Source organism: Sapajus apella, unplaced genomic scaffold (assembly GCF_009761245.1).
Source record: "Sapajus apella isolate SASKATOON/1434 unplaced genomic scaffold, GSC_monkey_1.0 scaffold19, whole genome shotgun sequence".
In the NCBI taxonomy this organism is placed as follows: Eukaryota; Metazoa; Chordata; class Mammalia; order Primates; family Cebidae; genus Sapajus; species Sapajus apella.
In genome coordinates, this window is record NW_022436959.1 from 328,743 (window position 1) to 400,831 (window position 72,089).

General features: G+C 38.8%; 3 protein-coding genes across 4 annotated transcripts in view; 1 reads left to right on the forward strand and 2 right to left on the reverse strand.

The window, feature by feature from the left end:
- Positions 1–3,089: 3,089 nt before the first annotated feature.
- On the reverse strand, positions 3,090–33,856 carry EPDR1 (ependymin related 1). 2 transcript variants are annotated; one of them, XM_032286779.1, is made up of 3 exons: positions 33,162–33,773; positions 5,958–6,166; positions 3,090–4,811 (listed from the first exon to the last, which is right to left on the reverse strand). In XM_032286779.1, the coding sequence occupies exons 1-3, from the start codon at positions 33,428–33,430 to the stop codon at positions 4,615–4,617; spliced, it is 675 nt and encodes a 224-aa protein (XP_032142670.1). In that variant the 5' UTR covers positions 33,431–33,773; the 3' UTR covers positions 3,090–4,614. The 2 variants fall into 2 exon arrangements, with proteins under 2 accessions (XP_032142670.1, XP_032142671.1); XM_032286780.1 differs by lacking the exons at positions 3,090–4,811; positions 5,958–6,166 and adding an exon at positions 23,040–24,630 and having other exon boundaries at positions 33,162–33,856.
- Positions 33,857–37,522: 3,666 nt separating this feature from the next.
- Positions 37,523–46,032, forward strand: SFRP4 (secreted frizzled related protein 4). Its single transcript, XM_032286781.1, has 6 exons — positions 37,523–38,539; positions 39,852–39,932; positions 40,028–40,093; positions 42,211–42,409; positions 43,181–43,244; positions 45,165–46,032. The coding sequence occupies exons 1-6, from the start codon at positions 38,095–38,097 to the stop codon at positions 45,348–45,350; spliced, it is 1,041 nt and encodes a 346-aa protein (XP_032142672.1). The 5' UTR covers positions 37,523–38,094; the 3' UTR covers positions 45,351–46,032.
- Positions 46,033–53,623: 7,591 nt separating this feature from the next.
- The window catches only part of NME8 (NME/NM23 family member 8), a gene marked incomplete at its 5' end in the record, with an annotated part of 40,431 nt that continues 21,965 nt past the window's right edge, over positions 53,624–72,089 (reverse strand). Inside the window, 7 exons of the mRNA XM_032286753.1 lie at positions 53,624–53,780; positions 58,706–58,958; positions 61,165–61,309; positions 67,594–67,745; positions 68,050–68,157; positions 68,844–68,988; positions 70,480–70,655. Of these exons, the coding sequence (XP_032142644.1) occupies positions 58,721–58,958; positions 61,165–61,309; positions 67,594–67,745; positions 68,050–68,157; positions 68,844–68,988; positions 70,480–70,655 (964 nt within the window). The remainder of the gene's footprint in view (positions 53,781–58,705; positions 58,959–61,164; positions 61,310–67,593; positions 67,746–68,049; positions 68,158–68,843; positions 68,989–70,479; positions 70,656–72,089) is intronic.

Genomic DNA, 72,089 nt, shown 5'->3' on the forward strand with positions numbered 1-72,089 from the left:
TTATAAGAAGCATCATAAAAGCGTATACTTGTACTGGGCTTGAGATGTCATTTTTCCTACTCCCATTATTCTAATGTCCTCTTCAAGGTTATTAAAATGTCCTAAGATCATTCAAGACAGAGCAGTCTACATTTCACTTTATTATCCGTTTTGCTAAGACGTACTTATGTAATAAGATAGGAGAGATAAACCACAATCCCACAAGAAAGATATCATTTCTGGCATCAGGAGTGAAAGAAAACCAAGAGACCCTAAATTTCTTTAATACATTCACCAATACCCACATGCCTATCCCCAAAACTACACTTTTACTTAAACAGGTTAGTATATATGGTTAACTGGGGACTTTTCAACAGTTAAGCTGGTGCCTCCTGGTTGGGAAACTAAGACCAGTGATTTCCTAACAGCTGTTTTCCCAGGCAGACTGAGAAACTAATCAATTAGGGCTGGGAGGTTATTAAGTAACATATTTTAGGCTTGAAAAACCATTTCTCATAATAACCGATAATGTCTTGATTTCTTATTTTTTTCATAATTTTCTTTATTAAAACCATAGAGATCAAGTAAAAATTGTAATAATACTAGTCATGTTTAAGGAACAAGAGTACCTATTTTGCCATCAGTTATCTTGATGAAGGAAAAGAACACTTAGGTATGTGATTTAAACAATTGTATGTTAAAATGAATATGCAATATGCCATTGGAGATGATATAACTGCAACCACAGCACAATACACACATGTACTCCGATTACTTAAATCCTGTGGATGTTATGTTCACTGCACATTATTTCTAAATTATAGGATAGCTGTGGCCCACTCCTTGAATGCTGGGGCTACATTACTTTTTCAACTTTAAATATAAAATAAGTATTAAAAATATGTGTTAATTTTTGCTCTAATGAAAACAATATAAATTTTAAAATTAGGATATCATAAAGATAAGCATCACTTTCCCTGAATAAACTATATGAAAAATCATAGGCCCAATATTTTTTCTACATGTATATTTGAGCTAATAATTCTCGTTTAAAACAAATAAAATACATTCTATTCCTTTATTATCCCTGCATCATTCCTAAAAGAGGTGATTGTTGATATCAGAATATCTATAAATGAAATTTGTCTCTTAAAGAGATGTTCACCTAAAAACCCTTCAAGAGATGTTCACCTACAAACCCTTCAAGTATCATCAATTATTCACAAGTCTTTGGCTGAGGGGACTCATTCTGTCATTCAATTTAATTATTTTGACTCAACAAGAATGACAAGGATGGCATTCTGCATTTGAGGTGCTTTCTGTGGATGGAGGAAGACAAGATCGACATTAAGTGGAGAAATGCAAAAGCAACCTGTGTACTGCAGGTGGCAATATAGGCACAGTGACTTGCAACAAACAAACAAATAAAAAAGTGAAGGCTTTTATTTGTTTGTTTGAGACACGGTCTCACTCTGTTGCCCAGGCTGGAGTGTAGTGGTGCGATCTTAGCTCACTGCAGTCTCCACCTCCTGGGGTCAGACGATTCTCCCAGCTCAGCCTCCTGAATATCTGGGACTGTAGAGAACGTGGAGTTAGTAAAGGAAACCCAAAAAGAGGTGAGTGTTCCGTTTTCATATGATGTCAAATTTAACTCAGTAGGAAATAATGAGCAGTTAATTGAAAAATATCCCAAAGACCTAAATTTCTTGGCCTTCATTAAATATTTAAATATTTTTCAAATGTGTCCCAATTTTAGGAATCTCGTTGGGGCCAGAAAGGTCGGGCCTCCTTGACTCTGTGTGGCCGGTGAGAGAAAGAGAGTGATGGCTCTATCATAGGGATTGGCAGAGTTGAAGGCAGGTGTGTGTCGAGCACACCCTAAGACTTGTCTGGATCCTGGCAATTTGGAAGTGGCAAAGCTGCCTTGGGAGAGGTGGAAATAAATTGTTCCAATGCAGCATAAAGGCTCTTATATATGAGGCAGGATATCCAGAAAGTGGTACCCAGCCCTGGCTCAGTCCACCATCAGTGGTACCACCTCTGCAGACGAGTGAGTCACTGGGACGCTGCACTTCATTAATAGGTACAAGTCCATACCTTGTTTAATAACCTTCTTCACTGTGACTCTGGTGGCTACTAGGAAGTTTTTACCTAAGACTGCAGAGTAAGCACGGAGAGGTGATCCAGTCATTACTTCTCAAGCCCTTTGGGCATTTAGAGAAAGATGAAACTGCGCCAAGGAGTGAGGCTGGAAAGTCAGGAGCCTGATGAAAAAGGGTCTGTCCACCATGCTATGGAGTCTCCACTTTAATTGTAAGTAGTAAAGAACCACAGAGGCAGGGCACCATCAGATCCAGATAGCGGTCATTACCAGATGCCAAATCCTTCTGGACTTTTTACTCCTTTCTGTGAAGCGGCTTAACAACTCAAACAGGCCAACTGAAAAACAAAAGGGTACCCACTTTGCATGGGCTTGCATAAAATAAAAGGAGTTTCCTTCTCTCTCTGAGTAGGGTTGTGGCCTGCAATGGGCAAAGACAAAGTCCCAGGGCTAAGCGTGGGGTGTGCAGCTTGGAGAGGAGAGGAGAGGATCATTCTGCGGTTGGAGAGACAGGAAGTGGGGCAAACACAGTCACAAAGGCGTTAGTTACCAGGCTAGGCCACCTGGAATGCAGCTGTGAAACTCTTCCCTGTCTGTGCAGACCAGATACCTGCATGGCTGGGCTTCACAATCCTCTGGGACTCCAGGAACCTGCATGGGTACTGGAGGGAGCAGATGTTTAGTACTGACTTGTGATTGGCTGACCGAGTGAATGAGCGAATGAATGAACACAGGGTGGCTTCTAGAAAAAAAAAGACCAGGGCAAGGATAGAGGGTGTGAAGATCCTGCAATGGCCAACAATGTTAAAAGCCCAGAGCTGGGTAGTGGCTGAGGGGGTGGAGAAGAAACAGGAGCTTTAAGAGCTATTTTGATGGGACTCGAGATACTGACCGCCAGTGGGGAATGGGTCAAGGATGACTTGGAAGCTTCCAGCCTTGGCAACTGGAAACTGGAGTTTAGGGAAGGAAAGGGGGAGAGCAGGCTTTTGAGAGAGAATATCAAGTTTGGTTTTGCCACATGAAGCACTTTATTTATTTATTAGAGCATGGTTTTAACTCCCTTATAACCAAGATTATCCATATTTATTACAAAAGCAACAATATCAAAAAATGCCTTAAAATGCAATTAAATTTGTTTAATGTAGATAAACTGTGAGTAGTAAGATTGTTTTCGTTGTAATATAGGTATCACACATTTCTCCTGGTAACTATAAAAGATAAATGGGGAGATAAAACATAACAGTAGAAGAATCTAGAATAGTAAATTTTATTACTGAAAGTCTCTCCCTAGCGATCAACAAACTCAACCTCATTTAACACATAAGGAAACTAGGGACCAGAGAGGCTGACATTCTTTACAAATACTTAGGGCACTGACCATGTGCCAGGCACTTGCTTGGCGCTAGGGATATAAAAGTAAACAGTACAAGGTACTCATACCAAGGAGCTCACAGCCAAGATAATGGATGACAGCGTCCTGGAAGCAGAAACGATCACACAGCTTAATAATTATTGTGAGAAATGCATGCTCAAGATGCAAGGTGCAACTCATCCAGGCTTGGGAGCCACTCTTGTGAATGAGCTGACCTGGAAGGAGATGCCGAAGTCAGATACACACAGAGGTTGTGAAGCAGTGTCCTAGAAAGGCCAAGTGAGGGCAAGCCCAGTGCATTTAATGACTGAAGGAGTGAGAGCACAAGGGAATTCTAGTCCTGGGTTTAGGAGACAATAGTCTCCTGATGCCCAGTTCAGTGCTGTTTTAGAATACTGCCTGTGTGCTGACAAGTCTGTGAAGATTCAGCACATACATCAATACTCTTGCATAGAAAAAAAAGAGGCATACATGGCTCGTGTTTTACCAGTGTAGACATTAGGATTCTCTAAACCATCTTGCTTAAAATGTTTCTTTAGAGGAATAATTACTTCCTATTTCATCCTGTCATTTCCTTCTAAACGTTTATATCAATTAGGTCATGCCATAAAATTCTTAAGTGTGGAAGGGATTTAAGGTATCATTTTCTTGGCAGCCAAGGGGGTGCAGGGGCAGGGTGGGGTGGGGGTCAGTGGGAGCAGTGCCCACCCTGGTGCAGCAACAATGGGGCATTCTCTGCAGGGAATTTAAGAATTAATAATAAAATTGACCAAAATAACTCTGCTTTTTATTATCACCACCAAATCTGAACAATGTCAATAATAAATACTCTCTGCCAAGGCAAACTGGTCTTACTGACCCCTCCACGTGTATACACCTGTACACGCAGAAAATCAGACCCAAACAGGCATTAGAAATACCTAGTGTCCATATTAGCCATCTGGTCAGCTCATTCAGCCAAACCTTTGCCATTCAATTTTCTTCTGTAAACGTAGCTTAAGTAGTCAAAATCAGACATATCAAAAACCTCACATCAATGTGCATCTTCCTAAAATTACATTTCTCTCCAGTTAGGATTCCCATCTTGACTAGTCTCATATCCATCTCCAGCTGGAGCCACAGGCGGCTGACATCCGACGCTGCCCCTTCCCTATGCACAGGCTCACCAGGAGCAGTCTTCACTCATCTTCTCCAGTTGGGCCATCTGGCATGTGCTTGGAGGGGTAAACACTGAGGGGTCTTTAATACCCAGCTGGATGTCAAAAAACCGCGTAGACAATATCACACTGTAGTTTTTGGTAAAGGTTTCCTGGACAGGGTAGCAATCCTTGACTGTATAGATGCCAATCCAGGTTTCATCTATAAGAGGAAAATAGTTGACTTTTAAATAAAGAAACAGGCAAAAAGTTCGTATTTTTCTTAGAGCGGTAAATGTACATGACATAAACTTTACTATTTTACCATTTCTAAGTGTTTGGTGGCCTTGAGCACATTCACATTTGTTGAACAACCATCAGCACCATCCATCTCCAGAATTTTTTTCATCTTCCCAAACTGAAACTCTGTCTCCATTAAACACTAACTTCCCGTGCCTCCTCTCCCAGCTCCTGGAAACCACCATTCGATTTTCTGTCTGTATGAATTTGAAGACTCCATATAACTTACATAAGTGGAATCACACAGCATTTATTGTTTTCTGCCTGAATTGTTTCTCTTAACATAATGTCCTCAAGGTTTAGTCAGGTTGTAGCATGTTCTGGTGTTTCCTTCCTTTTTAAGGCTGCATAATATTCCATTGTTTGAATATACCACATTTTGTTTATCCATTTAACTGCTGATGAACATTTGGGTTTCCACCTTTCAGTGATTGTGAATAATGCTGCTGTAAACATGGGTGTACAGATGTCTGTTTGAGTCCCTGCATTCAATTCTTTGGGGCATATATACAGAAGTGGAGTTGCTGGGTCATATGGCAGTTTTATCTTTAATTTTTTGAGAAACCACCGTACTGTGTTCCACAGCATGCATGCCTGTGTGGTTAAAACCGTCTTGGCATAGGCATATTTCAGCAGCAGGACAGAGAATGGTTTCACACAGAAGCAGGCTGGTTTGCCCACTCAGCATGATGGGAGTAGATTTGACCTCTGCCACTTTAGGAAGTGGGGGAAAGAAAAGGAGGCACTTGATTCAAATGTGTGCCTTAGACAAATGCCTTCCATGTCACAGGCCTCGGGGTGACCATAAAATGTCAAAATCAAGGCTAAGTCCACAGGAGCCAAAGTGGCAGAGAGGTGCAGGTGGCACTAGAAGGCTGAGGTGTTTCAAATATGACGCTTAGATCCCATTGCCACCTAATAAACAAAGTAACGTGCAGACCTAACTGGGGGCTTTAAAAAAGTTTTGATTGAGCAGATATTTCCCTAAAAACTACCTTCCTTAAAGGACTGAAACCTTTTCACCCATCATGCATCCTGAATACAATGCTTAGATCCTTTGAGCCCTTACAGGATCTAGCTGACTTTCTGTCTGACCACTCCTGGACTGTGATCTGCTCCTGGGGTCCCCCGATGGAGTACTGGTCTTCAAAGGTGGAGTTCTGAGGAATGTCAAGAGGATCCCAGGGCTCTGTCAGAGTTATCTTCGAGCACTGCTTGGTGGCTTGCTCAATCTGAAACATCACTCCATCCTTATACAGCAAAATATATTCAAATAATCTGAAACACAGATTGAAAGGAAATAGTTTAGGACTTCGTGTTGCAATCATCATATGTTTTAACAGCACAAAGACCCTGATAGATATTACTTTTAAAGTAGAAAGAAGTTACTTGCTAGGATATCGCTTAACATTTATGAACACATGAGACAAACTAAATATGAAATAATTAAAATTCAGAGGTCAGCCTGAACTTTGATGGCTCATGACTGTAATCCCAGCACTTTGGGAGGCTGAGGAGGGAGTATGATTTGAGCCCAGAAGTTTGAGACCAGCCTGGGCAACATAGCAAGACTCCAGTCTCTAAAAAAAATTTTTTTAAATTAGCCGGACATGGCGGTGCACAGTTGTAATCCCAGCTACTTGGGAGGCTGAGGTAAAATAATCTCTTGAGCCTGGGAGGTCAAAGCAGCAGTGAGCCACGATCAGTGAGCCACAATCAGTGAGCCACGATCAGTGAGCCATGATCATGCCAGTGCACTATGTACAACCTGGATGATATCCTGTCCCCCACCAAAAAAAAAAAAAAAAAAAAAAAAGAGGCCAAAAGTGTATATTCACTGGACAGATTTTGACTGAGGACCTAGTACATGCCAGACCCTGTGCTTAGGATGCAAACATGGGGAAGACGTGGCCCTGGCTGAACAGCTGGTTTGTGACTTTTTTTTTCTTTATTTTATTACTTTAAGTTCTGGCATACATGTTCAGAACATGCAGGTTTGTTATATAGCTATACATGTGCCATGGTGGTGGGCTGCATGCATCACTCTGTCATCTACATTAGATATTTCTCCTAATGCTATCCCTCCCCTAGCCTCCCACCTCTCCACAGTCCCTGGTGTGTGATGTTCCCCTCCCTGTGTCCATGTGTTCTCATTGTTTAGCCACAGGGACATAGGGGGACTTTTGCTTGGTGTAGTTTTTCTTGCAGCACTCAGTCAAGGAATTATGGGGGTATACTGAATATAGGACAAGAATGCACCGAGGACTGGACAGACCAAGTGCCTGTGTTTCACTGCCTTCACTGCTGAGCAGTTATGAGTAAGGGGCTTTGATGCACATAGCTGATCCAGGAAGGGTGCAGCCCGTATACCCTGCAGGGGTGGAGATGAGCCAGGACAAAAGCTGAGGCGACCCCAGAGCAAATGGCGCCCTCAGCCGAGTTTGTCTCCATGCTCTCGGCCTCCTCTCATGACCATCTGCTCACCCTTCCTGGGGAGTGACAGGGAGATGTTCCAAGGCTGAGCCCAGGGATCACCAGCCATGCAGTGTGGTCATCAGTTCCATATCTTCCTTAAAGCTGAGACATCTTGGTGTTGGGGGAAGCCTGCTATGTTTCTACACATTTCACTGTCAATCCAAAACTCAGGCCACAGCTGCTAGTTAAGCAAAGTGGGTCTTGCAGCTCTGACCTCAAAAAGTGATATCTGCAACATTTGAGGGCTGAAGAGCCTAGAGAGGTGGCTTTTCATCAGCGAATAAAAATAGCCAACAAATTATCTGTGGTTTGTGAGACCCAATGCACTAGAGGAGCCTTCAGGAAGGACGTGTGCTCTCCATCCCAAGTCCAAGCTTAAAAAGTATTTCTTTCAGAAAAAAATGTCATAAGTGGTTACTGTCTTTATAGTCAAAACACAGTTGTGCATCACTTCATGACAGGGTTGTGTTCTGAGAAATGCATCATTAGGCCGTTTCATCATTGCACGAACATCATAGAGTGCACTTACGTAAACCAGGAGGGTACAGCGTACTACACACCAGGGCTACATGGTATGGCCTCCTGCCCCTGAGGTTAAAAACCTGTACCACATGTGACTGCGCTAAATACTGGAGGCAACTGTAAGACAATGGTAAACTACTGTCTATCTAAACACAGAAAAGGTGCCGTAAAAATACGGGATAAAAGATAAAAAATGGTACGCATTATAGGGTACTTGCAAAGGAGTTTGCAGGACTGGAAGTTGCTCCAGATAGATGAGTGAGTGGCAAAAGAATGTGAAGGCCCAGGACATCACTATACACTACTGTAGATTTCATAAACACTGTACACTTAGGCTGCACTAGATTCATTAAAAATATTTTCCTTTCTTCAATAATACATTGATTTTAGCTTCCTGTAACTTTTTGACTTTATATACATTTCGATTTTTTTAACTATTTGACTCTTCCGTAGTAACACAGATTAAAACACACATTGCACAGCAATACAAAAGATTTTCTTGCTTTACGTCCTTATCCGATAAGCTTTTTTTCTATTTTAGAATTTTTTATTTTTAAAAAACGTTTGTGTCAGAAACTAAGACACAAGCACAGGTAAGCTAGGCCTACACAGGGTTAGGATCATCAGTGTCACCCTCTCTCACTTCCACGTCTTGTCCCATTGGAAGGCCTTCAGGGCCAGTAACATGCATGAAGCTGTCATCTCCTATGATAATAATATTTTCTTCCGGATACCTCCTGAAGGATCTCCCTGAGGCAGTTTCACAGTTACTTTTATATAAGTGGGAGCACACTCTAAAATAACGATAAAATTACGGTATTTACATACACGTGGCCAACAAACATGAAAGAAAGCTTAACATCACTGATCATTAGCGAAATGCACATCAAAATCACAGATACCATCCCATCCCAGTCAGAATGGCTATTACTAAAAGGTCAAAAAACAACAGATGCTGGCGAGATTGTGAAGAAAAACGAACACTTTTACACTGTTGATGGGAGTGTAAATCAGTTCAACCATTGTAGAAGACAGTGTAGCAATTCCTCAAAGACCTAGAACCAGAAATACCGTTGACCCAGCAATCCCATTACTGTGTATATATATCCCAAGGAATATAAATCATTCTATTCTAAATAAACATTCATGCCTAAGTTCATTGCAGCTCTATTCACAATAGCAAAGACATGGAATCAACCTAAATGTCTACCAATGATAGACTGAAAATGTGGACAAAGAAAACGTGGTACATCTACACCATGAAATGCTATGCAGCCATAAAAAGGAACAAGATCACGTCCTTTGCAGGGACATGGTTAGAGCTGGAAGCCACTATTATCAGCAAACTAATCCAGAAACAGAAAAGCAAATACCGCATGTTCTTTCTTATAAGTGGGAGCTGAATGATAAGAACAAATGGACATACAGGGGGAACAACACACTGGGGCCTGTCGGTGGAGCTTGCGGGGAGGGAGGGCATCAGGAAGAATAGCTAATGGATGCTGGGCTTAATACCTAGGTGCCGGTATGATGTGTGCAGCGAAACACTATGGCACACGTTCACCTGTGTAACAAATTTGCACATCCTGCACATGTACCTCTGACTTAAAATGTGAAGAAAAAAAAGGATAATATAGTAATTACTTATATGCTAGAATTGTATACAACTGGCAGCACAGCAGGTTTGTTTACCTTACCATCACTCCAAACATGTGAGTAATGCGTTGTGCTACCACATACTATGGCTATGAGGTCACTAGGCAATAGAAAGTTTTCAGCTCCATTGTAATCTCATGGGACTGCCATTGTATATGTGATCCTTCATTGACTGAAACGTCATGATGAAGCATATCATTGTATTATTAACAGTCGTATCCTTCAGGTTTCTATAAGATAGTATGGAAATATAAACATGACCTCATTTTACACATTTATATGTATTTGCTTATTTCAGAAAAGATTTGAAATGGCTTACGAGGGTTAAAAAAGAACCCAGATATATACCTTTAGAAGTGGGAATGAATATAGAAAGAAATGTAAGTGTGCATTTTATGAGATATTGCTCAAAAATAGAGCTCATTTTTTATAATATGCATGCAGGGTCAACGTAGAACTGTTAGCCCTTTGAAAAAGTTTGGGGTTGGATTGTCACTGTTTTCTCTTAACCAGCTAAATCACTGGCACAACAAAGCCTAAGCGCTGACTGAAGAAACACAGGAACATTAACCCAACTCTTAGAGCATTGTTCATTTGTAAATATGGGAATTGTGGTCCATACACAAATCCTGTTCTGTGATACTTTTAATGACAAGTGTCTTCATTGTCATGAAGTTGTCTCCATTGTTCTCCTCACCACTAGCAACGTCTTGTGCCCACCCCAGTGCTAAGCATCTGGCCTACAAAGGCAATCCTAGCTTGTACTGATATCCCAGTTGCATGCTTCTCAGACTGCCATGATTGTTCCCTGGAGAATATGCAGCCATGTGCGGGAGAGGGGGTTTCCTTCTGGAGACTATTGCCCTCATCCCCCAAATCCACAGGATCACAGAAGTGTCATTAATATAGTTTGGCTGTGTCCCCACCCAAATCTCATCTTAAATTGTAGCTCCCATAATTCCCATGTGTCATGGGAGGGACCTGGTGGGAGGTAATTGAATCATGGGGGCAGGTCTTTCCCATGCTTTGCTCCTGGTAGTAAAGAAGTCTCATAAGATCTGATGGTTTTATAAATGGGGATTCCCCTGCATGACCTCTCTCTTGCCTGCCACAATGTAAGAAGTCCCTTTGCTCTTCATCTTCTGCCATGATTGTGAGGCCTCCTCAGCCATGCTGAACTGTGAGTCCATTAAACCTCTTTCCTCTATAAATTAGTCTCAGGTATGTCTTTATTAGCATCATAAGAACAGACTAATATGGTCATCCTAGCCTCATATTTGTCATACATGCCATTCTAGCCTCATATTTGCTTCCCTCACCAGAGCTTACTAGACCAGAGATGAGACAATGAGATTATTTTCTCTGGACCTGAGCCATTGCAACCAAGGTCTAATAATCAGCCTCTTACGTGGGCTGGACATAATATATGTAGATTTAGAAGCTGAAGGAGGCTATCGTCCAACATGCAAACGGGATTAAAGAATGAAACAGAGGCCGGGCGCGGTGGCTCACACCTGTAATCCCAGCATTTTGGGAGGCCGAGGCGAGTGGATCACGAGGTCAAGAGATCGAGACCATCCTGGTCAACATGGTGAAACCCCGTCTCTACTAAAAATACAAAAAATTAGCTGGGCATGGTGGCACGTACCTGTAATCCCAGCTACTCAGGAGGCTGAGGCAGGAGAATTGCCTGAACCCAGAAGGCGGAGGTTGCGGTGAGCCAAGATCGTGCCATTGCACTCCAGCCTGGGTTACAAGAGCGAAATTGTCTCAAAAAAAAAAAAAAAGAATAAAGCAGAGAAAAGGAATAGCAAACTGGGTTTCCAACAGCTGTTTGTTTCCTGGATGCACTTTTTCCTGAGATGCTTGGAGCACTCCCCACTGACAGAGTTACAATAAGCTTCCTTTGTTCTAATAAACCTTACTTTTTTGGCTTGCAGCTTTTTATGCTACTCAATTCTATCATTTCTGATATTGAGAACTCTATCAGAAATGATAGAATTGAGGACTCCAGCACTCCATGGAGAGCCCTGGGGAGCAGCTACCAGCACAGCAGTGCCGGGAAAGGCCCGGCATGGCCCTGTGTGTGACCAAGGACCACAGATGCCTGTTCAGTCACATGCAACAGAAGGGCAGAGGACAGCAGGGAGGGAACCCTCACAGCTTCACTATTTCCCTGAGGCCAGATCTGCCCACATACAGAAGTAAAATTTAATGTTAAAATGAGAATTCTAGACCCAGAACAATCACTACAAAATGTTAATATTTGTTAAATCTGGGTGGTCTGAACACAGGTGTTTGTTTTGGTCTGCACTTTTCTACGTTTTCAAAATATTTACTTTTTAAAAAAGGTTTCATCTGATATTGAGGTTATGCTGACTGTACCTTAAGTAAAACTGAAAATAATAGTTTAATGAAAAACAAAATAGAATATGCAATTCATTTATTTTCAAAACCCCATGTGGATATAAATGCTAGTACTGCTCTATGACAAATTTTAGAAAAGAAGATTTTAATGATACTGCAGTGGTGTGTCTGTTTATCTTAACATATTATCATTTAGGACATTAAGTCTCTCCATCACAAATAGCATTCAGGGCTTGCAGCCTGACAGGGACCAAAGGTCAAAATACAGAGACCAGCCACGATTGAGATGAGTAATCAGAGTAGGGATGCTGTACGGGAATAACCCAAGAACCCAAGGGATTAATAGACTTTGAGAGGAACTGGATTCCGGGAGGTGAGATCAAAGCCTGGCTCTGTCATGGAGGCCATGTGAGATGAGAGGCACCAATGGCCCCCCGGGGCACAGTAAAGCAAGGTGAAATGTTGGAATTGGTGACCAGTCCAGGTCAACAACATCAGGCAAACTTCGCCTTCTTGCTGGCCAGGCACCAAGCAAAGCACAGTTCCCTGGGAGGGGCAGGCGAGTTCCCACAAAGACTCTGCTGCCGCTGAGCCTCAGCTGTGAGCAAGGTCAGGTTGGCTAGGCCCCGCCAAGGGGTCAGAAGGCCAAGCTCTCCAAGGCAACCACAACACACAGGACGGGCCAGTGGCCTGTTTTGCTTCTCACCATATGGACAAAGGATTTTTGTTGCTTTTACTAAAATTCTCAGGCTCCATTGACAATTTCCATTGTTTCCTCCAAATCCATTTCCCTAAAAAGTAGGCTCTCTCTCTAATCACCATATTTTCTGAAACACCGAAAATCTAGGGAAGTTTTTCTTCTGAAAATAGTTTTTTTTTTTTTTTTTTAGTAAGATGAATTCATGATCAGTATAAAAAAATTATAACAATCTAGAAATGGAAAGGGAAGCAAAAATTGCCCAGAAACTCTAACTTACAGAAATAATAGCTCTGTACATGTATCTGGATATATATTCTTTGAAATATATCTTTATGTACATATTAATTTTTATACTTAAATTTTTTATTTTTTAATTGTGGCAAGATACACATGATAAAAATGTGCCTTTTAGCCATTTTTAAATGTACAGTTCAGTAATGTTAAATATATTCACATTGTGGTACATCAGTCTCCAGAACTCTTGCAAAATTGAAACTCTATACCCATTAAACAATAATAACCCATTTCTCCCTCTCCCCAGCTTCCGGCAACCTCCGTTCTACTGCCAGCCTCTATGAGTTTGGCTACTCTACATACCTCATTAAGTGGAATCACACAATATTTGTTCTTTTCAGTTAATATGATATCTTCAAATTTATCTGTCTGTAGCATGTGTTGGCATTTCCTTTCTTTTTAAGGTTGAATAACATTCACTGTGTGTATATACCATATTTCAGTTATCCAGCCATCCACTGATGGATTTCTGTGTGTTTCCTAACTTTTGGCGATTGTGAAAAATGCTGCTAAAATTATAGGTGTATAAATATTGCACTGATTTTTCAATATGTACTATATACATTTTATGCAAATGAGTACATATTATGTATTTATTTTCCAACCATGCATTTTGAATTCAACAATTTGTCCTTGATAATCTTCTAAGTAAAAAGATAGATCTATGAAATAATTTTTCCTAATTTTTATTATAAGCAAGCAGAACAGTTGAAGAACTAGTACAAAAACCGCTGTTAGGTCTGCCTCCTAGGCTCAACAATTCACTACATTTTACTGTATTTTTTTCTATTTTTCTAAGCATTTCCTTAAAACAAGAGCTTTTGCCATATGGTCACAATAGTATTATATCTTAGAAATAAAAATTCATCCCCTGATACCTGCTCCATATTCAACTGGACCCCAAACACATGTTAAAGCTGGTTTTTTGAATCAGAGCCTAATTAAAGTTCAAGCATGATATTTGGGTATGTCTCTATTAAAAATCTGGAGGAGTACTCTTACCTTTTTATTTTCCAACATGACAGTGACTCTTTGAAGAGTTCGGGTTTGCAGATATTCCACATTGTGGATTTCTTTTGCAGTTTCCTCATGGTGTCATTAAATTGCTCCTCTAGATTTTGTCATTCTTATGAACTGGATATGGAGTCTAAAGGCTTTTTTCAATTTGAGTTCCGAGATATTTGTAAACAACACATCATTGGTGATGCTGTAGACTTTGGACTTTATCATATCTGAAGACAGGTGATGTACCTTCCCACTACTAATGCTGCTAACTTTCATCACCAAGTTATATGGTGACTGCAGATATCTGGTATAAAAGTGTTTCCTTCTGCAATTGGCAAGTAATTGATGAGTGATACTTAGTAAATATCCTGTTACCCAATAACTGTCACCTAATGGTTTTAGGTAAAACAATTTCCTCAATCAATTCTTTCACTGGAAGTTGGTATCATAGAACCAACGGTATAGTAAATGTCATCCATCTATCTTAATCTATTGAGTACCACTCTGGACTCATGGTTTTATTTTTTATTCAATGTATGACAAAAAATTAAAGTCATTATTCCTTTTGATGCAAAAATTTGCCCAAGTTGGTCAGAGGGAGCTCCTTCAAGTTGGTGTATGTGTCTTCTGCATGCTTCCTGACTTTCTATGACACAAGGTAGCACAGACTAACCTTGGACTTTCTCTGCCCCAGATCTGAAATCAGGCCTTTCTCTAAAAAACTCCAGTTACTCTTAGTGGGGAAACAATTTAGAAACTGACATCAGGGCACTAGATGTGCTCATTGCCATTGAGATGTCATTGCTTTGAATGCTTTTCAGTGGTCAGAGTTTCAAATTAAAAAAAAAAAAACTCATGGATTCATATGGCTATTTTTCATTTAAATTAACATTATAGGTTTCTTTTTCCTTTTTTTGTATATATCTTTTCTCGTAAAATGAAAATCATGCTTCCTAAAAACATTAACAAAAACATTTATTTATTTGCTCATTCTATCATTTTGAAATAATAACTTCAAAACTATTATAAATAATAAAATTGCCAAGTGAAGTTTAAGATTTCATGGTAGTTCTTCTTATCTTTAGAATATAATTCCCTAGGAACGAGAGTCAGTGTTGTGTCAAAAGTTTATTTAGAATAAGCCTATTCTTTGTGTGGTTGTTTCCAAATTGATATACCATTAGATTTATTTGTTTTAGTTTGTTCTCAATTCAGGGAATTTACACTTTTCCTCTTTGATTTAATTTTATTATTTAAATATGTAAAAATTTTAATATTTCAAAACTCAAAATGACATAAAAATGTATACTGAGGCAAGTTCCCCTTCCATCCCTGTCTCCTCTTCCCCATTCCTCATGCTTTTTATAGTTGACACTTTTCAACTGCTTCCATTTTATTTTTCCTGCATGTCTGTCAAAAAATAAGCAAATTCGTATATGAATTCTTATTTCCTACTCTTCATTACAGAAAATGTAGCTATATAGACCTTTCTGCATCTTGCTTTCTCCATTCTCCACTAATGCCTAGAGTATCCTTATTTTTTTATGGCCATATACATTTACTATGTTCAAATATCATCATTTATTTAGCCAGCCTTCTACCAATAAACATTGAGTTGTTTCTATTCTTTTGATATTAACAAAAATAATGACCTTTGTTGTGCTGTTTTGGAGTTGTATGTTTAGGGTAAATTACTAGATGTGGAATTACCAAGTCAAAAGGTAAAAGCATTTGTGGTTTTGTTAAATATTACCAGATTTCTCTCCACAGGGTTGTACTATTTTGCATGCCTATCAGCATTATATGACAGTGTCTTTTTTCTTTATACTCTTGCCAACAGAGCAAGTTGTCAACCATAAATTTGTGCTAATCTGAGGAGTAAGAAATGGTATCTGCCTATTAGGTTTTTGTTAAGAACATTTTTAGTAAGTATAACATCCATATGAGAGGTCTTTAAAAAGTTTACAGAAAATGTGTATTATGAAAAAACTATTCATGGATTCCAACTTTTTTTCACCAAGACAAACTCACAAAACTTGTTATAACATGCCTAAACAGGATGTAGTTTGATGCACTAAAAAGAATAAGATATCCGTTTGAAAAGAGCTCCTATCAGAGCAACATGGATTCTGCTAAAATTGAAGCAAGAACAAATATTAAATTTATCGTGAGGCTCAAGTGGCAGAATGGTGAAATCATTGACGTTTACAAAAAGTTTATGGGACAATGCTCCAAAGAAGTCAATGGTTACAAATAAATAACTCATTTTAAAAAGGTAGGAGTCAATATTTAAGATTAAGCCCACAGTGGCAGTTCATCCACATCAATTTGTGAGGAAAAAAAAACTTAGTCATGCCCTAACTGTACAGGACTGACAATTAACAGCAGAAGCAATAGCCACCACCACAGACAGACACCTCAGTTAGTTCACCTTATACAAGTCCGAATGAAAACTTAAAGTTGAGCAAGCTTTTCACTCCCAAGGGTGCTAAAACCATGTGGCCCAATCAGCTGCAGACAAGAGCAGACCCTTCAATGGAAATTTTATACAAGTGGTCGAGACCCTGAAGCATTTCTTCTACGAATTGTAAAATGTGCTGAAACATGGCTTTACTGGTACAATTCTGAAGACAAAGCACAATCAAAACAATGGCAACCAAGAGGTAGAAGTGGTGCAGTCAAAGCAAAAGTAGACTGGACAAGAGTAAAAGTTATGGTACGTTCTTTTGGGTGCTCAAGGCATTTTGCATGTTGACTTTCTGAAAAGCCAAAGAATGATAACATCTTCTTATTGTGAGATTATTTGGAGAAAGTTAGCCAGAGCTTTAGAAGAAAAATGTTCAGGAAAGCTTTACCAGAGATCTTTCTCCACTATATCAATGTTTCTGCTCATTCCCCTCATCAAACGAGGGCAATTCCATGAGACTTTTTGATGGGAAATCATTAATCGTCCACTTGTTAGTCCTGATTTAGCTCCTTATGACTTCTTTTTGTTTCCTAATCTTTAAAAATTTGTAAAAGTCACCCATTTCTCTTCAGTTAATAGTGTAAAAAAGACTACATTGACTTGGTTAAATTTCTAGGACCTCACTTTGTTAAGGATGAACTAAATGGCTGGTATCGTCCCTTACAAATGTGTATTGAACTTGACGGAGTTTATGTCAAGAAATAAATTTATATTTTTTATTTTTATCTTTAAATTCTATTTTCCTATGAACTTGTAAAAGTCCCCTTGTACAATACATTGCATGGACATAAGGTGTGGAGCTTGATAAACTTTTTAAATTAATAATCTGGATATCTCCAGCCCAGATCAAAGATAAGGCACCTCAGAATCCTCTGATGTGCCCCTCTCAGTCATTCCCCTTTAAAAGAGCAGTGTAATTTTAATTCAATTCCTTTCATTATGGTTGGTGGAGTGTTCATATGTTAAACATCATATGATTTTATTTTTCCATAAACTGTTCATTTCTCTGCACATCAGTTTTTTATTTTTCTCTTCTCTATTTTCTATAGATCATTAATTAATTAGCCTTTTGTACTTGATATAAATTGCCTCTATTTTCCCCTTCCATTTGTTGGTTTTATTTAAATTTTTTCTACAATGAAAAGGATTTTTCATTTTTAAAAGGCAAATTCCTTTTATAGTTTCTGGATTTGTTGTATTTAGAAAGTTTCCTACTCTCAGATTATAAAGGAATGCATCATGTTTTCTATTATAACTATGTGGTTTTATTTTGTTTGTTAGATTTTTAATCTGTTTGCAGTTTATTTTTATGTATGGTGTGAGATATGGATTCATTTTCTCTTTTCTCAGTTGTTTCAACACTATTGATTAATAAGTCCATCTTTTCCCCAGTGATTTGAGATGCCACCCTTATCATATACCTAATTTCCAGATGTATGTGGATCTATTTCAAGACTCTATTTTATTCCACTGAATTGCCTATTTACACAACAGTGTCACACTTTTTAAATACAGAGACGTACAAGTGTGTTTCAACATTTGGTCAAATTTACTGATCCTCCTATTGTGTCCTTCTTTTCCAAGGTTTTCCTATGTTCGGGCTTTTTAATTTTTCCATATGAAATTTAGAATCAACTTAGCTCAAAAAAAACTCCCGCTTTTTTGCATTTGTTGTAATTGAGTTAAATCTGTGTATTAACATGGCAATTGATATCTTTATGATGTTGAATCATCCTGTCATTCCAAAAAAGAAGTGTTTAAACTTTTTCCTATACAACTTTTGAACATTTCCTTGAAATTTGTTTCTAAGTAGTTGATCTTTTGTTGTCACTGTTGCTGTTTTAAATGACACTTTCTCTTACACTATCATTCTAGCAAGGTTATTGTTTGTATATATGAAGGCTATTAATTTTTCATGTTAATTTTATATCTAGCCACCTTACTTTTTATTGTTTGAATTAGTTTTATGTTCAGGTCTTTTGTGTCTTCCAGGTATACTATATCCATATCATTGATAGAGATGATTTTCAATTTCTTCTTTTCTAATCCCTTACCACTAATTACATTGTCTTCTCTGATTATACTGGTCAGTAAATTCAACACGATACTAAATATAATGGAGGTAATGAGCATACTTACCTTCTTCCTGAGTTTAGTGGAAAAAGGGCTATGGTTTCAAGTAAATTAAGAACTACACAGATTATACTATGTTAAAGAAGCATCCGTCAGTTCCTACTGAATCCATTGTATCAGGAATGTTTGTTGAATTTTCTCAACTGCTTTTCTGCCAGGCTAAGGCTATAATCACATGATTATTTTTGTAGATGTTTATGGATTTTCTAAAACTGACCCATCTTTGCATTCCTGGAATACACCTCCTTTGATTACAATGTATTACTTTTTTAAATGTGCTGTTGGACATAGTCTGCTATTAAGGAATTTTTCATCACTTATTATATCAACATTCATAAGTGAGAATTCCTTACAATAGTTTTAATGGATTCACATTTCCCTTGTATATGTGGTATGATATGCTAGTTCCCAACTCATGTCCACTTAGATTATTTCTACAGTTTTGTTAATATTAATGATACTGAATATGAATTGGAGATAAAACCTTTTGCCTTTCTGTGTTTATATCCCCACGAACAATTTATAGAATGGGATCATTGCATCAAAGGAAATTTTCATTTCATATTTTATGAGATACTACTAACTGTTCCACTTCCCCACCTCCACCCAATAAAAACACTGGAATTTTTAACTAGATGTGGAGCTTCATTAATTTCTCTGCATTAGAAAAGATACTAAAAGTTTACCCTACTAGGAGCAGGAAAAAACCTTTCTAGTTTTCTTATTTCAGAATAAGGTTTACAGACAATGTAAAAGGTTAAAAAGGTTAGGTCAAAGAATCAAGGTTCCCAATTTACTATTGATGAGCTGTATGATCACAAATGTCATCTCTTTCGTTCTCATATGGAAAGGGAGACAAAAATTGGAAACTTATGACATTCTTATGAAGATAATTTGAGATAATATATATAAAATTGCTATATAAATGCAAGGCATCATAAACATGACAGGAAAATCTCATATTTGTGTTTATTGTCATCAGTTAACATTTAACAGGGAAACAAATAATTTCACATGTACACATATGAATTGCTACACTATGTAACAAAGAAGGGCTAACTCATCCAGGTGGGATAGAGAGATGAAGGACAGAACATTCTGAGTACTATGGTGGACCCCTTCCAGAAAGATCCAGCAGGCATTTGCACCCCTTCTCCCTTGTGTGTCTCTCAATATGGAGGTTGAGAAAATTATATTGAGTAGTCCCTCAACCTCCATAGAGGATTGGACCTCCAAAATCTACAATGCTCAAGTCCTTTAGATAAAATGGTTTAGTATTTGCATATAACCTGTGCCATACCAAAATCTACAGGTGCTCAAGTTCCTTAGATAAAATGGCTTCATATTTGCATATAACCTATGAATATTCTCCTGTATACTGTAAATTATTTCTAGACTATGCAATATAAATGCTATATTAATAGTGATTATGCTCTATGTTTTTTATTTGTATTATTTTTTACTGTCATATTTAACTTTTTTTTTTAAAGACAGATTCTCACTCTGTCACCCAGGCTGGAGTGCAATGGCATGATTTTGGCTCACTGCAACTACTGCCTCTCAGACTCAAGTGATCTTCCTGCCTTAGCCTTCAAAGTAGCTGGGACCACAGGCACATGCCACCACACCTGGCCATTTGTTGTATTTTTTGTAGAGATGGAGTTTTGCTATATTGCCCAGGCTGGTCTTAAACTCCTGGCCTCAAGCAATCCTGTCACATCAGCCCCACAAAGTGTTGGTATTATAGGCATGATTTATCATACCTGGCCATTTTTAACTTTTTAAAAGAATATTTTCCATCTGCAGCTGGTGGAATCCATGGATACGGAGGGCTGACTGTACTCACTTTCTTAGTCTCCCTTGGAGCTAAAGTAACTGGTTCTGGTTTTGAAGATCTAAAGAAAATTCTATAATGAGAGAGAATCCTCTGGAGACGTCTCTTCTCTCAAAGGAAAAAGAAAAAATAAAAAAGAGGAGTGTCCATGTTCTAGGGAACTAGTCCCCTCACTTCCTGTCTTTGATTGTAGTTGGGAGAGGACATAATGCTTGGAGCAGAGGCAGCCTTCTTGAAACCATGAGGCAACAAGTCAACATGCAATCTGCAACTATGAGCCGTCATGTTAAGAATGGCAGAGTAAGTGGATGCGGATAAGCCTGGGCCTTGATGAAACTGTTGAATCAGACCTAACAACATGTATCCCAAGAATTCTGGAGTAAACAACAAACATTCCTATATTTTAGCATTTGCTAGTCAGATTTTCTGACACTTATAGCTCTAAATATCCTTAATGAAATGAATAAAAATCACTCCTTTACAAACAACATCTACTCAATTCCTTACAACAACTCTTTGAGAGCCTTCTCCCTCAGAATGAGCAGGGCCTAATGATTTGACTAATCCTAGAACCTGAAATACCAGAGGCTGGCCTGGGTGTAGGTGAAACTGACCAGCTGCTTCCTTAACAGTCAAGAGACAAGTGTTTTTCTGTCACAGTTTGAAACAGGAAAAAAAAGAACACATCCAAAGCAGAGGTTACAGATTGGCAAATTCAACTGGTTGATCATGTTATTAGCATTTTTATTTTTTTAACAGATTAGAAAATGAGGCTCAGAGCATAACTTTGTAGTCAAGTATGGGGTCAACCAGACTCATTCTAAGTTTCAAACACCATGTTCCTTCTCACTCGCAACAGGGGGAAGGAATGATTCTTCCCATCCATGTAGAACTGCTTGGCTATCCAAGATGTATTAAATTACAGAAAAGGGAGTAGACAAATATTATATTGTGATTACAAAAGGACTTTGGCTTTTATGGAAAAAATTGAACAAACTTTGGATTTGTTTAATACTCACTATAATAGATTAGTAATGCATGCCGGCCATCTGACTCTCAGAAGGAAGATCTGAGCTGCGGCCACTTGCCATGCTGGCGTATACTAAGTTTGAGTTACACCCTACAATGATTATGAGACATAAAAAAGAAAAACACTATTTCAAAGTTGTGTTAGACACAAATTCATTGTGCACATTGTTGCCAATCACTTATAACAAAAGGAAAATTAAATTACTTAAGAATGTAGCCCGAGGAAAAGCAAAATCAAAGAATAATTATATTTGCCATTTAAGAAGCTGTAAGGTGATGGGCTTCCATGACTTGGATTCTAGTTCAAAAGATGAAAAAAGGGCTTGAGAAATGGAAGAGCTTTTTTTTTCCAAATACATCTGGGTGAATATTGGCAATGCATAGGCAAGGACTCTTTCATCTGATGAAAGATAATAAAAAATTTCTCATGAGACAGAAGTGCAGGCTGATTTTTGTTTCACCACTACGAAAAGAAACAGCATAATTAGTACTGAGATATCCAGGTTGCCATGGTGCACAGTGGCTTCTAGAACAACATAGCAGGGGGTACTCTAAGGAGGATGGAAAGGACAGTGCAGAGTCAGCATGATGCCATTTAGCAGAAATAGATCAATTCCCACCATGGTGAAATATAAACGCATGCACACCCTTCCAGCTAATATTTAATGAAACTCTGAAATAGAAATCCTATTCTTATTTTCACTGGGATTTGGGATAGACTGTGTTTACAAATGAAAAGGAATACTGTGTGACCACAAGGAGAGCTTTCTGATGAAAAACACCATTATCAAAATTAAAAAAGGCAAGCGGGTTGCAGTGGCAACAGCCTGTAGTCCCAGACACTCGGAAGGCTGAGGTAAGCAGACCACTTGAGCCCAGGAGTTTGCGGCCAGCCTGGGCAACATAGTGAGATGTCATCTCTAAATAAGTAAGTAATTTTTTTTTTAGATTAAAAATTCAGTCATGACAGTGTAAAGCAGATAGAATGACTGTGGCAAAAAACAAACAAAACAACCCACAGGCAGTGACTTAGAAGGTACTAATGTAGTACTCAGAGGGGGAAAAATATATGAAGTGATAAAAAGCAAAGAAGACATTTGGAAGACAGATGTGAGAGAACCAGAACAGATAAGCAGAAAGAGATTCTGTAAGGACCCAAGAGAAAAGACAGAGCATTAAAACTCCAGAAATATTAGATGAAAGTTTCCCTAACATTACACTTTGCCTGAAGATGTTAATAAAATGCAAGGAAAAGAGAAACCACCTACAAAAATGTGGGCAGAAAACAAATTATTAAAACAAAATCAAAACTATCAGACTTCTCTTTGAGAGCTGTAAATGCCATACACATATTTTAAAAAAAGACTATTTTCACCCAATTTTTTGTAGGCACCAAAAAATCATTATTTAAATGGCAATAAGTAGATGTTGTCAGACATTGAAAATCTCTGAAAGTATATCTTAGTATCCTCTCCAAAAAAAATAATAGTTGAATAAGTTCCCTAGCTGACTGAAACATGAATCAAAATAAAGGATTCAGGTAAATAAGAAAATTGATATAAAACAAATTGCAGTGAACAATAAAAGGAGTAACATGGCTTTTTTTTTTTTTTTAAACAGAAGACCTTGTGACAAAGCTCCTTAGAAACTTGTACAAACACACACACTATAAAAATTCCTGTGTTTTAACAAGTACAGAAATTGACCTTTTTGAGGCTTGATTCAGCATGTTGAAAGAGGACTACAAAATACTGAAACACTTCAAATTCTTTTCAATATACTAAGAAGAACCTAAATAAATACTTGTCCTGTGCAAAAGGCACAGTGTTCTGATGTCCAAGAAGTGGGATTCCCAAGCTTCATTTCCTAACTTCTTAAGGAGAGTTGAGATCCCCGAAGAGTGAGATCTCTGGGGTCCAAAGGTAAGCCAGGCCATACCTGAAGCTGGGCTAGAATGAGAATCTCTGTTCAGAAGGACAGAGTATGTGACAAGGGACAGGTGGAGACTATAAGATGAAGAACTCCCACACCCACAAGAAACAGAATCCATAGCAAGACACGGCACCTGATGTGGCATTTCTAGTGGATATGAAGTCTGGGGCAGATTTTCTTCCTCCATCCCCACTCCCAAGAGTGCTGGCTGGTAGAATCTTCCACTGGTCCACAGCCCTGTTTCTTCAGAAATGGGAGCTTCCATCCTCTCATGCTTTCCCTACATTCTCTGCCTCTGCCTCCCATTTCAAGTAGGGTCCCTCTGCCAAGAGTTGCCCTGGAGAAGCAGATGCCGCTGTTCTTGACTTCAGCCAGCTCAGGGGCTCTGGCGTGGCATGGGCCTCTTCTGTCTTTATCAGCCTGGACATCCTGACCATCAGCATCTTGGTAGTAGCCTTACATTCTGGAAGATCTAAGAGATGTCTCAGTAAGGGCCCTGAGGAAAATATTTTAGAAGACTTGGGATGGATGTGGATGGCCCGGCTCTCCAGTCTCCCCTGCAAGTATTTTCAAGCAAACTAAAGGGCCTTGCGTCCACCATGCCTGCTCCCAGATGCCATGGCAATGAGCCTGGGGGTTCATGGTACCACAGATACTCCTCATAAGTTATATGTCACTTTGCTGACAATACTGCTTCAGGCAGAGCAACTGCTGTGCCCTCAGCCCACACCACCGGCTTCCCATCTGCCAGTGTCTCCCCTGAGCATCTTCTGAGATGCTCTGGAGCAGTGTCTTCCCTGGGAGAGCTGGGGAGGTGACTCTGGTGCTTCTTCTGGGGTGAGCTTTTGGCTCTCACTATTGGCAGGGCTCACATTCTGGAACTCTACCAGAAGATCTAACTTTAAGACACGGCAAAAGCAGCCTTCTGTGAGGGGGCAGGAGTCATCCAAGGCATCGTACCCTTTTCATCCCGGAGAAGTTGCCTTCTTTAGGGGAGCCATCGTCCCAAGAGTTTCTCCTTTCTTTGGGGGAGCCTGAGAATAACTTAGGCACCCTGCTAAGGGTCTGATTCCTCTTCAGATGGCCTCCTGACTCCGAGAGGCACTGCTTCTGAGAAATGGTGAGTGCCTCAGAAAGACACCTGCAATGCCCACATGGGGTGAAATTTCCCAAAGTTGAAATTGAGGCACTAGAGAGACACTGAAGACAGCATTTGATGAGAGGGCAGTTGAAGAGTGGCTCATGGGTGAAAGGAGTTTGGGGCATCTGCTCTCTGGAGGTGGTGATGTGCCCTCCTAGGGAAGTTCCACTTCAACTCTGCTGGAAAACTTTTCAAAACACAGCAGTGTAATTCAATGTCAAAAATCATTCTTAACATAGAAGAGCTATAACATAACATATAAATGAATAATAAACCATGAAACCATTACATAAATCTATCATTTTATTGTCTGAGAAATTTAATTATAAGGAAAAAAGAAAAGAAAATATATCTCTATTATTTAGATACCCTTGTACAATGAATATATATTATCTGGTATTCGCTTCTCTCATTCACTGATTCAAAAAATATCAGGCCCTGCTCTTAGCTAGAAAATGGAGCTTGGGAATCACCTTCTCTGACATCAGAACACAGTCCTTTTGTACAGGACATGTATTCAGTTAGGTCCCACATAGTATGTTGAAAAGATTGTAAAGTGTTCTGGGAGCTTAGGGATACAGCAACAACCACACAAAACCCCTGAGCTTATGGAGCCTTACTGTGCATGAGGGAAGGTGGGGGAGATGAAGGAATGAACTTTCACATGAAACACTCTGCCGGATGGTCATAAGTGTCTTAGATATATTAATACAAGCAGTAAGGTAGCACTGAGTATGCTGAGGGGAAAAACAGTTTAATCTGGGAGTAGGCCACACAGCTTCTTAGGGCAAAGGATTTCTAGGCAGAGGGTCAGAGTGCTGAGGTCAGGGCTGCAAGGAGCAAGCTGGTGACAGAGATAAGGTAGGGAAGAGGCTGGGGAGCAGATTCCACAGGGTCGTCAGGCCCTGGTAAGGTTGTTTCCTCTCTGAGTAAGGGCATCGACCCTGAGAGAGCTGGAGGGGCACTAGAGAGTCTCGAGCCAAAGAGTGATAAGACATTTTTAAGAGAACCCCTGGAATTACTATGTGGAAAACAGACCAAAGGGGACAAGGTCAGAAGGGGAAAGACCTGTTAAGAGGCTATGACAAACATCCAGCCAAGACATAATAAAGGTTTGAACCAGAGTAACAGTAGAGGTATGGTCAGATTCAGTATATATCAAAATTAGAGTGTAGGTAGAAACATGAAGAGAGGAGAGCCTGAGCCCTGGGACAATCCACTATTAGCAGTCTAGGGAAGAGCAGGAAGAGTCACAGCCTAAGAAGGAGAGGAAATAAGGTGGAAAAAGGAAAACCAGAAGACAAGTGTGTTAAAGGCCAAGTGAAGAAAGTACATCAAATTGGGGAATTAATCTACAATAAGATGATAACTGATCAAGGATTAGCTGATTAGTAATGCAGAGCTTCTTGCTTTTGACCAGAGTATTTTCAATAGAGTGGTGATAAAAGTGATTGAAGTGTGCTCAAGAGAGCACAGGAGTACACAACTTGTAGTTAGCATGACATTTGCTTTAAATAGGAGAGTGAGTTTCAGCTGGTAAGATCAAGAGAAGATTTGTTTCTCTAAAGATGGGTAAAATAAAAGGAATTGTAAAGGGGGAAAACAGAAAATTTTTACTGGAATTGGTGAAATCTAAGACTATCATATTTATTCCAGGAAAAACAAACCACTAATTGGTGGAATATTTTCAGATCTTTGGGCACTTTGCCCCTGACCACCATCCTTAAGGTCAGAATCAGGAAGAAACAGCTCAAGGTTATTGGAGAAAGTAAAGATGTTTTCAAAGCAGTATGGTGACCACCTCTGGCTTCCATTTGTTAATGAGTCTTACATTCCATTAGCCTCCTTACTCTCCTGGGCTTATCTTCATTGGCATCTTTTTCTCCCCAGTGCCTGCTTCTCCCTCCCTATCTCAGCATCAATCCTCTGAAATCCAGGGTCTACAGACTTACTGAATTAAGTTCCTTAAATCAAACTTTGTGTGCTTCCAATAAAATCTGTTTCTTGAAGAAAAACTCAAATATTGCAAAACTCAAGTATTGCAAATCAGCATGGTTTATTCTTTGAGGATTAAGAGGCCACAAGCAGTCAAGACTTCTAGAGCTCATAAAAGAAAATGCTAGCTCCAGCCATCTGAGCCCAAAAGGATGGAGAAAGGTTAAAGGAGAAGCCATTCTCCTATTACAAGGTCATGATTTCTTAAAATGAAAATCCAGTTCATGCAAAACAGGATTCATCATCAAACAAATTTATTGAGCACTTTGTACTAGTCTGCCTCCCCCAGCCACACAGAGACACCCTCTGAGGATTTGTAATGATGACATGCTGAGAAACCCGAAGGAATACAAACATATGTCAAAAACATAATTTGACTTTCTCCTTTCTCTTGAACAACTTAGACTAAAGCCATTAGATAGGACCAAGTGAATATGGGCATCTACATGGGCTGGCCTGAGGTTCAGAGCCCATGTGTAAAGGGGACAGCATAGTGACACATGACTGGTTATCTACTGCAATTGAGTATTAGGAGGAAGTTTTCTCACTGTCTGAGAAGGGAATAGCAAAAATGAAAGGGGAAAAAAAAAACTAGAATGAACCATGTAGTGTTGGATTAGAATTGAAGGCATAGGTTTAAACACCTCTATGGATTAGAACTGGAGGTTCAGATATAAATACAGATGCAAATGTGTATCTATGTATGAGTGTAGGAAGGTGTATTCAAACTCAATACCCCTTGCTTTGTCCATTGAAAGGACCTGGGAGCAGTGCCACCTGACGGCACACTGAGCATGACTAGAGCACAGATCCTGACTTCCACATATTATTCTCCAGGGAAAGTAACCAGGGCTTCTTGAAAAAATGGTTTATTCTAGGACTGGGGCCGGAAAAGTATAGATGATCTTGGAATATCTTGCTGGGCCAGAAAGCAAGGAAGTGCTCAAAGATGTCAAAAGAACATAGAAACCAATTTGAAGAGGCTTCCACTGGCCAAATCTAGGACAGTATGAACAGCAAAGCAAACAATGAGAGCAAATAGAACAAAATGAGAAGGCTTGAATTCATACTGATACAAATAAATGTATAAATCAGAAGATTCATGAAGAATCGGATATGTACATGGCTTTTCAAATATTTCCCTACCAGATCTTATTAATTACAAAGGAAAAATGTGTCATTTCACAGTGAAGAAACCTGGCAGACAACAGTCAATCAAATGATCAAAGTGCACATCAGGATGCAATTAGGACAGAATATTATCTCTGATATTCCTGCCAAAGGTAAGTAACTTGAATCTAATTATGACGAAACATCAGACAAACCCAAATCAAGGAACATTCTACAAAATAACTGGCCTGCAATCTTTAAAGGTACTAAAGTGCAAGGAAGACCTAGGAACTATTCCAGACAGAAAGAGACCACAGAGACACCACACTTAAATGTAGTGCTTGCATTTAAATCATTTTTTTTTCTATGAAGAACATACAAGGAACAACTGGCAAAACAGGAATGACATCTGAATTTCAGATGGTCGAAATGAAGTGGTGTTAATCTCCTGGTTTTTATGGTTGTATTGTGGTTATTCAGGAGAATGTCCTTACTGGGAGGAAATACACTGAAGTATCTGGGGATCATAGGTATATCAGATCAGCAGCTTACCATCGAACAGTACAGTTGGGGGAAAGCTCTTTGTATTATAATTGCAACTTTTCTGTAGGTGTGATTGTTTAAAAATAAAACAAAATTATGTTTTTGAAAAATAATCCTCATCCTCTTTTCCAAACACATATGATTACTGGAGTTACCTTAGGTGATAACAGCCCTGGGATTTGATCATCCACAGTGGACACTTGGACCAACACTCCTATAAGCAACACTATTCCATTCTTAGTAGGAAGGGAGTCTCAGTTGAGTACAGAGCCTTCCGAGTTTGGGCCGGAGGCATTTCTAAGCAGCCTCTTGGTCTCTACTCATAAGCACAGACTTAGGTGAAAAAGAAAAGGAAGAAAAAGAACTTCGAATTAATGTACCTATACAATGGGACAGGTTGAGAAACATTTTAAAACCTGTGTCAAGTTTGTTGCATTATGGTAGAAACAGTGAATCAGCCTGATAAAATAAAAGTACAATTGGTATCTTCAGGATATCATTTAATCCTATCTGTACCTAGCATTCAAGAAAAGAAATCCTAAAAATGATTCCGTATCAACATTGTAAGTATCATTCAAATTAAATTAAAAGATGAAAAAAACAGAGGTTCTGCAATGTTGAGGACCTTATTGGGGTGAAGGCAGGATTAGAAGCCATGGTTGACACTCCATCATGGTCTAACATTAATGCCCCTGCTCTCTCCACTAGGCTGATTCTCTGTGGAAAAAAAAGAGAAGGTAAATGCTATGCTCTTCTCCAAGAAATAATATGCTCTGTGAAAACTGAGAGAGGCAGACATGAATTAATCAGAATTTGAATAGGAATCCACTTGCTGTTCCATCTGTGAAATATTTTTCATCTTTTAAAAATAAAAATCCTTAATAGAACATGTAGGATTGATAATAAAATAGTCTTCCAAGATACCATCCGTATGTATATTGTTTTACTGCTTCTCTGCTCACTCTGCATTAAGACCTTCATTGATTCCAACACCCAAGCCACCATTTTGTAAGCAAGAGCCATAAGTTACTGGTGGCCTGAGAGGGTTCATTCTGCATCAGTGTTGCTTCCCCCATAAAGTTCAACAAATTGCCTGAAATATGAAAATAATCTTCTTGATTTCCTTCAGTCTTCCAGATAAATACTTGTGAATTTAATTAAGGAGTCAGAAAAGACAGTTGGAATCAGAAAACAAAATGGTATCAATTACTAGTATTTCCCATTCTCTGATCAGGCTTGTCTTATCTGAAGCTGGTAAAGTTGTTTAATCTTTTCCATCATCTTAGGGAAAAGAGAGCCTGGAAAGTCCTAATCATTCCACAGTAACTATCAATGGGATTTTCCATAACTATCTGGATATAAAATGAAGATCCTAAGAAGTTGATCCAATTCTAAAACTTATTTCTCAACTTAATCATAAATATGAAGAGACAACTCAACCATATTTTCTTCAAATAACATCTGGTTGTTTGGCCAGACTGTTAATACCTGAAAGAGTTTCTGAGTTTGTTCCAACAAATCTACACTTAAAGAGCTTAAAAATGTGTTTTTGTGTTAAACATTCTTTTCCACATCTGACTTAGGGCCAGCGATGTGACTGTGAGAAAGAACCTTGCCAAGAACTCAGAAAGAAAGGGAATAAAATTGTCTTTTAGAAGTTAAACTGTGAAACCAGCACCTATTGGATTAGGGCATAGGAATGAGAAATCACCACAAACGGACAAAAAGTTGCTAGGCCAGCAAGATTTGGATGTGACTCCACTAAAGGTATAAAATACACATCTAAGGGTGATATTAATCATTCGTGGAGTCATGGAAGAAGGGTTATTCACACAGACTTGAGCAGTACTCACCAATGCACCATTCTGACTGGAAGGGGTCAGGAGCAGCACAGTTGAGGTAGCACAGAACCACCACCAAGTCATTTCTATTGTGAAAATGAATACATCACTTTGCCTTTGCCTGATTACCACTAAACCTTACCCTGGGCTGGTCTGCCTTATTCATGATGGAAAACTCCACTTTGAGCATACATACCAACCTAGGGCAGGCAATCATTAGATGTTTGCTCAATGAATTTGCTCCAACTCTTTGCTCACAACTTCCTGAGGATAATTTGGCTCCCCACATAGTTCTGACTACAGGGAGAGTATGAGCTAGTCTTGTGGATTTGAGAATTCTGGTCCTCATGCCAGCAATAAAACTCATTGAAACCGACAGTTTAGCATTTGAGTTTCCTTACTCGCAAGTTGCTCCCAAAGAAAGGGACCTTGTGTGCACTGCTTGATCAAGTTTCCGAGCCCAAAGGGCTTGCAGCAGGTCTCTGGGCTATGATAACTTTACCAGGATGATGATGATAGTAGTAGCGATGGTGCCAACCTTGGCCATGAGTAGAGCATCCTGTGTGTACCATCAGACATTGTACTATACGCTTTATATACTTGAACTCATTTAAGCCCCACAATAATCCAATAAATTAGGCATTATAAGCATTCCCATTTTGTAAGTGAAGATGCTGAGACTCAGAAAGCTTTAGTAACTTACCCAAAGACCCATATTCAGAGTTTGGATTCAGATCCAGATTTATCTGACCCTAAAGCCTAATTTTTTTAATTGTAAAAAAATACTACCTTTGGAGAGATGAACCTTTATCTTTCTCTTTGCCACACTCTTCTGCTTCAGCAGTGTGCCCTGGGCCATCCCAGTCCACCTTCAATATGACTACATCAATGCACCGCTACTGTCCAAGTCTTCACATAAAGTTACATAGCATACCAACGCACCCTTAATTAGAAGTGCACAAAGTCAAGCCCTGTTGCAAGGAACAGCAACACCAATCTACCCTATGCCATCAGTACCATTAGCTTCAGGAGCCAAAAACAGGGGCCTCTTTAACTTTTTCATCTCCCTCACCATGCCTGCCACAACCCATCCAATCATTCACATGTTCCTCAATTGAATCTCTTCAAGACTTCCCTGATGCATTCACTTCCCCCCGCTCACCATTCCCATTGCTACTACCCATCTCTCACCTGGATTACTACGAAAATCTCCAAGGTTCTGCTCATGCTTCTACTCTTGCTCCACGTTGCTCCATTTTGTGTCCACAACGTGGGATTGCATCCTTAAGGACACATTCAGGGATCTTTGTATAATCTAATCATGAATTCCACAGTTTAAAACTCCTTCAGTATGACCCCTCGCCATATCCTGTGCTTCAGCCCTCTTCGTGAGTGGTCTGCGGTTTTTGGGATTTACTCAGCTCTATACACTCTAGGATGGCACACACATACCCAGCACAGATACACCTACATCCCCCAAGACCAGCATTCTCTCCACATCTCCCTGGGCAGCCTGTACAGGTGTTTTAGAACTCACTCTCATTTTAGCTCCTCCAAGAATCCTGGATTAGGTGCCCAACTGAGGTCTTCTCATCACATCCCCATCTCACCCCTCATACCACTGTATGGGATTTTTAAAAATTATTATTTATGTGACTTCACCTTCAGACTCTGACCTACCTGAAAGCCAGGACCCACTTTATTTATACACAGTGTCTAACATGAACAAATACTTGTTAAGCAAATGAATGAATGAATGTGAACCTGGTATACCACAGGCATCAGAATCCACCCAGCTTTCTCAAGTATCAGCTGTATGATCTTAAGAAAGTTGCTTAATCTCCCTAGTCCTCAGAGTTACTGTCTGTAAAATGGAGATCATAAAATCTACACTTTCAAGTTATTGTGAGCTTTAAACTAAATCACATAATATGTGTGAAATCCTAGGTGTCATGCCTCATATATAGTAAGTATTCAACTGTTGGTTGTTATTATTATTGCTGTGCCCTTCAAGGCCCAACTGAAAACATTCACATTCTTGAAAGACTCTGCATCAATTCCCAGCCCACCATGATGACTGTGCTGCTCCATGCTACATTTCATAATGTATTATTTTGCTGCTTGAATATATTGTTTGAAAGGGTCTGCCTTTTCAGTACTTTCTTCAGGTCACCTAATACTTTAACAAATGCTTTTAGATGAAATGATATTATCAAGTTCAGTTTTGTTCTATAAACTAATGGTGCCTTTTTGCTATAGATCTTACAGTCCACTGGAGCTTTAAACCAGGGAAATTCATTTTGCAACTCCTAATGATGCAAATACCATAAAGAGAGGCCAGGGAGAGACACACGCTTAGGAGAAATGGCAGGGCTCTGGAAGGGAGACAGGTGGTGATCTCAAATTAGAAATCAGGTCTTAAAGGGACCACAAGCAAGATGAGGTTTCGAAAAAAGGGTGTCCTTTGTCACAACAAATGTGAAAAGGTGAATAGTCAGACTAATGCCTAAAAGAAACTTACAGCTTTGCCCCTGTAAGGAATACTGTGCAGTCATTAAAAATAGAAGACCAGCTAATAAAATGGCAAATAAGAACATGTAGGAGACGATGTTAAGTTTAAATATATTTAGACAATATAAGACTTTTGATCATAGTATGTAAAATTTGCTTTAAAATAAACGAAAAATCTAAAGGGAGTAGACCAAAATTTTAATAGCTGTAACACGTGGATAAGTTTGTGGGCGAAATTTTCTTTTATCAATTTCCCACACCGTTTGTAGTCTTGCCATATTCTTTTAAAATGTAAAAAATATTTCTTAGAAAATAGATATTCTGCGTACCTCTCTCGCAGATGGCTCCAGAAAGAAATGAGATAGTGCAGAAGACACGCCCTAGACTGCAGGGGGCTCCATGAGCCCAGAGTCTGACTCAGCAGCGTGCGAAAAGGGGCGAACGTAGGCACGGGGCGCCCTGCAGCTCGATCCCGCCCTGGATGGGTCCCTTCTTTCCCTGCCACCGCCTCGCAGGCCACCCTCGGTGGGCGCAGCGCCCCTCCCAGCCCAAGACCATGCTGTCCCCAAGCCACCCTCCTTGCGAAGGATCCCTCCGGGAGAAGGGAGGAGCCACAAGGGGCCGGAAAGAGAGTTCCAGGACTCAAGCCCCCGCGACTTCGCCCTTTCTGGTCCCGCGCGGCCCCCCACCTCCGCCCTTGCGGGCCGGTGCTTAGTACCTCTTGCAGGGGATCAGCGCCTTCCTCTCATCCAGCACTCGCACGCGCTGGTTGAGCCCGTCGTAGGAGAGCAGGGCGCGGCTGTTGCGCCCGCTGCTTTGCTGGTACACAACCTGGCGCCCCTCCCACTGCTGCGGCGCCTGGCAAGGGCGCGGGGCTCCCGGGGAGCCCACCGCCCCCAGGCCGCTCAGGGTCCAGGCCCAGAGGCCGCTCAGCAGCCAGGCGCCCAGGGCGCCCCGAACGGTGCGGAGGGAAGCGCGTCCTGCCATCTCGGTCGACCTTCCCCCAGAGAGCGAGCCCGAGCCCAAGGGGGCGCTGAGGCGTCCGGGCGCAGAGTGGCTCCCTCCAGCTCCCTCCGCACTGTGCCGGGAGTGTGGTCTGGACCAAAGTGCTTCCGGCCACCGCGGTGGCCTCTGCCGCTGTTGAGATCAGGACGCGCGAGTCCCGGGAGCCGGGACCAGGGCCCTGGGAAGGCTCCAGTGAATCGCGCGGGAGCTATTTCTGCCTGGGCCAGTGCCTGCTGCCGCCTTGGTTTTCACTGCTCACTGCTGCCAACAGGAAATGCAGTGGCAGTGGTGCCACTAGCATCCTAGGAGGCATCCTGTTTTAAGAGGGGGATGGGGGAGACTGTGCTAAGAAGTGTGTTTCTCCACTAAGTTCGGTGTTCAACAGGTAATCACACACTGAGGGGCAATTTCAAAGTCAAGCTGCTGCGTTTACTGTGCCCCCACATACATTGCCCCTGGACAAAACTGCAAACTTCTTCCACTAAATTAAAAGTGGAAAGATGGGTCTTTTCCTGAAGAAATGATTCTAGCTATTCATGATGGCTGTTTCTCACACCCCATTCCCAGTGAAGAGTCTAGGAGACTAGTGGACAGCCCCTTGCATTGGGCCTAGGACTCATGGGCGTTGCCTCAAGGTCACGTTGCAGTGAGACTGCTCCTACCATCGCCTGGCAACACCACCAGTCGAGTGGTTTGGGTGTCTGGGGGGTTTAGCTTCTTCAAGAACAAGGTTAATTGGGCTTACGTTTATGTAATGTTAGGACTTACAATATGGAATGAGTGGGGCTCACACATCTGTATTCCCAACTACTCAGGAGGCTGGAGTGGGAGGATGGGCTTGGTAGTTACCGGTTGCAGTGAGCCATGATTATGCCACTACACTCCATGCAGCCTGGGTGACACAGTGAGACCGTGTCTCCAAAAACATGATAATAAAATATGAAATCGAGAAAAAAGGAAGCAACTAAAAAAATGTATGGCGTCTTTCCATTTAAACTGCATTTCCAGGATCATTAAGATTGAGACAGGTGAAAGTGGGAGATAGCATTCCTGAATGAAGGACATGAAAACAAGACAAAAGGGAATAATGCTGCGGTTCACAGACAAGGCAGAGGAGTACTCTGAAGCCATAGAACTCATTTTAAGGATTTTATCATTAATACCGAGGACCTTGGGAACTGTCAATCAATGTAAAGCTAGGGAGGGGCATCACTGGGCATACCCCTGGAAAGCCCACTTAGGCAACAGAAGGGGTAAGGTCAAAGGGAAGGCAGGGAGAGGAAGAAGCTACTGTTATAATCCTGGAAAGAGATGATCCTGACTCAGCTAAGGCAGTGGGAGTGGGCATGGAGAGGGTGGAAGACAGTTGGGAGCTGTGGAGGAGCATTTCAACTCAGAGGGAGAGGTTTCTGGTTTGGACCACTGGGAGTCCAGTCCTGAGTGAGGAGAGACAATCAGTTCATTTTAGGATTGGTTGATTTTGAACTGACTGTGGAATATTCAGCTGGAAATATTCACAAGACAGCTGAATAAATACTTCCAGAAACCGGCAGAGCTTTTGGATTAGGAAGCCATGGATACCTAGGTGGTAACTGAAGCCAAAGAGCACAACAGTGATTTCTGGAGCAATTCCTCACTCCCCCCTCCACCCAGCAAAGAAGCGTCTGGCAATGTCTGGAGATATTTTTGATGGTCACAATGCAGATAGGGAGGAGGCTACTGCTGGCATTTTGTAGGCGGAGGCCAAGGATGCTACTAAACTTCCTCTAACAGCCACCTTGCCCCGTCCAAATGAAGAATTATCTGGCTCCAAATGTCAAAAGTGCTGGGGTTGAGAAATCCTGGAGTTCAGAGGAGTGTTGAGTGTGAGAAGAAGGATTAGGATGGAGCCCTAGAGAGCTCCAGCCATTTAAAGGATGTGCAGAGAACAGGCATTTGAGGAGACCAAAAGAAGTCACCAGAGAGAAGCCACCAAATGAGGCAACTTTCCGAGCCTCGTTAAATAAATGTAAGGCACAGAGAGAATGGACTGAATGCTGAAGTAGGGTGTTCTAGAATCACAGCCTCCCTGGAGGGCATGAAGAGGAGGAATAGTTGACAGGTTTTCCTGATGCATCCTTCCCTGATGCCCTCTCTCTGCAGAAGCACTAGAAACACTACCAATGGGCCAAATGGGGCAGGCACAGAGCTTTTGGAAGAAGGGCTCTTCATTTCCTATTACCTTTTCTTTCTCTTTCCCTTTTTTTTTTTTTTTTTTTTTTTTTTTTGAGATGGAGTCTCACTCTGTCGCCAGGCTGGAGTGCAGTGGTGTGATCTTGGCTCACTGCAACCTCCACATCCCAGGTTCAAGCGATTCTTCTGCCTCAGCCTCCCAAGTAGCTGGGATCACAAGTGTTGCCACCACACCCAGCTAATTTTTGTACTTTTAGTAGAGATGGGGTTTCACCATGTTGACCAGGATGATCTCCATCTCCTGACCTCGTGATCCACCCACCTTGGCCTCCCAACGTGGTGGAATTAACAGGCATGAGCCACTGTGCCCAGTGTCCTCTTACCTTTACTTAAAGGGAATGCCTCAGAAAACATCAGAGAAGCCCATGAGACTCTGTGATTTGGCACTTATATAGTTAAACAGATGCAGCAGATTCAAGTTGGCTGCAGAAATTTGAACTTTCTCCAAGTTTGCCATCCTCAGACTCACAGGCAAAGGATAAGGGTAGTTCAGCTCATTCTATTGCTCCTCTGGTAGAAACTCTGACTAATAGTCTTTTTCGCTCAGTGAAAGGATTAGACTCATTGGAGTTTACTACTAGAAATAGCTTGAGATGTCATCCGGGCTATCCTGTTGCATGATATTTTACTAGCCTGGCTTGGCATCTTTGGAGGCTGAGACCTGTTCTATGGAAATTTAGACTACTTTTCTAGAGTGGCTTGGCAGTGTAAGAACAACCTGGGCATCCCCTAAATAAGAACCAGACTCTTTTGATGAACCCTGAAATGTATTGGTCTCATTTATTCTTTTAACTTACTATGGTTAATTCATGTTCCTTAAAAAATAAGATAACGCATTTGAAGTTCTTCGCTCCATGCCTTGACCACTGTAATCTCCCAATAGATGTCAGTTGTGCTTGTTGCTTCCTTGGCTGTTTTAATCCATAATCTTTAGTTTTAATCCTTAGTCCAAACTAAACTAATTTTGTAGGTTTGAGCTTTGAAGAGAAAAACTGTGCGTGTTAAATTCAAGTTAAACTGTATTTTTAAAGATTAATATTCAGAGAACATGTTTCCATATTGCTGATGCCCTAGAAATTAGCATATAGCAGAAGTCTTACCACTTGAAGATTGATATACATTTAAAGCAATAAAACCTCCCTTTTCTGTGGATAGCTGAGCCAGAAACTGGAATTACTAACTCTTCTTAATGCAAATAAGATAAAAGAGAAAGCAAAGCATACATATTTGCATTCCATAGTACACAGCTTCTTATTCAACCCAAGCAACAGTCTCTGAGCACATCAGAAACCAAGATTTTAGGTTGCCGAGGTGGAAATCCTTTGGTATGAAGGATTAGAGCAGGGGAGACCTTTCAGACTGTAGTGTCAGGTGTTTTCTCCTGGGTTCCACTAGTGCCGGAGAAGGGAACAGGGAGTTAGAAGGAAGAGGGAATGTCGGAAGGCATTTCTCAAGTTGGAAGATGCTAGCACACCTTACCCTAGCTCTGTTAACTTTCTAGAGCAGAAACAAACCAAATGCCATACTGGAAAAATGTCAGCCCAAAGTGTCTACTAGCAACAACAAACCACACTCCACACAAGGAAGGGCGGAGCGGGGGTGACTTATACAACGTGTCCCTCCTGTTCCGACATTCACTGCACTCTCCCTGCCCCGCAGGACAGTGTCCCAATTGTCCTCAGCGCTCCTCGAGCCACCTACTGGAGAAAGCAAATATGTTTCAGAATTAGAGGGCAGCAGAAGTTCCCATTTCCCCCCAACTCTATACTTGGGAAAACTCTAAGACAGAGGGAGCAAAGTTCAGTTTTCATTCCAAAGACTGTCTTTCTCTCTCTTGAAATTCTCTTCCGCACCCTCTCGTATCTAGTGTCGAAAACAACTGCCAGAGGTTCTTTTTCTTGGTCCGAAGAAAAAAGACTGGCCAGACGAAAAAGGAGGGACTTTCGGGGGAAAGCAGGCTTCCAGCCCTGGGCTGCAGCCCGGAGGGGATGATGTCACCGCTTCTGCAACGAGGGGCCTAGGGGTGGGGCGGCAGAGGGGGAGCCCGCGCCGCGCCTGCAGCTGCCAAGGGAGCGTTCTGAGCCCACGTCAGGGGAGGTGTCGGGATAAATAGGGTCCCGCAATGGCCGTGGCTGGCTGCGCTCCGAGCTGCGGAGTCCGGGACTGGAGCTGCCCGGGCGGGTTAGCGCCCCGAAGGCTGAGAGCTGGCGCTGCTCGTGCCGTGTGTGCCGGGCGGCCGAGATCCGCAGCCGGACCCCGCGGCCCCGCTTTGCTACCCACTAGAGTTTGGGGGAATAAACTCTCTTGCGCCCCGGAGAACTTTCTTCTCGGGGAAGGGACAGAGAGAGACGAAGGTGGCAGGAAGAGAAGGGCGCTTTCTGTCTGCCGGGGTGGTAGCGCGGGAGGGCAGTGCCATGTTCCTCTCCATCCTGGTGGCGTTGTGCCTGTGGCTGCGCCTGGCGCTGGGCGTGCGCGGCGCGCCGTGCGAGGCGGTGCGCATCCCCATGTGCCGGCACATGCCCTGGAACATCACGCGGATGCCCAATCACCTGCACCACAGCACACAGGAGAACGCCATCCTGGCCATCGAGCAGTACGAGGAGCTGGTGGACGTGAACTGCAGCGCAGTGCTGCGCTTCTTCCTCTGTGCCATGTACGCGCCCATCTGCACCCTGGAGTTCCTGCACGACCCCATCAAGCCGTGCAAGTCGGTGTGCCAACGCGCGCGCGACGACTGCGAGCCCCTCATGAAGATGTACAACCACAGCTGGCCCGAGAACCTGGCCTGCGATGAGCTGCCTGTCTATGACCGTGGCGTGTGCATCTCGCCTGAAGCCATCGTCACGGACCTCCCGGAGGGTGAGGACTGAGGAAGGATGGAGGGAGGCAAGGAGGCTCCTGGGGCCGGGGCTACCACTTGAGGACTGGATGGTCACACCTAAGGCTGTCAGGGGCTTCTGAGGCTTGTAGGAGGTGGGAAGGAGTGGGGGAAACATTTCCTTCAGAAAAAGTCTTGTTTCCCCATAGGACTTTTAGGAGCTAGCGAAGAGCATTGCACCCCATAAAGAAAAAAACAAAGATTTTGCTTACAAAGGGAGCCGTCGACAATGTTTGCATTTATAGCAATAACAGAAATGATCATAGCAGTGAACAGGTGTTGCTATGTGTCTGAGAAAGTGTTAAACACATTACAGGTTATTCACTCATTTAATGCCCAAAGTAATCTCACCAGGCAGGTGCCAATACTTGCTCCATTTAATGCTACTTCTTAAAAGGTTTTTGTTGTTATTGTTTTTTCTGAAAAAGCAGTAATAGTCATTGTGTCCCACCAGGAGTGAGATTTGTAATTGCAGTTGCCCTGGAAAATTGCGAGGTCTGTTTCATGGTCATTGACCTGGAGCCAACTACCGTGGCGTTTTAGTTAACCCGATCTCTGCTTCCACTTCCTTCCTTTCTCTTTGGTCATTTGACTGCTTTTCTAGGAAGAAGAGGTTTAAATTCACTTCTTAAAATGAAACCTAGGAATATTTTTGCATTCTTTTATCCAGGCATCCTCTGATCCAGTTACCCTACATTGAAAGAGATTATAATATTGTTGTGCTGGAATCTCTGAAGTTATACCTCAGAGCATGGCCCTAAACATGAAGGAAGAGTGGTTAAGTGAATGTGGTAAATTGAAACTCCTCTCTAATTCAGAGTTTTAGAATAGAATATATTTGTTGTTTAAATTTTATAACTAATAGAAGGTTATGCTTGGTTTGGTTATATACCTCTGAACTGTTTCTGCACTGCAAGATATGAGATGAGCATTTGGAAATACACTGGTTATTTTGATTAATGTAAACTGTCAGCTTTGAAAATCAATATTTTAATATGACTTTGGGAGAGAGTGATGTGATTTATCCAGTTTGGCTGTATATACCAGTGAGGTTAAATGGATGTACATTCACATCAGGTTGTGCTTGGATAGGCAAATATTCACCCAAAGGACTTCTTTCCTAAGCCCTGGATTCACTATGAAAGCAGAAGTCAACAATCACATGCCATTTTTACTGTTAAGTACAATTCTTTTGTGATACTGTTAGTTGATATCGTCAGAGGGCTCCTTATTCCAGCTGGGTGAACAGAACAAATCACCAGCCATGCCCATGTGGCCCTGTTTGTGTTTCAGATGTTAAGTGGATAGACATCACACCAGACATGATGGTACAGGAAAGGCCTCTTGATGTTGACTGTAAACTTCTAAGTCCCGGTGAGTTCTTTCTTCATGGAGGCTCCCTCTACTTTTCCTCCCTAGAGTGATTTCTATGCTCTTTCCAACTTTCTGCCTCTCTTTTGCTTTTTTAGATCGGTGCAAGTGTAAAAAGGTGAAGCCAACTTTGGCAACATATCTCAGTAAAAACTACAGCTATGGTAAGTCATCTGTTAAAGCCATTTACTTTTGAGAATCGGTTCATTACAAAGCTGGAATCTCAATAAGGTTTTTTTCCCTAAAGCTACTCATAGAGTAAAGAAAGCGAAAAGTCGATTATTTTTCTAGTTAATTATGGGGATTCTATTAATACATGGCACAATAACAACTACAAAATATCTTGCTTTTCTGGACAAATCAAGTGAAAACAAAGGAAATGACCCAGGTGATAATAATTACATGCATCAGATTAAAAGTTTGACATCTTGATCCTCCTTGCCTTGGTAAAAAGTGCTGCTCAGCCCAGGTGGCACACTCCACCTGCCCTCTTCCTGCAGGAAGAATGGGAGAATGATCCATGGATCTGGTTATCTGAGGGTCAGGGAATTAAGGCCCATAGGCCCAGAGAGTTAAGATTTGCCTGCATATCCTTTTACTTGTGGACAGCTACAAATATTTAACATCTTACAGAAAGTTGGAGAAAAAAATGTTAATCACAAAATCCTATGGCTAAACTACTGAAATAGTTTAAATGCCCTCCTCTCTCATACTTGAAAGAATCATTCAACTTTGTCTTCCAAGAATATGTCAATCAATCATGAATTTTTTTTTGAAACAGAGTCTTGCTCTGCTGCATGCAGTGGTGTGATCTTGGCTCACTGCAACCTCTGCCTCCCAGGCTCAAGCCATTCTCCTGCCTCAACCTCCTGAGTAGCTGGGATTACAGGCATCACCATGAAGTCCAGCTAATTTTTGTATTCTTGGTAGAGATGGGGTTTCACCATGTTGGCCAGGATGGTCTTGAACTCCTGTTCTCTGGTGATCCACCTGCCTTGGCCTCCCAGAGTGCTGGGATTACAGGCATGAACCACCATACCCAGCCTGAAATGTTTTAAGTAATTTTAATTTCACTATTGTCATCTGAAAGTAAATTGAATAAAGCATGTTCTTTTTAAATTTGTTTTTGTAAAATGTCTGTTTGGGCTAGCTACTTTATATTTCATTGCATCTCTTAAATTATTTCTGCTGAAATAACATAAAGTGGTTTTGGGGAAAAAGCTTATTTTGTTTGCTGACTTAGCTTTCATATTGCCGATTGAAATTTTATATCAGTAAGAAACTTTGGATATATATCAGACATGAAAGTAGGAGGATCACAGCAATATAAATATCTGAAAAAAATAAGCTCTTACAAAGCTATCAGATTTAAGAATCATATGTAGCCAATGTGGGCAGTTCAACTACAAAAAGTAGCTTATCTTTTCCAGTAGCTTTTTTTCTTAAAGCCTGATCTATGTAGATACCGTCCTAATCTGATTTACTTAGTCCCTCGTCTGCCAAGATCCAGGCTTAAATACTAATCTGAGTTTCACGTCATGTCGCTCTCTGCAGTGTTATGGTCTTGGAGCAACCTTGATGACGAAATCATTTTGCATTCAAGTCCTTTGGTGTATTCATAAACTGGTTTCCTGAAATGGAATTCATGACAGACCCATGTTAGGCTGACTACAGCTCTATGGGAGTCAGTAATTGCAAGAGACCGCCGAAACCAGCATTTAAAACTTGGTCAGAGACAGAGGCATCTGTAACAGTTCCATCTCTGCTCTTAATGGGTCTACTTTGTCAGTCTGTGAAATTTAAAGATTGAGAACGGTAGTCTCCAGAGACTCCCTCCAGTTCAAAAATGTTATGACTAATAACTATCTCTATAAAACAGAAGAAGCTCAAGCATCAGATGGATGATTGAAGAGATGCAAACTGTAAGATGACTTCTGAATCTGAAAATATGTAATCCTCACTTCAAATCACCACAAGGAAGAACACAAACATATAAATGTTTTTTTACTGACCTGAAGGCAGAGCCAGACTAAAACCTACTTTTCATTTTGCTTTCCCATCTCCCAGTATACTCCAGAACATTTAAGACAATGTTGACAGTATAGGACGCCATCCATTTAGCATATGACTGTGGGCTTTTTCCCTACACTCAGGCCACTTGGACATAACCATAATTACAGGAGTGATTCTTTAAGAGAGGCTCAGAAGTTGGCGTGAATACATCATCCCTAGTTTTTCCCCAAAACCTTCAATAACACTTTTATCTATTTTTAAATTGCAGTTATTCATGCCAAAATAAAAGCTGTGCAGAGGAGTGGCTGCAATGAAGTCACAACAGTGGTGGATGTAAAAGAGATCTTCAAGTCCTCATCACCCATCCCTCGAACCCAAGTCCCACTCATTACGAATTCTTCTTGTCAGTGTCCACATATCCTGCCCCATCAAGATGTGCTCATCATGTGTTATGAGTGGCGCTCAAGGTAGGCACAAAGAGGCAGAAGGAACTGTCTGCATGCTGCTTAGTGAAACCTCAATCTCAGTTAGCAGTCATGGTTTAAATATGTAACAAAAATATGCCAGTGGCTCTCTCTCTTTTTTAAAATAGTTTACCAGATGCCTCTGTTTGAATAGCATGTATTCTAAATATCAATTAATTCCTCATAGAATGAAGGAAAAATCAAATGCATATTTGAATAGAGTCTTTAAAAATCAATTTTAAAATTCATTAAGTGATTTCAAATTTTATAGACAAGTCAATGATTTTAAGGAAGAACAATTCTTTTCAAATCTTTCAGACAATTTTAGAGTGGCAAATACTGAATTTTTAAGGCCTCTTTAATAGCATACAGATCAAGTAAATAGGCATTGGAGAGTATAGTTCCCCATGTTTTCCATATAAACATGTCATAACATTTGTTTGATAAAGTATTGCACAAACACACACACACATACACACAAACTTTAAGATGATTTCTGAATTGAATATGTGATGCTTAATTCAAATCATAAGGCAAAGCATAAACAAATAAATATATGCTTCACACACACTCAGATGATCTAAATGCATAATGTGATCTACAAATAAATATTGTTACAAGGAGGAATGAAAGAAAACAACAATAAAATATAAATGGTGGATATGTGGATTATGAGGTAAAGAAGTATTGAATAATTTTTTTTTTACAATTTCTGTATTTTTAGCTTTTTACTTTTGTAATAAAAAGCTGCTTATTAAGATAATTTTTTTTCAGGATGATGCTTCTTGAAAATTGCTTAGTTGAAAAATGGAGAGATCAGCTTAGTAAAAGATCCATAGTAAGTATCATGAGCAACACTGTGAAGAAGGATGTAAATGCACGTAAAGGATTTTTTTTAGAATTTGGGGATTCTTCCCATTCTCTCATCTCTAAGCTCTCATAAGAGCCAGCAGTAGCAACAGGATTTGTCTTTTGAATAGGCAGTTAAGAGTGTTGCTATTCTCACTCACTGTCATTCTACTTCAAAGGTGATTTCGTTGTGTTCAATACTAATGTGCTGGTTATTTCCAAATTAAATGAGCTTTCTGTTTTTTAATTACATTAAATTGTTTTAGTGAATCATGAAATACTTAAGCAAACTTAATATCCATTGAGATTAAAACTGACATATATTTGAAGGGGTGGGAATGCCTAGTTCTAAAACTTACCCTATCACTATACATAGCAGAATCTTTTCCTGTGTTTATAATAATTTAAGAATTTTGTCAAAAGTCATATGCAAAAAGTAATGGTTTTGCTGTCAAATCTATGATTTTTGTGGTAACATCACAGAAATATTGGTAATTCAGTTAGAGGAGTTAGAATAATTTTTTTGCCCAGAGATGTGAAATTATACCAATCTAAAGACATCAGGTAATTGGTGTGAAATTTTTAAAGCATCTCTTTTCTGCAAAATATTTTCATATATATTCAGAAGAATTTGTGTTTACAGGTTCACAAAACATGTTGCTATTGCCTATGCCCTCTTAGTTTGCACCAATAAAAAGTCCCAGGCAAGAGAAAAGTACATATGAATAACTGAGTTATGGAGAATGTAGTTAGAATACAGCCTCTCCCAGTCAGTGTACTTCTGAATAAGAGAACCAAACACTTGTGCTAAATCAGAGCTAAAATCTCATGAGCTTCTCAGGAGCGTGCTTAGTTCTATTAGACAAAAAATTCTAGCAGGATTGGTTATCTGGTTTCCAGGACTATAGTAGATTGGAAGCATCAATACAGAAGGCAAGCAGACCTTGAGAACCCGGGCTTGCCAACAGGAAAGCTTTCAATAATTATGGCTGTGGGGACCGTTTACTTTTGCAGCACATTTTCCAGTATACTTCGGCAAGAATTTGAAAATATCACCACATGATAGCAACATACAGTAATGAGTTTATTATTTTAGAATAGACTAAAATTGTGTCATAGCACAGTGGGGACAATGTTTTTCTTTTCATTGCCTTCCTAGTGCCTAGAATAATACCCGGCTAATGACGGTGCTCAATCTTTTAGATGAATGAAATATACTCTAACCAAGCAAGGACATCTGTGTTAATATAAAGCAGTGTCAATTCAAGTGGACTCACTTGTTTATTGTTCCTTACCTGAGCTATTTAAAGAATATTTTTTTTGCTATCAGAGAAACTTGATTTTTCAGAATGACTCGTTTCCCAGTGGTTCTGGCTAGCTAGGATGTTAGTGGATGACTAGATGTAGAAGGGGCCTCTGTCTTCCTTTGGATGTGGAAGAATGAAGTGAACAAACCCCTGACTTCCCAGTGACATGGGGTAAACTCATGCTAGTAACCATGAAATAAGAGCCCCTTTGAAGGCTTTGCACTGTAGGAATGTTGCATTATGGGGCTAGTGGTCAAAAGCTCATGGGTGAGGGCCTTGGGCTCTGGAGTCAGAGTGGGTGAATATGAATCCTGGCTCTGACATTTACCAGCTCTGTGGCCTGCAAATAACCTCTTTGTGCTTGTTTCCTGCCCTTGCCAATGATGCCTATTTAGAAGGACTGTTGTTTCAATGAAATGAATGTATGTGAAAACTTCATCACACACCGAGCACTTTCTAAGTCGCCTGGTATGATAAGTGCTTGATGTAGAGTTGCCATCGTTAGTATATTACAGTGAAAAACTTGCCTTAATTCTAATACTGGCTGAACAGCATAAAGGGGTGAGATGATTTGATAGTCATGTTTACAAATTGCCTTCCAGCAGTGGGAAGAGAGGCTGCGGGAACAGCGGAGAACAATTCAGGACAAGAAGAAAACAGCAGGGCGCGCCAGTCGTAGTAATCCCCCGAAACCAAAGGGAAAGCCTCCTGCTCCCAAACCAGCCAGCCCCAAGAAGAACATTAAAACTAGGAATGCCCAGAAGAAAACAAACCCAAAAAGAGTGTGAGCTAACTAGTTTCCAAAACGAGACTTCTGACTTCCTTACAGGATGAGGCTGGGCATTGCTTGGGACAGCCTATGTAAGGCCTTGCACCCCTTGCCCTAACAACTCACTGCAGTGCTCTTCATAGACACATCTTGCAGCATTTTTCTTAATGCTATGCTTCAGTTTTTCTTTGTAAGCCATCACAAGCCATAGTGGTAGGTTTGCCCTTTGGTATAGAAGGTGAGTTAAAGCTGGAGGAAAAGGCTTATTGCATTCAGAGTAACCTGTGTGCATACTCTAGATTTCTGTGTGGGGAAAATAATGCTTTTTACAATTTGACCTAATATGTGCATCGTAAAATAAATGCCATATTTCAAACAAAACATGTATTTTTTTATAATGTGTTTTATTTCTGTTTGTTTGACTTCTATTGTTACAATGCTAGTGATGTTTTAAAATGTAATCAAAAATATACTGCTTCTAAGAAGGAAAGGTAGTAGAATGAATGTCTAAAAGATCTTTATATGTTTATGGTCTGCAGAGGACTTTTGTGATGAAAGGGGATTTTTTGAAAAATCTAGAGAAGTAGCATATGGAAAATTATGACGTCGTCTTTACAATGACTTCTGCTCTGTTTTTAGCTAGAAACTCTAAAAACTAAAATGCTAATAAAGAAAAATAAATAAAAAAGAGAGGCAGACAATGTCTGATTCCTGTTTTCTGGTTACCTGATTTCACGATCATGATGCGTCTTGTAAACACGCTCTTAAGTAGCACTAGAAAGAGTCAGTTTGTCTGTACCATTAGGAGTTAGGTACTAATTAGTTGGCTAATACTCAAATATTTTATACTCACAACAAAGAGGTATGTCACTCATTTCACTTCCCAGGACATCCACACTAAGGATAATTTGACAAGTATAAAAATGGCCTTCATGTGAGTTGCAAAAATTTGTTTTCTTCACTTAAACATTTTCTTTGCCTAAATGCGTGTGAGAGGAGTTAAATATAAATATACAGAGAGGAAAGTTGAGGTTTCATCTCTGAAATGAGAATTACTTGACAGTTGGAATACTTTAATCAGACAAAAAGAACTTATCTGGTAGTATTTTATCAACAAATTTCAGGCTTGTGGATAATTGGAGGCATTTATTTAAAAAATAATTTTACTGGCCTTTTGGTAGCAGTAAGCATGTATTCTTTATAAGGCATTTGATAAATGCAAAATGTCAAAAGGAAATAAAATCCCATCTAATCCTACTCTCTACTACACAGAGGTAATCACTATTAGTATTTTGGCATATTATTCTCCAGGTGTTTCTTATGCACTTATAAAATGATTTGAACAGATAAAACTAGAAACCCACTATACACGCGTTTTATAACCTGCCTCCTTTGCTTGGAACTTTATTGAGATAAGTTTCCACGTCAAGTAAGTGCATACCACCTCATTCCTAAGAGCTGTGCTATATTCCATAGTATGCATTACTCAACAAACCCATGAGCTGTTGGGTACTTAGGATGTTTCCTAACTGATCATACTGAGTAAATATCTCAATAGCCAAACACCTGTGCACATCCTTCATTAGTGCCTTGGGATACGTTTGTTTAAAAAGCATTGTTGGGCCAAGGAGTATGCTTAGTGAGGACGATTCTTGATTATGTTGTCAATTATGCCCAGAATGCTTTGACCATCGGTATATGGAAATGCTGACTTTCCAACCCCTCACTAAGATTGTTTCTCCTTCCCCATATTTGTTATAAATTTAAAGTTGGAACTGGTGGCCACTTTGGGCAAACCTCCTCCCTTCATCTGTGAGCCATCAGCTGACAACATTCTTAGCACTTCCTATACTCCTGGCAGCTGGGAAATAGTGATTTAAGCACATCAAAGTATGTAGATAAATGGATGAATGGATAGATAGATGATAGATATATGGATGGCTGGATGAATAGATAGACAGATTTCTTAGCTGCCGGAAAAGCCTATGTAACCTCCATTTTTTGGTGAATCAAACTTAATAACATAACTGGTTAACTACAAGAACTGAAGAATTAGAGTTATAGCAGAGCTGCCAATAGATGCTCCCTGCCTAGCCTCCTTCTAAGATATATGAAAAATTACATAAATAGCCTTAGTTCTTACTTTCCAGTTCTAAACCAATGCAGTCTGACCACTCTTTTGGTTTCTCTCCTTGTATACGTGTACCCATAAGATTGTCTATCGCATTCTTCAACAAAACCCCTTACTAGCTTAAGGGTATTTCTGGCTGGGGGGAACCAGTCCCTGAATAAAAAAGAAGGGCACATTTTTACCGCAAGTTTGTACCTGCTGCTATCACCAATTCAAAAAGCAAAAATGGTTATTTGGAATCATGGAATGAAAAGGTTGAATGAGACCTCAGAAGTCATCATCTTGCTTGTTGGAGAAAGGCTGTGTAAGTTTGTCTGATTTCTTGCACATAGTTAGAGACAGATCTGGGCCCTCAAATTTCCTGAATTTTAATTTACTGGTCCAAAGTATACTGATTTTTTTGTAACATAAATCTGGGCTGCTAGAGGGACTACTCATTTATCCCCATAGAAAGATTATTAACCATAATATCAGTTGTCAATTGTGTGATTTAACTGATAAGGAAGCATGCCATGTTCTCCAGATAAATGAATTATCCAAGATAGAGTATCTGCTTTAATTTAAAATACCCCAAAGAAGAGGCTGAACTCTAGGATATCCATGGAATATCCCCCCTTATTGTTCAGACAACAGAGATTAGCAAAAAATAAGATAAAACAAAAACACCCAAAATATCAAAGTAGCTACTCAACATGTCAAAATTAGCATATTGGTGTGATTCCTCGGGGCTTTCTTTCTGTTTTGTGTATGAGCTGAACAAGGTAGTATGAAAATTGCCCCACGTAAAGAACGCGACAGTAGGTTTGTATTGCACAGTTGCATAATTTGGATATATCAGAGTTTATTTTACCAATAATTTGTGAAAATTGACTTTTTAAATTATACTTTAAGTTCTAGGGTACATATGCAGAACATGCAGGTTTGTTACATAGGTATAAATGTGCCATGGTGGTTTGTTGCATCCATCACCCCAACATCTACATTAGGTATTTCTCCTAACGCTATTCCTCCCCTAGCCACTCACCCCCGACAGGCCCCAGCATATAATGTTCCCTTCTCTGTGTCCATGTGTACTCATTGCTCAACACCCACTTATGAGTGAAAACATGCCGTGTTTGGTTTTCTGTTCTTATGTTGGTTTGCTGAGAATGATGCGTTCCAGCTTATTCCAAATCCCTGCAAAGGACATGAGCTCACCCTTTTTATGGCTGCATAGTATTCCATAGTGTATACGTGCCACATTTTCTTTTTCCAGTCTATCATTGATAGGCATTTGGGTTGGTTCAAAGTCATTGCTATTGTGAACCATGCCACAATAAACATATATGTGCATGTGTCTTTATAATAGAACGATTAATAATCCTGTGGGTATATACCCAGTAATGAGATTGCTGGGTCAAATGGTATTTCTGTTTCTAGATCCTTGAGGAATCACCACACTGTCTTCCACAATGGTTGAACTAATTTACACTCCCACCAACAGTGTAAAAGTATTCCTATTTCTCCACATTCTCTCCAGCATCTGTCTCCTGATTTTTTAATGATCACAATTATCTCAATGTGGTTTTGATTTGCATTTCTCTAATGACCAGTGATGATGAGCTTCTTTTCATATGTTTGTTGGCTGCATAAATGTCTTCTTTTGAGAAGTGTCTGTTCATATCCTTTGCCCACTTTTTGATGGGGTCGTTTGTTTTTTTCTTGTAAATTTGTTTAAATTCTTTTTGATTCTGGATATTAACGCTTTGTCAGATGGGTAGATTGCAAAAAAAAAAAAAAAAAAAAAAAAAAAAAAAAAAAGCTGGAGGGAACAAACAACCTGACTTCAAACTATACTATGAGGCTACAGTAATCAAAACAGCATGGCACTAGTACCGAGACAGAGATATAGACCAATGGAACAGAACAGAGGCCTCAGAAGTAATGCCTCACATCTACAACCATCTGATCTTTGACAAACCTGACAAAAACAAGCAGTGGGGAAAGGATTCCCTATTTAATAAATGGTGTTGGGAAAACTGACTAACCATATGCAGAAAGCTTAAACTGGATCCCTTCCTTACACCTTATACAAAAATTAACTCCAGATGGATTAAAGACTTAAACATAAGACCTAACATCATAAAAACCCTAGAAGAAAACCTAGGCAATACCATTCAGGACATAGGCATGGGCAAGGACTTCATGACTAAAACACCAAAAGCACTGGCAACAAAAGCCAAAATAGACAAATGGGATCCAGTTAAACTAAAGAGTTTTTGCACAGTGAAAATGGACTTTTAAATGTGGTTCTCATGTCATACCATGGTAGGATAGGTGTTTGTGACACAAATACTTTCCTTCATTATGGAATACTGAAGACCATAAAAAATGTTGTAATAAAAGAGTGCAAAGGTGTGCAAGGCATAAATGTTTTCTGTATTTTGTCTAATGAACATGTGTTACTTTTATAATTATCAGACACTTCAAAAATATAATCAGAGATGGATAGGTATAGAATGTAGTTTGGTTTAAAGACATTTAGACATGCTAATTTGAAAACTATTCCCTTGATTATATGTGTTTTCCTCTGGGTCCTTAGAGAAGCAATTGCCAAAATAGAATTAAATGTGCAAAATGCCTGTGAGAGAGAATGGCGAGGGATCTGAGTAGGGCTGGGGGAGCTGTCAGAACACAATGGATGCCCACCCTGAGTAAAGGGGAGAGGAAAGAGACAAGAAAGTTTGGGTAGAAGCATTCCAGACTGCTGCGACGTCTAAGGAAGGTGTGGCAAGGCTACTTGGGAGTCTTGAGCCGGTCATCTGTCAAAGGAGCCCCTCTTCTCCCAGGGACAGCTCTAAGTATCCTGTTGTGCTCTGTCTCTGAGTGGGAGTGGCCCACAGGTAGTGTGGTCTTGCTGCAAAGGTGGCAATAAATTTCAGGTTGCAGAGCTAGAATCCTTGTCAATATGGCCTCTACAATTGGAGGTTCTGATTTACAATCTTATGGTCATCACACTATGACAATCATGAAAATATTAAAATTTGGCCACCTCATTTTTCCAGCACAATCTATAAGGTAGTGTCAAGCAACAGAATGTCTCTGTCAATTTCTGTAACTAGCAGCCATACACTATTTAATCCCTCAGCCTTGGACTTTTATCTTCATGCTTTTTCATGTCTTTTTCTTTTCAAACGTATTGAACAAATAATATGTTGATCACCACTACAGATCTTACAGTATTTATTTGCTCTGCTATCTGAGAGAAATCTCTTCCTACTGGAATGTAAGAAAATATTTTTAAAGAGGTAATTCATCGCAAGAACAAAGCCATGGTGTGTAATTTTGTCTTTACAGCATAATTCTAATATATTTAGTTGTGAAATTTGTATGAGAACAATTTTAGAACTAAAACATGCAGCTGCAGTATCTCAATAAGAACAACTTTATAATGGCTAGCATGACTCACTTTAATGACATGTTATGAAAAGGGAAAACAATTAAATTGTTTATTAACAATTAAATTCAGCTAACAGGGAGAGCTTATAATCAAGGACTATTCCTAAATCTCATAAAATTATAAGAACTTGAATAATATAACAAGGTGCAAAGGACTGAAGTTAAGCCAAAAAATGGTATCATGAATAAAATTTCACCATGGTACCAAAATAAATCTAAAATAACACTGTTGATTCAAACTGATGAATTTTAAAAATTCATTAATATTTTAATGATAATTCTAATAGTTCAAAATATTATATCATTGAAGTATTTCAGCAGCTGAAAATCAGTAGACAATTGCCAAGTCATGTTTCTCCCTTTGTGGAAAGCATAAAATGTCTGGCTTTGGAGGTCATCCAAAGTAGCTTCCAATGGATGAGCAGGTTCAGACACAGTTCAGATAGGCATCAGTGTCAGGAATCCCTTTCAGTATCCAGAAAGGGCACCAAGATTGTCCAGCTGTAGGGCTACAAATAGAGGAGGGCATATTTTACAAAATCTATTCATTTTCCATAAGTCATCCAGAGAAAGTGCCAGAGAGCATTAGGCTCAAATCAAGAAGGCTTTGAGTGTCCTGTCACAGAACTGGGCAGAGTGGACTGAGCACAGCCATCAAAGAGACTCTGGATTTAGGGTCAAGGTGCATGACTGAGTCAGTACTAAAGAATGGGGACTGCTCTGTCTGGGGGAATTCATGCACTGACCTCATCCCAGCAAAGTCATCCTCATGTGTTTGCTGTTGGGATAGAGGCGCTTTCTGCAATTGTCCCATTGCCTACTAACTGAGCCCATCCCTGAATTTGAGCCCAAATTGGGCTCAGTTAGTAGGCAATGGGACAACTGCAGAAAGGAATGGGACGCACATCCCCACCTTGCTGACCGTTCTCAGCCCCGAGCTCCAATTTTCCCTACTGATTTTTTAGGCCTTACTTTCCTCAGCCACAGTGGCCCAGGCCATGCTTTTATTACCTAAAGTGCAGCCGAAATTCAAGGCCAGACCATTTAGCAGAAGCACTGGTGACTTTCTAGCCTTTTAAAATCTTTCTTCCCCAGGGCAGGAAGATATTTCCAAGTACTGCTATCCCCAGTCCTTACATGCCTGCTCCTTGCTGCTGTGTTCCACCCACTAAATACAATCACCTCGAGACCAAGATGACCTCTAATTAAAGCTTAATTGGATAGCTCTCTTTACATATTGATTATTAGATTTCTGGCTACTTCAACTTGAAAGAAATGGCCTTTCTCTATGGCTTGTGTGCGAAATATTTGCACAGCTTTAGTCACATATACACACAACTGAGTGTAGCCTGCCATCTTCTGGTGAAATATGATATCACTGTTAAGAGTGTCTTTTTCCCAATGCATTCAAAGGTCTGGACCATTTTTATATACATGTGTGTAAAGTTATGGGTTACATGTGCAGATCATGCAGGTTTGTTACATAGGTATACATGTGCCATTGTGGTTTGCTGCATCCATCAAGTGGGCCAAGGATATGAACAGACATTTTTCAAAAGAGGACTTTTATGCAACCAACAAACATATGATAAGCTCATCATCAGTGGTCATTAGAGAGATGCAAATGAAAGCCACACTGAGATACCATCTCATGCCAGTCAGAATGGCGATCATTAAAAAATCAGGAGACAACAAATGCTGGAGAGGATGTGGAGAAATAGGAATGCTTTTACACTGTTGGTGGGAGCATAAATTAGTTCAACCATTGTGATCTGGACCATTCTTGAGGCAATAGGACTGTGCCACTTAGCACATCGTATTATGAAAATCCAAATACAATTAGGCCATGTAAAGCAGCAGACAATAATATTCAACATGTGGGAGCAGGGAAGGTGAAGGAAGTGAGGAAAGTGAAAATATTTACTGTACTTACTCCACTGTACAATCTAAAGGAAGCCAATAATTGATTTATCTTATTTTTGTAATGCATTCTGGAGAAGGATTGAGAAATATCCTTACTGATAACTCCCATGTACATAACTAGATTTTGTGTAATTTAACACTGTTGACAGGCATGCTTCTCAAACATTATGTCGGAATATGAAAGTATTGCAGTGAGTAATCTGTTACTCATGTGGAAGGATCAAAGATTGTGAGTGTCTTAATTTTATTAATATTAGAGTTAAGAAATTAGATTGGAAACTTAATCATTCCACAACATTATTCTCACTCATTTGCAATCTAATATTTCTCCTGAGTGGAATGAAAGGGAAGGTATCACAGCTAACATGACGAGAACAGCATAGTACTCTGTCTATGGGCTTAAGAGCATACCACTGCAGAAAACATCATTCAGAGTACATTGTGAGAGTGGAAAATAAACAAAAAGGAAAAGAAAATTGGCTTATTACCTTCTTGCATTATCTTACAAACAGAGAGTTCGGTATACTGCCTGCACTGTATTATAGTTTGCAAATTATATAAGTCTATATGTCATCTTTTCTGCAAGAAAGTTTAGAGTCAAAATTTTGACCAATTTTAAATATACATTAGGCAGCATGCATTTGTATTTACCTCCACTTTTGGCTTTATTTGATCTCTCCTACTCCCTTCTTCCCTACATTCCATATTCTTCCCTCAATTATGTTGTTGTGTATTGTGTGCATTTATATACCTTAAATCTTTTCTGGAAGATCGGGTAAAAATAAACATTAAGATTTGTTTGAGGATAACTTTTTTATTGTTATTATGCATAGCCATGCATTTTTGTATCTTGAGGTGAGTTTTCCTTCAAAGCATGTTTTTCTTATTATTCCTCCCAGGAAGCTGTGCCAAATGATTATATGTTGATGTGAACTTATGTATTATCTTCTCAAAGTCCTAGGAAAAGAAAGAATGCACTTAATAAGATGAATGAAGGAAGAGTTTAGGGAGATTGTTGTTATTGCTATTGCTATATCTTGTTTGAAACAAAATTTCCTTTATGTACTATCTCTTTAAGAACTTTATTAAAAGCTTACTTCTTTTTCTTCAACTTTATTTTAAGTTCATGGGTACGTGTACAGGATGTGCAGGTTTGTTACACAGGTAAAGGTATGTCATGGTGGTTTGCTGCACAGATCATCCCATCACCTAGGTATTAAGCCCACTATCCGTTAGCTATTCTTCCTGATACTCTCCCTCTCCCACCTCCCACCGACAGGCTCCAATGTGGGTTGTTCCCCACCATGTGTCCATGTGTTCTCATCGTTCAGCTCCCACTTACAAGTGAGAACATGCGGTGTTTGGTTTTCTGTTTCTGCATTAGTTTGCTGAGGATAATGGCTTCCAACTGTATCCATGTCCCTGCAAAGGACATGATCTCATTCCCTTTTATGGCTGCATAGTGTTCCATGCCATATATGTACCACATTTTCTTTATCCAGTCTATCACTGATGGGCATTTAGACTGATTCTATGTCTCTGCTATTGTGAATAGTGCTGCCATGAATATACATACACGTGCAAGTATCTTTGTAATAGAACGATTTATATTCCTTTGGGTACATATCAGTAATGCAATTGCTGGGTCAAATGGTATTTCTGGTTCTAGGTGTCTGAGGAATCAGCACACTGTCTCTCACAATGGCTGAACTATTATACACTCCCACCATGAAGGCTTACTTTTAATCAAGGGTTTCGATGTTAAGATGACTTGCATTTTCTTTTAAAAATGTAAAACCTAATTAAAAATGTAAAGCCTAATTTTGTATCATTTTGGAAGGGGTTTTGAAGAGTTATCTTGCAAGAGCTTTTGTGCTTGTCTGAAAAATAATTCTTCCTTATTTCACTATTTTTGTTACTTTTTTTTTATCCTGGCAATATATCAGGGTGTGTGTGTATAAAATTGCCATTGCAACCATTTAAGTGTACAAATCAATGGTATTAATGACATTTACATGGTTTGCAAATGTCACCACAAACTATTTCCAAAATATTTTGTTAGCTTAAAAAAAACCTCTGTATCCATTAAGCAATAACTTACAATTTCCTCCTTTCTTCAGCCCCAAGTCTATAATTTACTTTTTTTCTCTACAATTGCCTATTCTAGGTACCTCATGTAAGTTGAAACATACAATATGCATTCTTCTGTGTCTGACATTTCATTTAGCAAAATGTTTTTGAGATTCATCCATGTTGCAGTATGTATCAATACTTTATTCCTTGACTAAACAATATTTATTTATTTATTAATGCCTAAATAATATTCGTTGTATGTTTATACCACACTTTGTTTGTTCATTGTTCTGTTAATGGACACTTGGGTGGTTTCTGTCTTTTGGCTATTGTGAATAATTTTTCTATAAACATTAGTGTACAAGTGTATGTTTGAGTCCCTGTTTTCAGTTCTCTTGGGAATACACCTAGGAGTAGAATTCATGAGTCAAATAATGATTCTATGTTTATTTAACCTTTTAAGAAACTGCCACACAGGTATCCAGAAGATGTACCATTTTACATTCCCACTAGCCCAAAGTGACTGTGGTTTTTTCTATCACTGTACATTATTTTCAAGCAATGCTCACTCTTTTTCCACCCTGAATGGTTTCCCAGTCACGTAAAACAGAGGTGAATACCTTGTTCAGGCAGGCTCCAGAAAGCTTAAAACAGACAGACACTATCATTTGTGAATCAGATCTGCTCTCTTCTCTCTGGAACCAGAGACAGCGTCCCAGCCTGGGAATACAGGCTGCAATCTTCAAGCTGGAGTTGTGGGACAAGCAAAAATGCCACACAGCTTTCATAACATTCTTAAGTTGCCTTTGTGTTGATCCAGCATTCTTTTGGTTGCTGTGCACTTCTGGTTATTTTCCAGGTTCTGACAAATTTGGTTCTGACAGTCTCTGGTTGTTTATTCAACATTCCTATAGAAGGATGGGAGCTTAGAGCTGTCTTCCTCACCATCTTGCTGACACCACTTCAATGGATCATTCTTGATGTCCCTGCTCTGCGAGTTTGACTTACACTCCATTAAAATGTTCTCCACCCAACATGAGCAAGACACAACTCATAGTATTTCCCTTTAACTTGCTTCTCTCTTCTGGGCCCCCTGTCTCGGAATGGTTAGATCCTTTTCTCAGGTACTCAAGTCAAGAAGCTTTCTCTTTTCCCACTTATTCGGTAGAGTGTTAGTCAATCAGAACTGTGGATGCAATGCAGACTTCTAAGACTTATCTGATCATTCCACTTATGACAAAGTTTATTTTTTTCTACACTAGCCCAGGCTTCATCGTAGTTCATTTTGATTATTGCAATGTCCCCTGCCTGGATAGTTTTGCATTTCATTCCCCCTCTTTCCATTTCCTGTATGCATCTGCCCAAAGAACTCATGCTTACCTCTAGTTACCCTAAGACACATGTTCATTTTCTATCCCTTGCTCTTGGAGTCATTAGCTCCTTTAGGCCAAGGAACAAGGACTGCATATATTCATCCCTGCAACAGTTTCCAGCATATAAAATGAGCTGAACAAATGATTCCTGAATGTCTGAAACAGACCCACAATACCAGCCCTCAGAGTGATTTGACACGGTGTAGTATACATAGTAAGACAGAAACCAGCAAAATGTCTATGTGTGTCAGTATATATATATACAGTTGCTTAAAAACTTTCAAAAGTGAATTCTCTTTCTTGCTTCCTTATCTCTGATTTTGAAAATGCTACCATTCTTCAAGGTCTATTTCATTTCTTACTTTCTCCAGCTCCTAATGATGAATATATACCTACCAATTCGGCACTGAATTCCACTAATTGGAAATCCCCTATATCAGTCCTATTGCTTCCCCCATCACCAAAGGGAGGGATATGTAGATGTTAGGAGAGAGACAGGAGAAGCAACAGAAGCTATAAACAGAGTTTAGCTTCAATGACAGCCCCACCCTGCCAGCAATTCATCACTGACACGCTTAATAATATACTGCCTGATGGTGGTTATGATTAAATGCTGTGTCTGCAAGTTTCATCACTCCATTAGATTTGCATTTCCCTGAAGGTAGCAACCTTCATCAACTGGTTTTACATTAATGAAGAACCCACAGTTCAAGTAGACACACAATACACATTTTCCCAACAAAAATTTTCATGGCTTGTGGAATCATGCCTTGGTCTGCTATTGAGTCAGACTTTTGAAATAAACTGTGTTATACTAGAAGTAACTTTTATTTTATACACCTAATGTGTCAACACACTAGGAAAATTATATTCTAAATGACAACACTAAGAAAGTAATTCACTCTTCTCTCCCTAAAGAATCTTGTTGGGTATGCAGAGGTTTCTCAGTTTCACAGTGCTTTTTCGTTATGCTCTAGAAATTGACTCTCAGTTTGGTTCATTCAAGAGGAGACACCACTCCACACACAAAGAGGCTGTGCAGTCATATTCAAGTCAGCAGCCAGAGCCACGTGGTGGAGATTGGTGAGCCTGCTCTTTGAAAATAAAGAAAGCAAGTTCGATGAGCAAAGCGACCCACCTTGCCCTTCATCTCCTACACCATTTAGTAAACAAGGAGATTCAATGAACTTATTCTACAGACCTCTATCCAATAAGTACTTATTTGCCAAGGCAAACAATTTCCTTTTGCTTTATGATTTCTATTTTTCTATTACATTATCATATATCATGAAAAGGTAGTTAGTAGGTTCTAAATTTCCAAATAATTAGAGAACAGAATACAGGTTGCTGGATGATACTTTGGCCATTCAGGTAATTGTTAAAAAGTCAGTAAACAATAGATGCTGGTGAGGCTGTGGAGAAATAGGAATGCTTTTACACTGTTGGTGGGAATGTAAATTAGTTCAGCCATTGTGGAAGACAGTATGGCGATTCCTTAAGGATCTACAACCAGAGATAGCATATAACCCAACAATCTCACTGCTGTGTATATATCCAAAGGAATATAAATCACTCTTCCATAAAGACACATGCACACCTATGTTTATTGCAGCAATATCCACAATAGCAAAAACATGGAACCAACCCAAATGTCCATCAATGATAGACTGGATAAAGAAAACGCAGTACACATACACCATGGGATACTATGCAGGCATAAAAAAAGCCAAGATCATGTTCTTTGCAGGGACATGGATGAAGCTGGAAGCAACCATCCTTAGCAATGTAACGCAAGAACAGAAAACCAAGCACTACATGTTCTCACTCATAAATGGGAGCTGAACATTGAGAACACATGGAGACAGAGAAGGGAACAACATATACCCGGGCCTGTTGGGAGATGGGGGCTGAGGGGAGGGATCTTAGAGGACAGGTCAATGGGTGCAGCAAACCACCACTTTACACATAGACCTATGTGATGAACCTGCATGTTCTGCACATGTATCCCCCACTCATTTTTTAAGAATAAATTAAAAAAAAAAAACTTTGACCACTCAAACTGGAGAACTGGAAAGGAGTTGAGGAGAGGGACTACATGAGGCTTTTTATGTCACCACATAAATGACACCACAGCTCAAGACCAAGGCATGCAAACCAATGGGTGCATTGCCTGCCCTGCTGCCTCCATCTCTAAGGCCTGGATGCAGCATCCTCAGCCTGGTTACAAGCAACCTGAATCCCTAAGGTCATCAGCATCTACAAGGCTCAGCTTTGAGGCTGAGGGGCTACTATGCAACAGCATGGTGTGTCCAGCAGGAAATAAAGTTTGATTCAGGAATTTAGGAAAAGTTCTGCTTTTTTTTAGGACAGGCTTGTCCTAGCCTCAGCCACTGCAACAAGCAAGTAAAATAAAATGATAATTAAACAGGTACGTACTTCATAGTATGTACTTTAATTTTCTTCAGGATTCTCAGAAGAAAAATCTTCAAAGAGTCTATTAATAACCTCTTTTGCGTCATAGACAGTAGATGCTCCATGGACAATATTTTTCAACTTACTTATTCCAAACTGGGCTCGGATGGAGTCAGGGGAAAGTATTTTTGCTTCTTCTGGGTCTGTCGGGCCCATTAATAGTCTCCATTTTGCAACAGCATTCCACTTAGTCAGAACCATGACCATAGATGGACCCCTGCAAAGAACGATGATTTCAGAAGACCCAGCCTACTGAAAACGATTGACACTGCAAACAAGTCTAAGGACAGAACACTGCAGCCCCGGCCAGGGAGTTCCTCTTTATTTTTTGTCCTGATCAGTACAATCATGTACTTTCTTTTTTTCATTTCTCCCTCTTCTAACAGGTTTATATGCTAGGTAAGTGCTATAATTTAATTCTAGAGAATATTTGTCCATGAAGTCAGATTATTTTGCTACTCTGAGGTCTGTAGATAGAGACATTGCCATACACTCAAGGCTTGTTGCTTTATGGTTGTCCTGCATCCTTTTACCCCTTCAGAGATTGCCTCCAGTTCAGACAGCCACCTTGCTCAGGCCACCCTCATTGCCAGGTTGGCCTACCTTCAGGTGTCTGACTGATGTGAGGATACAATAGCCTGGCCATCTCAGCCATCACTGGACAACTCTGATAGACCAATCTAGCTGTGGTCAACAGAGGCTGTTTTCTGGCCTGCACTGCATCTTGACTCTCCTTCATCCCCATCCTGGTTCTTTGCCCTCTCTTCCTCCTGGCATCCTTAATCAACAGCCTGAACAAGGAACTCTTCCTACTCCACAGAAAATGCAACTTGCAACAGTTATGAAAGTTAGTTTTCTAAGCTGTCATGGTGCAGTCCTAATCTTCTGCTTATTATTTATATCTAAATAGCACTTATATTCTATTAAATTTTGTTAACTTTATAAATTCTGCCATCCTAAACTCATTGAAAAACGGTCAGGAATTGAAAAAAGAAAAGATGTGCATTTAAAGAGGCTTCTTATACGTAACTTATACGTGTGTGTGTGTGTGTGTGTGTGTGTGTGTGTGTGTAGAGTCATGTATCTTTTAACAATGGAGATACATTCTGAGAGAGGTGACATTAGGTTATTTCATTGTTGTGCAAACATCATAGAATATACTTACAGACCCCTAGATAGAATAGCCTCTTACACACGTAGGCTCTCTGGTATAGCCTATGGCTCCTGGACTATAAACCTGTATAGGATGTTATTATATGGAATACTGTTGGCAACTGTAACACAGTGGTAAGTATTTGTGTATCTAAACATGAACAGAAATGGTAATGCATTGAGTGATGACATTACAATGATCATGATGTCACTAAGGCAATAGGAGTTTTTCAGCCCCATTATAATCTTACAAGACCACTGCTACACATGTAATTCATTATTAACTGAAATATTGTGCTGCAAAGCATGACTGTATATATAATTTTTGATATTTAATATAGATAATAGAAAAAACGTATTTAACTCATAATAAATCTGTAAGGATATTCACATAATTATGAACTCTGTGTAGAAGAGCGTTTTGGAAAACAGCAGTTAAAGGCAGTTTGACTGGGTTCAGGACCCAGTCAAACATTAATTTTGTGACTATAGACAACTTCTAGCCCTGGGCCTCTGTTCTCTCAAAATCAAAGTGGAAGTTCTAGTAAAGCTACTTCATAGAGTTGTTATTAGAAAAGTCAAATGAAATAAAGTGTATACAGCTCTTTACAAGGCCTGGAACTAAGGAAACAATAAATGTTCTCCTTCAATTCCTATGGAGTGGTTACAAAGTTATGTGTTGTCAGTAACAGATCCATCATGTAGAAGGAAGTTTTACAAGAGTGTATTTTTTATCATAATATTTATGTTATTGTGTATACATAGTTTGACAAGCTATCAACACACGTACAAAAATATGTGAATAATCGTAACTAATATTTATCAAATGTTTGATATCTGTCATGCACTGTTCCAAGTACTTCCAACACATCAATTACATAGTCCTCACAACAAGCCTATTAGGTAGATATGATTATTATCCCCATTCTACAGATAAGAAAACTCAGGCAATAATTAAGTATGTTGGCCAAGCAGGGGTTTGAACTGAAGCAGGCTCTATAAACAATGTGATGACCTAGAGAAACAGGAAGGAAGGAAGAAGGAAAGAAGGCAAAAAAGAAAGGGAGCAAGGGAGACAGAAAGAGAGAGAGAAAGGAAGAGAAAGGAGGGAAGGCAAAAAAAAAAAAAAGATGAACCTCAAATGTTAACAGAATGTCTTTTCATGAATGACACTAGATAAAATGTTTTAATTAGGTTTTGTATTTTTCAAAGTTTCTATAATGAACATTTGCCACTTACATAATGCAAAGAATTATGTGTCAGAGACTTACTCAGTTAACATTTCCAATAAATCTTTATAAAAGTCTTTTCCTGTTACTTTTGAATATATTTTCTCTGTTTGATCAGGAGTTAGGAGTATTTGCTTCGCCTGTGTCAGATCAAATCCGGCCTCCTTAATAATCTTCAGGATCTTCTCTAGGAAAAACAGATATTTGATAATATTGCAGATTACTTCATTTTTCCTCCGCATTCAAGTAGACCAAAATAACTAGGGAAAATGAAAGTTTAACTTGCACCCTGTGGTTTAACATGGCAAAACTCTGCTAAACTAAATTCAACTTCAAAAGCACCAAATTGATATTCAGAACTTTAGTATGTTAATGTAGATTTTCAGTCTCTGAGGTTCACCTTTTCAGAAACCACCTGAAACACCTAGTAGACCACAAGAGTGGAAGGGAAAGGGACCTGCTCTTATGCTAAGCATAAAGATATGTTTTCACCTTTATGCCACAAATGCCAAGCCATTTCTTGCTACATATGGATTGAAGGATAATGCCAATCTGAATTCTTCTCTCTGAAGAATCAGAGTACCATCGAGGAAATTAAATAAAGCAAATGTTTTCAAAATCTCACCAACAGCATAAGTTTTGAGGGCTACATTCTAGAGACAAAGGTGAACCAACTGAGAAACTGGGAAGTTTCTGGTAAAACAGCCTCTTCCTTGCTCCAGATCAAGAGCCATAGAGTAGGCTGGGAGCTAATGGCAATCTGATTATAACCAACAGATAGCCTGGAGAAGGCTGGGTCTCTCCTGCTAGAAGGTAGATGGCCAGGATCTGCCCTAACCTGGCACTGCAGAAATGAATGGGAATAAAACATAGACCTTTCCTCAGATATTAACTGTCTCAACAGAGAGCCAGACCTATAAGATAAAATGAGAAGGTGATCATTATTATAGAGTAATATATAAGGTACCCAGAACCACAGGTGAGAAAACAATTAACTTTCTCTGGGGAGGTCAGGGGTGACCTCTCAGAGACATGGACCTTTGTGTGAAGCATGGGAAAAATAAGGTGTGATCACCAAGTGGACAAGTAGGGAAAGGACAGTGCAGGCAGACTGAGCAATGTATGCCAAATACGGAGGGCGGGAAGAACTGACTGGGTGAAAATGTACTAGAGATGAAGTTAGCCAAGTAAGTAGAAGAAGGATTATCAAGAGCTATGTCCTGTGAAGAAATCTAGACTTTACTCTAAAAACAACAAGGAACATTTGAGACATCCTAAGAAAGAACATATTCAGGTCTGTGCTCTAAAATGTTAATTTTCTTTGCACCATGAGGGTGAATTAGGGTAGGAGTGGGTTATTGTGGCATTGCAAGCAAGGTATTTGAAGACTAATGCAGTTTTTGGAAGGCAATACTTCTTGGGAAAAGGGGGCACCTTGGAAAAGAAAAGTCCCTTGCTGTTCTTAGGTAAAGGCAGCAAGTGGTTCATGTTAACATTCAAGATAAAGATAGAGTGCCATAGGCAAAGAGACAGATTCACCCCCCCTGCAAAGGCCCTACCTATTAAGAAACTACTTAAATATATTAATACAAAACCAAGAAAACACCTGAGCTGAGAAACGGAATGAGCTAACCCAAACCCTTATTAATCTTTACTAAACCATTATAAAAGATAAAATTAAAATTACTATGCTAATTAAAAATTTCTTCCCCATTAAATAAATAAATAAATAAAAGAAAGGGAAGGAGGAAGGAAGATAGGAAGAAAGCAAGCCAGCAGAAGGATGACAAATACCCCCCAAACTGTAACACGATACTCTAATGTGAATTAAGCAGTTTGAACATAAAAAAATCATAAATCAGAACTTCAAACTCAAAATTAGAAGTGTCCAAGCAATGAGTAGATGTGAAATAAAAGCTGCACTCAAGAAAGACAAAGAAAAAATAACAGAAATAAACTAGGTGTCTAATGTAACTTAAAATATAGAGAAGGACATAGAGAACAGAAGTAAAAATAGCCAAGTTAAAGAAAGAGAAGTCAATAGAGGAAGTGATAGATACAAAAGTTAGGCAAAGACAAGCATGTCCACACATGTATGCATGTATGTAGGTGTGTGTGTGTACGTATCTGTGTATATACATAATTAAATATTATATATAATATATAACTGTATTTATTTTAGAAATTTGACTTCAGCATATCAAAAAAGCATATTTTTTAAACTACAAATTGAGTAAATCAAACTAAACACTCAGAAACTTCAAAAGAATTCCTCGTTAGTTCAGTTAGTGAAGTCACTAAGGAAAACAAAAAAAACAAGGAGGAGAGCATCACACACTGGGGTCTGTTGCAGGGAGGGAGGACAAGGGAAGAACAGTGGGGGGGTGGGAAGGTCGGGGAGGGATAACGTGGGGAGAAATGCCAGATGTAGGTGACACGGGGGATGGAGGCAGCAAACCACATTGTCATGTGTATTCCTATGCAAGAATCTTGCATGATCTGCACATGTACCCCAGAACCTAAAGTACAATAATAATAATTTTTAAAAAAGAACAGTGGAACAGAGCTAATATTTAAAACTGTGAGGCAGGGAAACAATCTTGAAATAAGAGAAAAATCTAGACAGTGAAAAAGACTAGCATGTATCTGGAAAAATAAGCCAACAGTGGTCAAATCTCAGACGTATTTTAGTAAAACTACTAGACTTGAGAAGCAAACAAATATTAACCTTTTCTTTTGGCAACATACCATATTACTTACAATGAAACAAAAGTCAATATGGCACCAGGCTTCTTGGAAGAAATACAGGAAACAAGAATAGAGATGCACTGTCAAGAAACTCCAAGAAAAAATGTGAGCCTAGGATTTTTTTATCCAGCATTTATGTAAATGTATTTTCTAACAAAGTATATTTCACACAACTTCAGAAAACAGAATAGCTCTAGAAAAGAGAAAGTAGATTAAGCACACTAACTGTCACAAAGGTAACAGGATATCATTTAAATCAGAGAAAACAAATAATAGGCACTCATTCAAGAAAACAGAACTTTCAAGCGTATCCAGCTCACCTTATTTTGCTGTTTTTGTGTTTTGTTTTAGGCTTTGTCGTGTTTTGTTTTAGGCTTTTAGCAGCCTGAAGACAAGGTTTTTAGTTTGTCTCTAGTGATAACCAGAAAAGGATGAGGAAGGGGCTTTACTGGCCCAATCAGAAACAGAAACTAAGAACTCATGACTATATTACCTCCCTTGGACACACCTGATAGATATGCCAATAAAAACAACTTCCAGAACAAATAAATTTCTCAAACACAAAGAAAATGTAAAAGAAAAAGAACAACAGTAAAAGAAAAATAACACGTAAATATAACTTAAAATAAGACATTTCAAATTAAACACATTATTAACATAAATAAATACATTATGTGAGTTTATCTCATCTACTATTTTTTTTTCCTGTAAGACCTAAAACAATAAAACTACTACAAGAAAATACAGGTGAAATGCTTAAGGCATTGGTCTTGGCAGTAATTTTTTTTATAAGACCTCAAAAACACAGGCAACCAAAGCAAAAATAGGCAAATGGGATTGTATCAGACTAAATTCTACACAGTGAAGAAAAAAAATCAACAGAGTGAAGAGAAAACCTACAGAATTCAAGATAATATTTTTAAGCTATGCAACTGACAAAGGGTTAATATACAGAATATATAAGGAACTCAATAGGAAACAAACAAAAACACAAAAAAGGATTCTGGTTTAAAAACGGGTAAAAACTTGACTGGACACCAAAAAAAGATGCACAATGACCAACAGATATATGAAAAATGGCTCAACATCTCTTAAAAAATTAAAAATAGCACTACCATATATCATCCAGCAATCTCAGTATGGGTATATATCCAAAGGAAATAAAATCAGTACATTGAAGAAATATCTGTACTCACATTTTTATTGCAGCATTATCCACAATAGCCAAGATATGGAATCAACCTAATTGTTCACTGATGGATAAATGGATAATCAAAGTGTGATATATCCATATATATATATATATATATATACATATATATATGTGTGTGTGTGTGTGTGTGTGTAGATAGATAGATATAGATATAGATATAAAATAGAATATTATTGAGCTACAAAAAGTAATTAAATCCTGTCATTTGTGTCAACATAGAGGAACCTAGAAGACGTGATCTTAAGTGAAATACGCCAGGCACAGAAAAGACAAGTGCTGCATGATCTCACTCATATGTGGAACCTGAAGAAGTTGATCTCCCAGAAGCAGAGAGCAGAATGCTGATTGTAAGAGGTGGGGAGGGTATGGAGGAGGGAGAAATAGGGAGAGAGAAAGTCAATGGGTACAAGTTCTGGTGTTCTACTGCATAGCAGGGTAACTATAGTTAATAATATTGCATTGTATATTTCAAAACAGGTAGAAGAGGAGATTTTGAATGTTCTCACCACAAAGAAATGATAAAGTTATGAGGTATTGGATATGCTGTATACCTTGATTTGATTATTACATAATGTGTACATGTATCAAAACATCATACTGTACCCCATAAATATGTACAATTGTTTCAATTTAAAAAATTAAAAATAGATGAGTTGTGCACTGTATTATTATAGCGAATTTGGCTGTTTAACAAACATTTTGAGAGAAAGTAATAAATACAAATCCGCCTTTATGGGTTTTATGTGTGAGACAAGCCTAAAAAAAGTGATTCAAAAAGGCTAAAAATAAATAGGCAAAAATGTACAAGGCAAATGCAAATAATAAGAAAGCAGGGTGTGTGGTCTTGATAGCGAACACATAGATTCAGGTCCTAAAGCCTTAAATGAGACAAATAAGAACCTGTGTAAAGCTAAAAACTAAATTCACCATGAATAGTTTTAAATATCTATATATCAAATAACATGGCCACCACCTTTATAAACCAGAAAATGCAGGAAATATAGCCAGAAATATGCTGAAAACAGGTAACTCACATCTCTAGTTTCTGACAGATCACCAAAATCCAAGACAGATCAAGTTGGGAAAAACATAAAGCAAGATGAATCAAACTATAAGGCTGGTTTTATCTTATATTCAAAATTTTCACCATGATGCTAGTGATAATATTTTTTCTCCTCATACACACAGAGTCTTCACAAAAGTTCACCATATCGTACTTCAACAAAACCATAACAATTTCAAAAAATGCAAGCTTTTTCTTCTACCAGAATTTCAAAAAGTCTCTTTAAAAAGTAATTTATTTGTTGAATAACTGTAAGGCCCAAGGGAAAACACAAACCGAAATTACAAAATTTTAATAATTAATTGTCAATAATCAATAATAATGAAAACACTACACATTAGAACCTGTGAGCTATAATTAAAGAAGTAATCAAAGGAAAATGTATAACCTTAAAATTCATATCAATAAAAATTAAAAGTTGAAAATAAATAAATATCCAACTCAAAAAGCTAGAAGAAGAACATAAAAAGAAAACTACTAGAAAACAGAAGGAAGAAAATCATGAAGATAAAACCAAAAATAATAGAAAAGAGAAAAACGTACAGCTCATGAATGAATTAAACTTTTATTGTTTGAAAGGGAACAAAATAATAAAGGATAAGTTAGAAATAATCATTGAAGAGAGGAAATTTAACAATAAGAAATTACAAATCACACAGATGAATAGATAACTTCCTAGGAAAACATAATTTAATCATATTTGCTCAAAGGGTGATAGAAAGTTTAAATAAAGCAATTTTCATAAAAGAAACAGAGAGAGTAATCAAATAATTATCCCATAAAAAAGCAGCAGGCCCAGATGTTTTCACAGGAAAATTTTACCAAATCTCAAATACCAATCTCAGTGCTGCTTACACTCTTTCGGAGCACTGAAAAAGTTGTTCACATTCCTTATGAAGCATCCCATTGATTTCTAAACCTGATAGACACCAAACCAAAAAATGGAAAGTAGAGATCAATCTCACTTTTAAGTCTCAATACAAAACAAACAAACAAACAAAAACAAAAAAAAACCCAAGTAAAATAGAAACAAATAATACCCAAAAGCATACCTTAAAATGCATCATAACTAAGCAACATTTATATAGAAATGGAAGGATAGTTCAATATTTGAAATATCATTAACATAATATTTCCTACTAATACATCCATGAAAAAAATAACTCATCATTTTTATAAATTCTATAAAGGACTTCAGCAAAATTCAATACCATTTCTGATTAAGTGAAAGACAAAGAGAAGGGTGAGGGATGGAGTGGTGACAGATATAGTGAGAGAAAATATGACAAATTGTTAAATCTAAATGAAGTGTATGCATACTCATTGCAACTTTTGTTTTTTGAATTTTCTGTTTCTTTCCTGTTTTGATTTTCTGCTTGTAAATTTTTTAAATGTTCACAAAATTTGGAGAACATGTATATATTGGCTTTTATTCTTAAATATTTACCTCTTTGTTCACGTGTTGCGTGAGGTTTAATCAAGGCTAAGGTGCTTTGAAGAGGAAAGAAATGATTTATTTCCCTTTCAGCAGTTTCTAACGAATCGCTGCCATATAACTGGTTGACTGGCAAACTGTCCATCGCAAATCGTGCGCATAAACTTTGAAAAAGAAGTCAAGTTTAAAAGCTATTAGAACAGAACGGAATAATATAACACAATTTATATAAGTTGTTCCAAAGTTAAGAACAACAGCAAATCATTCCAGATCTTGACACTGTGCAGAAGTAAGTAAGTACATAGCGGCTTAGGGCATGCTACTTCTTTTCAAGGAGGTAATGGTCATTAGAAAGCTTCCCTGAAAAGCTCCCTGGGCCTAGAGCTGTGGTTCCAATACCCTACATCTAAAAAGATATTTTAAATGGGGCCCATGAAAACAGATAGGGACCCATGATACGAATCCTACCTCTCTGGAAAATATTCAACGGCTTCTTCAACTGTTGTTGGTCCCAGTAACAGTTTCCAGTATTCCAAGCCATTGTCTCTCAATAAAACAAGGGCTAGAGATGGACCACTATTAGCAAAGAAAACAAAGATGTAATAAAAAGTATGGCTCGGTAGCTAATTACATATAGGCAATGTTTCATGTTGTGAAATAGATTAAAAACATGTAACATATAAAATAACCTTTTTAACAAAGATCTAAAGTTAGTTTCCATTTATATGTTTTCAGGAGTATATCTATAAAAGAACGGAAGCAGAGAGAGGAGGGGAAGAGGAGGGCCATGATTCTTGTAGACATTTCTTTCATTGTCCCCGTGCTCCTTCTGGTTTATATGCCCTTGTAGGATTTCTGCCTCAATTTCTATTTCAGTTATTCTTCTAGAAAGAAATCCATCAGATTTCTAGCAACTCATTATTTCCTAGAATGAGTTAACTATGAGATTCCAAAAGCTCTTGAGAGTCAGGCAGCTCTCTGCTTAAACTCGATAGTATTGTACACCCTGGAGTTCTAGTGTTCAACTGAATGGGACTCTAGTAACTTCCTCTGAGACCTTCCTAATGTTCAAATAACATTCCAGGAAGACTAGAGAAGATAGGCAGGTGAGCAGAGAATTGAGATGGGAGCAGGACTGGTAGAGTAGACTCATAACTTGTTTACAGACTTGAGGAATTTGGCAACTTAATAGAAAGCTGACAAGAGAAAGTTTACATGATTCAGAAATAAATCAGACTGAGTTTTCTAAATCTGACTTCTACCTGGTCATGTTTTCTATAAGTTTCTTAAAATAATCTTCATTTTCATATTCCTTGCACAGTGCTTGTGCTTCTTCTTCTGATAATACTAGCTGTCTTTGCTCCAGTATTTTGAAGTCTTCATCTTTAATAATATGCAAAACATCATCTAAATAAAAACAGTCACATAATCAGTTTTAAACTGGTAGGTTACTGGTTATGTACACAATACATTATATAGTATCCTGGGGGCATACAATGTAGTTTATTCTCATGAAAATTTAAAAGTTTGCAAAAATAGCTTCTGAGATTTTAATTTAAGGTGAACAATATCTCTTAACATCTCATTATAATGCTATTTCCAATTTTTTGTCACGTAGGAATCGTCACGCATACATACATATATACAACACACACACACACGTATCTCATTAAATCTTTTTTTTGAATATATGCGTGTGTGTGTGTGTGTGTGTGTGTTTGATAGTAACCTAAATAATCAACCAATACAATTATGAAAGTCATCATAAATAATTTTTATATTTAATAACCACAATTTCATTTGTCCCATTTGGGGAGAAACAAGTTGATTGGATATCTGAAAGTATTTCTCAATCTTCTCTCTTGCCTGCTTACCACTACAGAAGCCTAGAAAATCCAATACTCACTCCTCCATCCTTCCTTGCAGATAGTGTGGCAATGTGATCCAGCTATGGTCAATGATATTTATAGGAAACACACTGGGACTCATCTGAGACAGGCACCCAGGGAGAACCTCTGTCCTACATCACCTGCTTCCTGCTTTTGAATGTTTGAGGGACATGATGTTTGGAGCTATGCAGGTCATCTTGTGACAAAGAGGGATAAGTTAAAAGCACAAATATTGACTCAGATCCTGAACAGCCTTAAGCTCCTTATCTAGGCCCCCCCACCGAAAAAAGAACCCAGCATCTTGACTGATACATTACTTCTCCTCTGCTGCATAGGAAATAAAGTGAAAAAACTAGAATTAAGCCATCTTTACAATTGCAAGGAAAGAGTAAAACAAAGTATTATGCGTGTGAATACAGTTTAAGCAATAATTGGCTTCAGAACTATGTTTCATACATTAGGTATAAAAAGAATGAAGTGTTAATTTATGACTTGTGTTCTTGTTCTGCCATATTCACTCTGCTATGAGAATATGGGGTGAGATTAAAAAGAACTCTTTATGGGCCAAATACTTTATTTATGTCAATATATAAATATTAATGTTTTCTCATTTTAATGTTCTGAATTTTACATATGAAGAAATAAACTTGGAAAAATATCTTGTTCAAGTCACACTATCAATTATGGTAGACCCACACTATCAGTTATGTTTGAACTGAGGTATTTCAGACATAAAAGCTTTTATTCTATATTACGTAATAATTCCTGCAATGTTAAAATCTACTCTAACAAATTTACAGGTTGGAAAATGCCTTGTAAACTCTTCAGCTACAAAAATGTTTTATTCATTATTATTAAGAAATTAGTAATTTAATATACTAAATTTCTTACTCTAGGTGCTTTTTCTTCAATGTTAAAATCTAAAACAATGCTTTTAAATATAATTATACTCGAGTTTATTCAAATCTCCTCTGTAAAATACTTAAATAATTTATGCTTGATTCCCTACCTTTCTTTTCATGAAAGAGATTTGGTCGAAGTAATGCCAATATCTTTTCTAATTTCATTCTTTTAATTTTTTTAAAATCAGGAAAGAAGATATCAAGGAACTTAGCCACATTAGTTGTATCCTCTTCAATGTCACAAAACTGAGATACATGTTGTCTTTCCAGATATTCTTGTAAACTGTCAAAATCCAAAACATATTAAGATTATTATAAACTGAAGTTTATAACCATGCCAACAAATTAAAACTGATAATATGTTGAGAAATTATTAGAAGTTTAATAAAAATTAAATCTCATGTAAAGATAAGTTATATCTCCCTATTCCAAGAATATGATACTTAATTTAACTTTTTATTGAGCCCACTCCAAAAATCACTTACATGATATCATCTATGTTTGACTTTAGGAGAGAATAAACGAAGACCAAAATAAAATTTTGTGTTTTTAAGGAAAAATTTTTATCTTCCCTAGTAGAACTTTCCAGATAATTTTAAATTTTCCTTTGAATCTTGTCTTTAAACTAAGGGTTATCTAAACATGCATTTCGTATTTTCAAATAAACATTTTTGATTACCTTTTTATTGTTTATTTGCAATTTTATTGGATTATAACCAGAAAATGTGTGGTAAAATTTTTATTAAAAATTTGCTGAAGGATTTTTTGTGAAAAGGAAAAAATTATTTGTGATATGTAAGGTTGTATATATATTTATGTTTCATATATTATAGATGATTTATTATATATTATTTATGGAATATGTATTTTCCATTCCTCTATATCCTTGCTTGTTCTTGTCTGCTAGCAGATATTTTTTTCAGTTCTTATTTTTCCAACGATTTTTTTCCTTATGTAGTTAGACGTTATGTTGGTAGAGGCACAATTTTTTTCTTGTTTTGGTTGCTACATTGCATCTTTCCTTCTACATCATGTTTTTCTTTATCAAGTTTAGCAATTTTAATGATCAATATTAATACTTTATTTTTCCTGGCTATTTTTTGGCCATCCCTTTATTTTCATTTATTTTGTCTTTTTTTTTTAAACAGAATATAGTAAAGTTGTTTACAATTTTTATTTTAAAAAATTAAATTAATAGAAAAGTTGCAAGACTAGAGCAATGAACTACCATTTATATCCTTCATCTAGGTTCACCAACTGTTAACATTGTGCCATATTTGTTCTCTCCATCTGCTGCTTTCATTCCCCAATGTGTGTGGGGGCAGAGGTTGGGGGCTCTGTGTGGGTGTGTATGTGTGTCTTGGCAGATCCATTTGCGAGTAAGCTTCAGATATTTTAGCCATTCACCTCTAAACACTTCAGGGAATATTATATTGATACAAAACTATAGTCTCATAAATAGTCCATATTCAATTTTCACCAATTTTCTAATACCATCTTTTCTATAGTAATTCTTTCCTAATCCAGGATTATGGAGTAGTCCTGTCTCCTTAGTTTGCTTTCATCTCCAACAGTGACTCAACCTCTTTTGTCTTTCATGATATTGATTTGTTGAAGAGTCCAGGCCATTTGTTTGTAGACTTACCTTCATTTTGAATGGTTTCAAACTATTGGATGGCCCAGTAGTTTTCTAATACATTCTGGTTATGAATCTTTG

What these genes read in the sequence shown, in the direction of transcription:
- EPDR1 (XM_032286779.1), bottom strand. Translation starts at nt 33,430, where the DNA reads ATGGCAGGACGCGCTTCCCTCCGCACCGTTCGGGGCGCCCTGGGCGCC. An exon ending in GCGCTGATCCCCTGCAAGAG is followed by an intron (nt 6,167 to 33,161) that starts GTACTAAGCACC and finishes TCTGTGTTTCAG; the next exon opens with ATTATTTGAATATATTTTGC. An exon ending in CAGAAAGTCAGCTAGATCCT is followed by an intron (nt 4,812 to 5,957) that starts GTAAGGGCTCAA and finishes TTCCTCTTATAG; the next exon opens with ATGAAACCTGGATTGGCATC.
- SFRP4 (XM_032286781.1), top strand. Translation starts at nt 38,095, where the DNA reads ATGTTCCTCTCCATCCTGGTGGCGTTGTGCCTGTGGCTGCGCCTGGCG. An exon ending in CTGTAAACTTCTAAGTCCCG is followed by an intron (nt 39,933 to 40,027) that starts GTGAGTTCTTTC and finishes TTGCTTTTTTAG; the next exon opens with ATCGGTGCAAGTGTAAAAAG. An exon ending in AGCTTAGTAAAAGATCCATA is followed by an intron (nt 43,245 to 45,164) that starts GTAAGTATCATG and finishes ATTGCCTTCCAG; the next exon opens with CAGTGGGAAGAGAGGCTGCG.